Source organism: Canis lupus, chromosome 25, assembly GCF_048164855.1.
Source record: "Canis lupus baileyi chromosome 25, mCanLup2.hap1, whole genome shotgun sequence".
NCBI lineage: Eukaryota > Metazoa > Chordata > Mammalia > Carnivora > Canidae > Canis > Canis lupus.
Window position 1 is genome coordinate 26,080,725 of NC_132862.1, and position 72,089 is coordinate 26,152,813.

A 72,089-nucleotide genomic window follows, 5' to 3' on the forward strand; every position below is an offset into this window, starting at 1 on the left:
CCTGACACAGCCTGTGAGCCAAAGGCCATGCCTGCAGCTTCAGAACAGGGAGGGCAGGGGGTACACGACACATGGGAACTCTAGGGGGGGGCCGGAGAGCCCCCATGGAAAGGCAGAAATCTCAGGGAGCACACCTGAACCCCAGCAGAGAAGGGCCAGTCCAAGAAAGAACCTGTTCAAAAACACATTCAGAGCTGGGAGGAGCCTCTGGCAGAGACTGGGAAGCCCTGGGTGGGTATGGACAGAACAGAAGGGAGGTGACAGGGAAGAACAAGGCTGCAGAGTCTAGGGCGCAAGGAGGGAGCAATAGTGGGGACAGGAGAGGAAAGATAAAGTCCAGGGGAAAGGATGGAGCAGGAGGGAGGGAGGGAGCTTGTGGCACAGACCTGGAACTGAGGCACATGGAGGGCCCCAGGAGTAGAGGCAGTGCTCAGAGAAGGAGTAGGGTCAGCCCCAGAGAGGGGATGGATGTGGAAGGACTGGGGAAGGGGTGAAGGAGGCTGCACTCACACACACACACACACACACACACACACACACACACACACTCCAAGGTAAAACGACAATTGTCTGTTGATTGCTCAGAGTCCCAGTAAGCACACACAGCCCCATCATCCTAAACTATGGAAGGAATTTGGAAGTGATGGAAGGCAGGGCCACAGAGCTCAGAGGAAGGGTGGAGAGGGGGTCATGACCAGTGAGTGTGTGCCCTTCTGTGTGGGGCAGGCCTGTAGGTGCCTGAGAGAGTGTGTGTATGTGTGTGTTTGCATGTACCTGCTCTGGTGAACAGCCAGTGCCTGCAGGACTGGGTGTGGGTCTGGGGCCCTGAGGCCTACGTCCGGGTTCCTCCTCTGCAGGGAGAGTCTGCACAGGTTTACCTGGTGCTGGTCTCTGTGGGCAGAGCACTTTGCCACTGTGCTGTTTGCCCCCTTGTCAGGCCCTCAGCGTGGGCAGATCTACCCAGTGGAGGGAGAGCAGGAGGTGATGCGGGGGCAGCCAGGGCCCTGCATTCCCCACACCTCCTGCAGACACACGCAGACACACGCAGACATGTACGCCCGCGCGCGCGCACACACACACATCCTGCACATACGCTGACCTCTATCACATGCAGCCAAATAAAATACACAAAAGTCAACCAAGACATCATCACATATGAGCACATGAGATACACAGATAAACAAAGGTGCTCAGAGAGGCCAACATGCCATCACCCACACGGATGGAAATATAAGAGCCTGGGGCACAAGCCACTCGGAAAATTGTTACCTGGATCTACATCTTGCTCTCTCAACATACACACACACACACACACACACACACACACACATACAGAAGACATGCTGGCTGGGGCACACACTTCTGCAGACAACTGCACATGCACATCACTGCCCAGCACATCCCAGGGCTCCCTCCATGGGCCTCATTCCCAACTCTCGGGACACCCAGTCTGGCTGTGAACATCTGCTTCCCCCACCCCTTTCATGCCGAGTCCCCAATCCAGCTGTTTATCCCAGGCCAGCCCAGCTGTCTCCTGCCTGGTGAGGGTTTGCTCTTCCTGCTTCAGAAGCAAGAGAGAGAGGTGACTGGGGCTCCAGCAGCCACCAGGAATGTCCCCTCTGTCACATGCTGGGAGCTTCTCCCTCACAATGACCTCTCAGAGCCATGTGGGAGGAGGCACATCCTCCACTGTGTCTCCCACATCCACCTGGTTTTTCACTGGAAATCCTGCCCCCGGCTGGGTCCTCCCTTCTCCCCCAGCCTCAGAGAGCACTAGGCGATCCTCAACATTGAGATCCGCCCCGGAGGACACACGGGCCCCTGGTGAGGACGCTCAGGGCGGCCCTGCAGGCTGTGAGGGCCATCCCCACAGAGGAGGCCGCAGGAGCCAGGCTCCTGCAGGGACAGGTGACACCGCCACTGGGAAGCAGGTGGCAGGCAGGGGACAGGCTCACTGTACGGAAAACAGGGCAGAGGGACAGGGTCAGCCCAGAAGCAGCCCTGACGGCCTCCCCACCTCAGCACAGGGTTGTGTCCACCCAGCCCAGGTCTCTGGGGACACAGGAGCCCTGCTGGCCTCCCCCCTGCCCCTGACCTGCTTCCCCACAGCCCTGTTTTCCCCAGCGCCCCTGGGTCTCTTGAACCCCTGCCTCCCACAGGTGTCCTGCTCCAGCCCTGTCCCCCTCAGTCTTCTGTCCCTTCCCCACTCTCAGGTCCTCTCCCTCTGATCTCGGGGTGTGGGGGAGGTGGCACTGCCACTTCTTTCCCAGCTCAGGCTGTCCCTGACTTGCATCTGGTGTCTCTCCCTGCCTCCCTCCTGCTCAGAGCAGGGGTTGCAGAGAGAGAGGGTGCAGGGGCCCCTTCAGCACCAGAGGACTCTGGCATTGTGACTAGAGCTCTGGCCTGCTGAGGTCCTGCCACACACACACACACACACACACACACACACACTCGAGCCCCTCCTCCCACCACAGCCCCAGGTTCTGAGAGGCCAGCAGAGCCCTTGACTCAGAGCCTGCACCCCACCCTCTGCCACCTCTCCCTGCTCCTTCTCCTCACCTCCTCCCTGCCCCCACGTCCTCCTCTCCCTCCTCTGTCTCCCTCTCCCTTCCTCCCTGTGGGCCCTTCTCTGGTGTCTCCTCACCCGGGTCCCCGGTCCAGGGATCTGCCTTTGGCTCTGGGTCCCTGGCTTTCCCGCCTCCTGAGCCTGGGTCCTTCTCCTGTCTCTGAGTCCATGTCAGTCTCTGCTATCTCTGGCCTCTGGCCATGCTCTCTGTCTTGGATTTTCTGCTCTGGTCCCTGGAGGTTCCCTCTTTCCTCTCTCCTGTCTCTGACTCTGTCTCCCTGTGTCTCTATTGCACTGCCCGCTGTCTGTCTTGGTGACTCTGTGTCTCTGAATCTTGGACTCTCCAGGTGCCTGTGTCCCTGTGTCTTGAAGTGAATATACTGGGCCCCTTGGTGTCTGTCTGTGTATCCATCTCTCCATATCTTTGCCCTCCAGCCTTGCCCCGTGGTTCTGGGTACAGGCTGGTGCAGAGTGCTGGGAGCAGAGAAGTTGGGCACACCTGTGTGGAAGGTAGATGGCTGGTCAGTTAGGATGCAGCTCAGGCTCTCCAAGCAGTACTCTGTCCCTCATGAACATTCCCTGTGACTCCAGAGTCCCTTGTCTTCCTGCCTGCTATGCTGGCAGAGCCGGCCTGAGACTTATCCCTGAGGCTTACCCCCAGTTAGTCCACTAGGAGTGACTGGAAATTCTGGGAGGGCACTCAAGGATCCCCTAGGCCAGGTATGTAGGTGTCTGGAGAATTCTGTGACAGGAGGAGGAAGAGAAGGGAGGGCCACGGGAGGGGCTTTGCCAGAGGGGTGTCAGGGTATGTACAACAGAGAGCTGGGAGCTCTGCCTCTACATCTTCAGAGAACACTGTGGCTCCTTGCATCCCTCAGACTGGCAGACATGGGGCAACCAGTCCCAGAAGTAGATACGTGACATCTCAAATATGGGAAGGGGGACAAAAATATGTGTCCCTCTTTTATCCCCTCATTGCACTTGTAACCCTTCCTTGCCCACAGGAAAGTCTCCAAAAATTTATTGGCTCCTATTGCACCAGGTCTTGTGCAATTACCCCAAGCCAATGGAACTCAAAACCTTTCAATTGCCCTTCCCACCCCCACCCGCACACCCCCAGCACCCCAGTATCTGTCTGCAGCACAGTGTCCCTGCTGAGCCTGCCCAGCACCGCAGTGATCAGGGGACCCCAGCTCAAATCCCAGGTGTCCCAAGCCCACCTCCTCCCTCATTTCCCTGGGGCCCCTCCCTCATCCTCTCCACACTGCCAACCCAATACAACCTGCCCCCCTGGGTGTCTCCCCAAAGACAGGCAGTTCCTAATGAGCCCTGAGCACTAGATGGGGAGGGGCCAGGGCAGCCTGGTGGGGGAAGGGGTTCCAGAGCTAGAGATAAGGAGTCCTGTCAGCATCTGTCCATCTGCCACCTCCTCCAGCTTCCCTGTCTCCTGCCTCCTGGCTCCTGCCCATCCATCTCCCTGCTGAGGCTGATGGCTGAGCTCAGGGGCAAATGCACAGAAGCATAGACTCATAATAACTCAGCTCCAGACCCATGTTCTCCAGGAATGTCACAACTGCTGCCATCATTCCTTGAATGCTCTCAAGGAGCAGGTGAAGCTGAGGGTGTAGATTGAACCCAAAGAGTAAGATAAATTATTCCTTCAGCTCAATATTTTCACCTCAGCCCTTGTCTCCACCACACATCCCCGAAACAAAACTTAAAACCTCAGGAAATAGCAATGAAGGTAAAATCTCAGGAAGACTTTCCTAGCCTTAAGGAAGTGTAGAGTGCCACCAGAAACCAGAGACATGAGATGAAAGATGAGGTTGGAATCACAGAATGCTTCTTGTGATATAAGCAATTTGCACAAGGGGGACAAGAACATGGCCTGGGGACTTGATGGGAAGTTTCTCAGCAGTAGTCTGTGAAGCCCTAGGTGGCGACCAGAGGGCTGCAAGGAAGGGCACTACCTGCAGATCCAGCCTGGACCTTGGGCTCCAAGAGGGGGCTGGGCTGCCCAGGCTGGGGAGTCTGTAGCTCCAGCAAGAACCCTATCAGAATGCCATGGACTTTCATCACAGAGTTGGAACACATAATCTTAAGATTTGTGTGGAATCAGAAAACACCCTGAATAGCCAGAAGAATACAGAATAAGAAAACCAATGCCGGGGGCACCACAATGCCAGATTTCAAGTTGTACTACAAAGCTTGATCATCAAGACAGTGTAGTACTGGCACAAAAACAGACACATAGATCAATGGAACAGAATAGAGAATCCAGAAGTGGACCCTAAACTCTATGGTCAACTAATATTCAACAAAACAGGAAAGAATGTCCACTGGAAAAGGACAGTCACTTCAATGAATGGTGCTGGGAAAATCGGATAGCCATGTGCACAAAAATGAAAGTAGACAATTCTCTTACACCACACACAAAGATAAACTGAAAATGGATGAAAGATCTAAATGTGAGACAAGAATCCATCAAAAACCCAGAGGAGAACACAGGCAACATCCTTTTTGAACTTGGCCACAGCAACTTCTTGCAAGATACATCTATGAAGGCAAGGGAAACAAAAGCAAAAATGACCTATTGGGAGTTCATCAAGATAAAAAAAAAATCTGCACAGCAAAATAAACAGTCAACAAACTAAAAGACAACCTACAGAATGGAGAAGAGATTTGCAAATGACCTATTGGATAAAGGGCTAGTATCCAAGATTCATAAAGAACTTATTAAACTCAACACACAAAAAACAAACAATCCAATCATGAAATGGCCAAAAGACAAGAACAGAAATCTCACAGAGGAAGACATAGACGTGGCCGACACGCACATGAGAAAATGCTCCGCATCACTTGCCATCAGGGAAATACAAATCAAAACCACCATGAGAAATATCAGAAAGGGAGACAGAACGTAAAGACTGCTAACTCTGGGAAACGAACTAGGGGTGTTGGAAGGGGAGGAGGGCGGACGGTGGGAGTGAATGGGTGACGGGCACTGGGGGTTATTCTGTATGTTAGTAAATTGAACACCAATTAAAAAAAAAAAAAACCACCATGAGATACCACCTCACACCAGTGAGAATGGGGAAAATTAACAAGGCAGGAAACCACAAATGTTGAAGAGGATGTGGAGAAAGGGGAACCCTCCTGCACAGTTGGTGGGAATGTGAACTGGTGCAGCCACTCTGGAAAACTGTGTGGAGGTTCCTCAAAGAGTTAAAAATAGATCTGCCCTACGACCCAGCAACTGCACTGCTGGGGATTTACCCCAAAGATACAGATGCCTTGAAAGACCAAGACACCTGCACCCCAATGTTTCTAGCAGCAATGTCCACAATAGCCAAACTGTGGAAGGAGCCTTGGTGTCCATTGAAAGATGAATGGATAAAGAAGATGTGGTCTATGTATACAATGGAATATTACTCAGCCATCAGAAAGGACGAATCCCCACCATTTGCTTCGACGTGGATGGAACTGGAGGGTATTATGCTGAGTGAAGTGAGTCAATTGGAGGACAATCATTATATGGTTTCACTCATATAGGGAATATAAGAAATAATGAAAGGGATGATAGGGGAAAGGAGGGGAAATGAGTAGGAAAACATGAGAGACTCCTAACTCAGGGAAAGGAACAAAGGGTAGTGGAAGGGGAGGCAGGCACAGGGATGGGGTGACTGGGTGACAGGCACTGAAAGGGGCACTTGATGGGATGAGTACTGGGTGTTATACTATATGTTGATAAATGAAACTTCAATAAAAAATATATAACAAAAAATAATTTTTATTCTGTATGTTAGTAAATTGAACACCAATAAAAAGATAAAAAAAAGAACAGGAATTTCCAAAATCAGGAAACACCTGCCGTCCTTCCCACTGGCATCCCTTATTCCCTTCAGTCTCTGAAGTGCAATATGCTGCTGTACTACCTTCCCTTTCTGGACCCCAGCCCTGGGGCTGCTGGCACAGAAGGCCCACCTGGCTTTTTCTTTATGCTTGGACAGCAGGTGACATCCCAGGTCGATCCCAGGTTGCAAAGTTGATGCCTCCCAGGGACCCAGATGATAACTACAGCCAGAACTGGAGCCCATGTGTTCTTGATTCCCACTTACCATGGGTGCTGACAGCCGCAGACCCCAGTGGGAAGTCAGCTCATAGCCCTGAGTTTAGAAACCTGCTGTCAGAGCCACCTCCTTCTGCATGTGATACCTGCTCACACACAGAAGTGGGGCACAAGGACTGTGAACCCCAAAGTACAGACCTATGCGTCGCACACCATGCTGTACACACCCCTGTTCTCAGCACCCACACCCTCTGCTCCTCAGACTCCCCCAGCCCCTGCCCTCTGTTCCTCCTTTCTGAGCTGCCAGAGGAGCTTCTCTTCACCCCTCATTTGCTCTGTGCCCTGTGTGTCCAGAGGCTCCTGGAAGCTGCAGACAGGGAAGCACTCTCCCTGCTCTAATAGGATCCCTCCCACCACAGCCTCTGTTTTCAGTTTCCATGGCACTCCTTGGGGAGACAGGAAAACAAAGGGAAATCTGGTGGTCTCTGAGCTTTCTGCTCTGAATCGGCCTGCCCAGGAATGGCTTGACCCATCAACAACCCACCAGGATTTACCCTATATGTTCTCAGACTTCCTACACTCCGATCCACTTCCCTATCAGAAGAAACTACTCCCATGCTGCAGGGTGAGGTGCTGGGCCTGACTTCACAAACTGACCCTGGCCTTATAGGGCACAAAATGCAACAAGATGATTTAAGTTGGACTCAGTAAGAACTTCCCAACACAAGGGGTCTGAAATCTTCATCCAATGAGAAATTCAGTAAGGATGTATACATAGCCTCACTAGAAGCCTCCAGGAGACAAGGACTTGTTCTGGACCTGTCTGGGTAGTACTGACTTGAGACAGAGGTTTTCACTCTGATTCAAATTATCCCAGCTTCAGAAGGTGGCACACGAGGACTTCTGGGGACCCTAAGGCCCTCAGGCAGATTGGGGGGAGCCTAGAGTTAGGACCTACAGCATGGTCCCCTCATTCCCAGATCCTAGAGTGGAGAATGGGAGAGAGTAGGCCTGAACCCCCCAACGTCTGGCCTCCTTCCCACCCTGGCCACCCCTCTTTATGGTCTCCCTGGTCAGAGCAGGGCCTCTGAGCTCTTCCCATGCAGCCCTGAGTGCAGGCCCCAGCCTCAGACCCAGGACCCTGATACCCTCCCCCTGTTCCTGGCAGGGCAGAGGCACACATCCCCCACCGCCAGGACTGACAACCTCCCTCTTCTGGGCTCCCACCCCACCCCATAGCACAGCCTGAAATCTGCTGGAAATTTCTATAAATCAAATCAAAGACATCAGCTGTGAGTTTTCAGGCTCCCCTGGGATGGCACACACACATACACACATACACATGCACCTGCACCCATGCAGCTACTCACAGTTCTTACACTCATACAGACACATAGACTCATATCATCAAAATACACACATATACACATCCATGCATCACAAACACTCTCACATGTATACAACACAAAGACACATCCTCACAAACTCATATATTTACAGACCTGCACATGCAGACTTGTACACTCTCATACACTCATCAAACACCTGTGCACATATACACACCACTCTGTTTCTTCCAAGAGCCTAGAGCCCAGCTGCCTAGAGTCCAGAGGTCTATAATGTCCAAGAGAAAGCAGGAAAACCCGCATGACACCTATTTCCAGGTTCTAGGCCCACACTGGAGCTCCTCTGCTCTCTCCCCTTCCTTTCACCAGAGTCTCTAGGACTGTGGCCCACACTGTGGAAGTACAATCTGCAGAGATAATTAGTCTCTTCAGACAAGAAACACTTTTGATCACTAACAACACCCCCACCTCACCTCCCACCCCCAGGCCTGCAGCTGAGGCAGACACATAAAGAATAAGACCTTCTGCCCAGTGGTATGTGGGAAAGAGAAATAGCTCAGGAGTCAAGTATCTAAGTTCAAATCCTGCTTTGCCCCTTCATATTTTGGGCCGTTGACATAAAACCTCTCTGAGCCTCGGTTTCATCACTTATAAGGTGGGATTAATAACATTTACCTAATAAGTCTGTAAAGACTAAGACAAGTAAAGCTTCCATCAGCAATGTGTCCACCCATAGAAAGGGACCCCATTCCATTCCTCAACCCCTGTGGTGAGCATCTCCTCAATACCCTTCCAGTCCTGCTGTCCCTGACACAGAAACCCCATCTCTTTCAGCTTCAGACCCCCAGATGCCTACCTCAGGAAAACTGATCTCAGACTAGGCCAGCTCCTTAGGTTGCCCTTGCCCCCACCTCTGCCCCATCCCCCCTGGTCCCTAGTGCCTCTTACCTATTGGAGTTAGTCTTTTCCCTAATAACATTTAATGCAGCTGACCATGGTGCAAATCTCTGAGTTTCCATCTGACACTGACCCATCTTGGTACCAACATCTCCCCACCGTGCCCACCCCCCATCCCTCTGATCCCTCCCCTGCCCATCTCTCCTGCTCTCCTCTCCCACCTGGACAACCTCCCACCACACCAGCTTGCCTCCCTCCCCTCCTGGCTCACCTCCCCAGACATCCCCACCTCCCAGTGGGCTCCACCTTCCCATTACCTCCATCTCTCTACATCCTGCTGCATCTTACCATTTTCCCCATTTCTAATCACTTCTACATGTGCTTTCACACCTCGCCCACCCTTCAGAATCTAGGAATTAGGGCAGGGCTCAGAGCCCAGTGAAAGGAAAGACATTTGTCCCCTTCTCTCTCCTGCCCTCTTCCTGAGGACGACCCGGTCCGGTGATACCAAGAGCTGAAGAGAAATCTCTCCGTTAGCAAACTGATGGGCAAGGGTGCACAGAGGAAGAGAGGTGACCAGGGGATATTGGCCAGGCAATTCAGTCCCATCTGGGAAGCCACGCCCACCACACAAAGCCACACCCCTTCCTGGGTGGCCTCAGGAAGGCAAGGAGGGCCAGATCACAGCTCTGCCCCACCCCACATCAGAAGGGACCCTTGGCAGCCCGGGGACCTCAGGAAGGCCTGATGACCTGGTCACCCCAAAGCCATTCCGTGTCAGGAGAGGACAGAGGCAAACGGTGACTGCTCCCCCTCCAGTCGTCCCACCACCTCAGCCTCCACTCCATCTGGAGGGAGACTCCCCTTCTGCTCCCAGGGCAGGTTTACCAGAGAGAAAGGACCCTGCACAGCCTGAGTCTTTTCTCCCCACAGATCATGGAGGTCTGAGAGCTAGCAGAGGGCGCCTGGTTTATCAGTGACCCTGTGTGTGTGGGACAGGCCTGGCGCCTCCACCTGGAAGCCAGAGATCCCCCTAGAGCCTCAACTCCTTATTTGCCTGTTTGCACTAAGTGATCTCCCCTTCCCCCACTACAGCTTGCTGAACCCCAACACTCCTGGGGAGAGAGTCTCTCTCTGTGGGTCTCCTGTCCCTCCCTGTATCAGGCCCAGGATTTGTGCTTCAGAAAACAAGCAGCGCTGTCTGCTCAAGGGAGTTTCTTCCTTTCCTCTTGCTTTAATTGTTCTTGCTGTTGTAAATAATCATACTATTGGGAAAACATGCAGCTCTCTCCCAACCTTCCCTTTCTCCCCACTTCTTCAGTTTCTCCATAGTTTGTCCCAAATATCTAGCTTCAGATGCCAGGCTTCAGAGGAGGCTTCTGGGCTGGAAGATCACCCCTGACAATGAGATGTCTGTGTATCTGGGTGGGCTGCAAGGGGAAGGCAGTGGTTCCTGGGTGAGAAAGCCAGAGAACACTTTGGAGCTCTGTGCACACAATGGGTGTGTAATAAGTGTGAAATGGCCCATTGAGAAGCTGGGCTTAGGTAGGTGAGGGAGGGGAGAGAGGATAGGAGTGAGGCTGGGCTGGTCTGAACTGCCTGCTCACCATTCTCTTCCCTTCTGCTCTGGGTCACCTGGAGAGAATATGCTCTAAGATAGGACCTGAGTCTGGAATCCTCCCTAAGCTGTGGGGGTGTCCTCCCCTCCATCCACCTCCACCCAGCCCAGCTCAGGACACCAGTATACCCTCCCCCAGGAGCCGAGCCACTGTTCCCCCACCCCGCCAACCATATACACCCTCTCTTCATCCAGGGCTCCAGATCTCTGAGCACTCATCTTGCACCCCGGCCTGAATGCCCCCATCCTGGCAGACTTAGGTGACCTCCCTGAGCCCCTGCTGTCAACATAGTAGTGTCTAAGCTTTAGCCAGCTCGTTTAGCCCACATGATGATTGACTAATCATTCTTTGTATACCTATGCCCCCAGACCCCCATGCACAAACCCCTGGCACTAGGAACAAGACCCCCTTGCACAATGTTCTAATGCTACAACAGTAGCTGGTACCCTGGAGTCTCATGTAATCAGGAAATGTTAGGGTCCCCTTTACTCCCTTCACTAATTAACTACCTTAATCTCCTTTAAAAACCCTTGGGCCAGTTACAAACCTGGCAGTTGGCCTTGGACTAGCGTTTAACTTCTCCCTAGGTGGCCCAGCTCCTCAATAAAGCTCATGTTCCTTTTCAATCCAAGCTCCTCTCTACAGTATTGGCTCCTGGAGTGACAGGCAGTTGAACTTAGATTGTGGTAACAGATTTTGGCAAGCCAGCCAGGAGCCAAGACCCCTGTGGCATCTAGTTCCCTGGTAATCCCAAGGTGGAGTAATTAGCCTGGATCAGCCTAAGGCTTCCTCCTTAGTTTATTGGGCTAGTACCTTGGAAAACCACAGGAGGTTAGTTGTTCCAGGCTAATTGCCTTTGGGGAGGGAATCTGAGGGATCTGTCCTGACAGCTATCCAGACTATATTTGTTTCAGAGAATGTCCCTGCAGATTCCTGACCCATGCTAGTTGCCAATTTCACTTTTGGTTTGGAGAGCTAAGAAAAGGAGCATTTGAGGAAACTGAGGAACTCCTGGACCAGGTAAGTCCTTTGGAGTGCACACTGCCATGATCATTCATTAAAAACTGTGTCTTTTTGTTTTGTTGTCATGCTTCTCCCATTAGAAAAACAGGACTTTGCAGACAAACTAAAAGGATTTCAATAATTATCAATTTAAGTAGGATTTGGAACAGATCTATTGTGGTGTGTGTGCATGGGGGTGTGTGTTGTGCTGTGTTGCATTGTGTTAACACTGTGTATAACGGGGAGGTCATCTCTATCCTACCAACTAGCCCACTGGCCTGAATTTGGAATAATTGGAAGGAATATAGTCAAGAATCTATGACCAAGAAAAAGACAATTTCTATTGTGATACCACCTTGCCATGCGTGTTAAGCTCAGAGGAAAGATGGCCATGAAATGACCCTCTTGGGTTTCTTCCTGCCATTGGGTTGCCTCCAAGTAGGGGATTTAATGTGGCTCTCTCAGCTTGTCTAGGGAGGCCTGATGTTTAGTCAGTGGAGGAATCAGACATTAGGAAGCCATTTGGTTCAGTTGACAAGGCCCCAACCTTTAAGGAAAAGCAATATCAACCGAGGTACTCTGTGCTTCATTTAGTCTTAGTTTTGTTTCCTCTGTGTTATTTCTGAAATCTTGCTCAGGAAGATAGGAGCACTCCTTCTGTTCCCAAAGAAAATCCATTAGAATATTATTTATTTTCTTAAGATCTATTTATTTATTTCATTTTCTTTTGTTTGTTTTTTTTGTGTGTGTGTGTTCCAATTTTTATTTATTTATTTATTTTTATTTTTTTATTGGTGTTCAATTTACTAACATACAGAATAACACCCAGTGCCCGTCACCCATTCACTCCCACCCCCCGCCCTCCTCCCCTTCTACCACCCCTAGTTCGTTTCCCAGAGTTAGCAGTCTTTACGTTCTGTCTCCCTTTCTGATATTTCCCACACATTTCTTCCCCCTTCCCTTCTTTTCCCTTTCACTATTATTTATATTCCCCAAATGAATGAGAACATATAATGTTTGTCCTTCTCCGACTGACTTACTTCACTCAGCATAATACCCTCCAGTTCCATCCACGTTGAAGCAAATGGTGGGTATTTGTCATTTCTAATAGCTGAGTAATATTCCATTGTATACATAAACCACATCTTCTTTATCCATTCATCTTTCGTTGGACACCGAGGCTCCTTCCACAGTTTGGCTATCGTGGCAAATGACATATCAGATAAAGGGCTAGTTTCCAAGATCTATAAAGAACTTATTAAACTCAACACCAAAGAAACAAACAATCCAATCATGAAATGGGCAAAAGACATGAACAGAAATCTCACAGAGGAAGACATAGACATGGCCAACATGCATATGAGAAAATGCTCTGCATCACTTGCCATCAGGGAAATACAAATCAAAACTACAATGAGATACCACCTCACACCAGTGAGAATGGGGAAAATTAACAAGGCAGGAAACAACAAATGTTGGAGAGGATGCGGAGAAAAGGGAACCCTCTTACACTGTTGGTGGGAATGTGAACTGGTGCAGCCACTCTGGAAAACTGTGTGGAGGTTCCTCAAACAGTTAAAAATATTTATTTATTTCAGAGAAAGAGTGGGAGAGAGAGAGAGAGGGAGAGAGAGAGAGAGAGAGAGAGAGAGAGAGAGAGCGCTAGCATTAGCAGGGGAAGGGCAGAGGGAGAGGAACAAGAAGACTCCCCACTGAGCAGGCAGCCAGTGTGGAGTAGTCTTTAAGCATTAGCCAGCACCCTTAGCCCCTGAAAGAGATGGGTCACGGGTATGTCTACACCAGGGAGACATAACAAGATAAACTCACATGATATGGAATGGAGGATTAGAGATATTATTAGCAATCAACTATCCATTTTCAATCAATTATATTGTGATTGAAAAGGGATAAAGTAGAAAAGCAAAGCAGTTAATGGAGACCATGATTCTCTATGAAGCCTCCCCTTTTCTCTCATCCCTTAATCCAGTGAACCCAGAGAGGATAACTGGACCCTCTTCCTTCCTGTGTCTCCCATCCTCTCCTCCTCCATCTTTTGAACAAAGCTCCTTTGGAAAATCTGCCCATATTCACCCACATTCATATCCTCTCTGGCACCAGAATGTGCTCCGGCTGTCCTGATCCACATGCCCCATCCTGTCTGCCTCAGAAGGGAGCCAGTAATGCTGCTGCCCAATGAGGGAGAGACTCCAGAAAGGAAGGACCGTCAGCTAGGAACTAGAGTATTAGTACAGTTTACAGATTATGAACTCTGCCCTGGATATAAATCTGGGCTCCCTGGGTTCAGGAGTCAGCTTCACCGTTCCCCTGCCTCCATATGTGTTCTGGCCTCCCGCCTCCTTTTCCTCGGCCAAGCAGTGATCTTTCTTTCCTACCTCACTTCCCTGCACCCATAGTATGCAGCCCCTGGCTAGATCTAAATCCCACAGGAGCTCATCCCAGCTGCTGGCCCTAAAGCAGATGTTAGTACATAAACCTCCTGCTTCAGGGCAGCAAGCGGACCAGCTGGGACAAGAACCTGACTTTTTGACTTCAAGAGCTCCACAAGTCCAAAGTGGCTTTCCATGTCTCTGGATCAGAAGTGTGTCTTGTGTGTGCCCTGAGCAGCTAGAAGGAAGTATAGTTCTTTCTCTTGCAGCAAGTGTCTCTTCAAAACATCATCCCTAACTCCACCAAGGAGAGTAGGGCCTTTGTGAGGCTAGGAGAAACATTACTCTTGAGCTAGCAACCAAAACCTGTTATCCCAACAAGAAGCAGGGTTAGGAAAGGGTTAGTGGGTATAAAAGCTCCAGGTACCATGCTCAGATTCTTTTTAGTCACTTCCCAGCCTTTCCTACTACAACCACTGCAAAAGACAGAAATGAGTGCTCCCAACTTGTGTCAGGAGAAGGAGGGCAGGAAAGTAGTGGAAAGAAGACCCTGGTAATGACCGAGCTGGCTGAGGCTGCTGCAATATTGGCAAACTGCCTGCTCCTCACAGCCTGGGTTGTCTTCAGCCTTGGAGTAGGGGCAGGAATGACTGAGGAGGGGGAGACAGTCTCAAATTTACTCAGGTGACATCTTCTCCCTCTCCAAAAGCTCAAAAGCCCTGAACAACTCCCCGAGAGAGAACAGAGCCCAGAACCCACTGAAATTGAAATGGGAGCTGAGAGGGAGTCTCTGTGACAGCAGTTAGCCTCTCTCTGTGCGTACTTCTGTCTCCAAGTCTCTAGCAAGATCAAAGCTCTTAACCCCTGTTTAATCTGCAGACTCTGAAGCTGGAGAGGAGGGTCCATCCTGAGTCTAGGGGAGAGCCGAGATGTCCCCTCTACCCAAAGCAGAGAGGAGGTTGGGAAGTTGGACCAAAAAGAGAGTCGATCCTAGGATTGATTGACAAACAGGCCCTGTGGTAGGAAGTCTGTTATTGTCATTCTCTCATTGATTTTATTATTGTTGCTCTTCAGGTTAGAAATTAAAGTAACTCATAGTGATAGTAGGATAAATATATGATAGTGACTATGAAGGCCTTTCCTAACCTCCATTTCTAAATAAAACTCCCTGTTTTTATTAATCACAAGACTGTGTTTATTTCCTTTGGAAGTTTATCACACTCTGTAATTATTTGAACATTTGTTTTCATGTTTATTGTCTATTTCCCACTAGGAAAAGCACTAGATTTGAATGAGAGAAAGAATGAATGATGAATGAATATATTATATAGGAATAAACCTCCTGATGGGATAAACATTTCCTAACAATATGATCTATACCTCAAAGTATCATGTCTAGACATTTATTAACAATAATATCCGTTATCAATATTCATAATGCTCTGTTTCTACACCTATACCCATGGCCTCTTTCTCTACACCTGTATACCATGCATGCATGAAAGTTATTTAATAATTCTTTATCTCTGAGTTAAGCCCTGTGGAGAGAATATAACAATATACAGGGCACAGTCTCCCCATCCCAGAGCATACAGTTGAGTGAGGGAGAAAGGGAAGAAATAGGGTAACTATACCTGAAGACAGTGTTTGGAGAGACAACTATGATAATGCTGATCAAAGGAGTAGAGGAGGTTAAAGGAATTATATTGAGTCAGAGGCAGATAATCCAGGAAGGCATGGGCAGCAGGTAACATTTAAACTGGACCTTGAGCATTGCATAGAATTTTAGTAGTCAGAGACTGAGAGGATGGAATTTCAAGGAAAGACATAGGAAGCCTTTCTTGACTTTGGGTATCATTTAATATTTGAACTTCTGTTCATCATGAGAGATGGAGATGCAGGGACCAGTGAAATTCAAAGTAAAAGTGCAGAAGGTAGAGCTGGAGGTTTTCTATAGGGAAGACAGCATCCAGGACCTGGTCCTAGCCCAGGTTCCATTTATTCCCACTTCTCTTACATCTGATCTTATTGAAGGGGTATATGATTCCAATGGGACAAGGTATCCATTATGCCTCCACCCATATGTCTCTCATCTCCTCTCTGCCCTCACTGAGTTCTTTATTAACAGTGAAAGGATTTCTTAATCTCATTACTGAGAAGAGCACAAAACACAGAAAAGCATATACTCAACTAATTAAATTAGGTGGTTTGCATGCCTGGGGAAAGAGAGAAACCCTTCCACCTCCCCCTTCCATCTCCATAGGCAATTTTCCTCCACCTTCTGACACTATAATCTGTATACAATATCTATATTTCCTCCTTCCCTGGACCAAAGATATTGTGAAATGTTTAATGTAAAGTTTATCATAAAAATCTCTCAGAACAGTCTCCTCAGCACTGGAGTTGGAAGGTGGAGCCGGAGTTTCTGTGCTGTGTCTGCCTTCAAACCATATGCAGGTTGTCCTGCCTCCGGCTTCCGAAGTTTGCTTCATATTTTCTTAGGAAGGAAACAGAGATGTTCAACTCTTCTTGCCAATCTTGCTCCTGTCAAAGCTCAATGCTCTCTATGAAGTTAATGTCACAAATGACCAGTTTCTCATAATCTCAACTCTAAATTTTTTAATAAGTAAAATTTTTAATTTTCCTCTTTCTTGGGTAGCTCAAAAAAGAGTCCCACTTGGAAGCAAATAAGTAAATAAAATGGCTCCTCTTAGTACCTTCCATGAAGAGGTTCTAGGAGAGGGGAGGTGGTTATGTGGAGAGTGTACATACAATGGCGGCTATGTATTAGGTTAGAAAATAAAGGACTGGATGGGATTGCCTTGTGGCTGCTGTTCTCTCTTTGTCTACAAACCTCTTCTGATTGTAGCTGATGTATAGGGGCTCCACAGCATCCTAGCATCTTAGCCATAAACTTCCCAAAAAGAGAACTCACTGAGGTTCCTTTGGGAGGTGATGAAAAATAAATATCAGAGCTTGGTACAAGCACACCAACTAGTGCCGGGAAAGGAAGGCAGCCAGTTACTTAGAGGTGGTTGAACTCCTTCAGGATATGTGTACATACACACAGAAACAGACACAGACAAACACACACAGACACACAGACACACACACATAAACACTATATCCAAAATGTCTAAATAATATGCTGATGTGTATAGACCTATCAAGATAAACATATCCCACACCTTGGTGCATATTTCCACTCAAATTCAAACACATATGTCCATATATTAGACACACACAGAACTCTTAGTGAGGTGCTTTATGAATATATGCACCCAGCCTCACCCCCATTCTAAGCTCCTGACTGCGGGGTGAGGACCAGTGATGGTGAAGGAGAGAGTGTCTGATATGAGCTGCATGTGTCACTAAGTGTGCCTCTGACTTCATGCCACAAAACACATAAAAATTGTTTTTCATTATTCATTATGTGGAGTTATCCACTGTCTTTCAATTGTCTCTATGCCATCAAGTTAGTGATCATCTGCTCCTTACTGAGCCGTTATTCTCTGGGGAGTGTAGCTCAAGGGTTAGAAGCACAAGCCTTGCTCAAACTTAGTACAAATCCTAGCATCAGTTGGCTCAGTGGTTGAGCATCTGCCTTTGGCTCAAGTCGTAATCCCAGGGTCCAGGGATCAAGTCTTCATCGGGTTCCCCACGGGGAGCCTGCTTCTTCCTCTGCCTATGCCTTTGCCTCTCTCTCCATGTCTCTCATGAATAATAATAATAAAAAAATCTTAGCTTCACTACTCACTTTGTACAAATGACCTAACCTCCCTGAAACTTAGTTTCAACTTTTGTAAAATGAGCAATATACTCACCTCGTACAACCTTTGTATTAAATAGGTGATTATGAGACGAGATCGGGCGTGTTCAGGGTGGTATGGCCGTAGACAAAAACAAAAATGAACTATTGGGACTTCATCAAGATAAGAAGCTTTTGCACAGCAAAGCATACAGTCAACAAAACTAAAAGACAACCTACAGAATGGGAGAAGATATTTGCAAATGACATATCAGATAAAGGGGTAGTTTCCAAGATCTATAAAGAACTTATTAAACTCAACACCAAAGAAACAATCCAATCATGAAATGGGCAAAAGACATGAACAGAAATCTCACAGAGGAAGACATAGACATGGCCAACATGCATATGAGAAAATGCTCTGCATCACTTGCCATCAGGGAAATACAAATCAAAACCACAATGAGATACCACCTCACACCAGTGAGAATGGGGCAAATTAACAAGGCAGGAAACAACAAATGTTGGAGAGGATGCAGAGAAAAGGGAACCCTCTTACACTGTTGGCGGGAATGTGAACTGGTGCAGCCACTCTGGAAAACTGTGTGGAGGTTCCTCAAAGAGTTACAAATAGACCTGCCCTACGACCCAGCAATTGCACTGTTGGGGATTTACCCCAAAGATACAGATGCAATGAAACGCCGGGACACCTGCACCCCGATGTTTCTAGCAGCAATGTCCACAATAGCCAAGCTGTGGAAGGAGCCTCGGTGTCCATCGAAAGATGAGTGGATAAAGAAGATGTGGTCTGTGTATACAATGGAATATTACTCAGCCATTATAAATGACAAATACCCACCATTTGCTTCAACATGGATGGAACTGGAGGGTATTATGCTGAGTGAAGTAAGTCAATCGGAGAAGGACAAACAGTGTATGTTCTCATTCATTTGGGGAATATAAATAATAGTGAAAGGGAATATAAGGGAAGGGAGAAGAAATGTGTGGGAAATATCAGAAAGGGAGACAGAACGTAAAGACTGCTAACTCTGGGAAATGAACTAGGGGTGGTGGAAGGGGAGGAGAGCAGGGGGTGGGGGTAAATGGGTGACGGGCACTGAGGGAGGCACTTGATGGGATGAGCACTGGGTGTTATTCTGTATGTTGGTTAATTGAACACCAATAAAAAATAAATTTATTAAAAAATAAAAAAATAAAAATAAATAGTAAAAAGCATTAATTTGGTCTCTGTCAGGCAGTTATCCCTTATGCAGTCATCTGGTCTCTCCTTAAACTTTTCAAAAGATGAAAGTATCCTAATGGGTGCCTGAGTTGCTCAGTTAGTTAAGCATCTGCCTTTGGCTCAAGTCATGATCCTGGGCTCCTGGGGTTGAACCCCATGTTGGGATCCCTGCTGAGGGAGGTGTCTGCTTTTCTCTCTCCCTCTGCTGCCCTCCACTGCTTGTGCTGTCATAAATCAATCAATCAATCAATCAATCAATCAATCAATCCAATCGGTCTTTACAAAGAAAGATGAGGAGTGCCTGGGTGTCTCAGTTGGTTAAGCATCTGCCCTCACCTCAGATTATGATCTCAGGGTTCTGGGATGGAGTCCCACATCAGGCTCCCTGCTCCGCTGGGAGTCTTCTTCTCCTCCCTCTGCTCGCTGTTCCCCCTGCTTCGTGCTCTCTCTTCAAACAAATAAATAAAATGCTGTTCAAAAAAAAAGATTAAAGTCCTAATTTCTAGGACTGATCATTAAGAACTCCCATTTCACTCCTCCCCAAACCCGCACAGCTCCTTCAATTCGTATCATCAAGTTATAACACAGTTGATGAAGGGACAGTGCAAACCTGATGCACGGCATGACCAATATAACTCTTTAGTCCCCTTCAGTAAGGGAAGTAAGGGAAATAGAATTGGCCACAGGGGTAACCCATGTAATCCATGCTCCAGAGGACCCCTGAGAACCAGGCAGACTCCAGCGAGGGCAGAGGCATCCCGAAGTGAGCAGAGCGCTAACCCTGCCATAGTGACTGGTCTGGGAGGCCTGGGAACAGGAGGGCAGCCTAGCCCACACTTCTCCCCAAATTCAATTTCCCCAGCCTGGGCCCCTCCTCTTATGTTCCCAGTTCCAAAGTTGTCACACCTTTCCACAGTGGTCATCTGAAGTCTGACACTTGTCATCCATCGCCTAAGTCGAGTGCTTATCAAACTAGAAAGACCATTTGAAGCACTTGGAGTCTGTTAAAAATACAGGTTCTGATTCAGCAGCTATGGGTTTGAGCCTGAGATTCTGCATTTCTAACAAGCTTGCAGGTGACAAGCACACCGCTGGTCCATGGACCACACTCTGAAGAGCAGGATCTAGAAGACCATAGCAGGTACTGCAACTGTCTCCCAGGAACAGTCTCTCTGTCTACAACCTTCTGTCTGTCTATCCTCAAGTTGGCAATGAGAATCATATCCCATCCTTTCCTGATTCAGGAATCTTGTTCCATGGAATAATACATAACACAGACTTGGCTCATAAATCCCTTCAGTAGTGAAAATACACATTCCTCACTAGAGTCTCATCTCCATCACTCCAAAAGGTCCCTGTAGCCTAGTATTACTGTCCTATTTCTTGTCCAACTCACCTATCCCTCTTCTATTTCCTAAATTGCTTCATTGGCATCCTCCTCCAAGAAGGATCTCATTTCTGCTCATACCTTTCCTTCTCAAATAATGATGCCTCAATCCCTATTCAATTCCTAATTTCTCCTATTTTGGTCCACTTTTCTCCCCATTTGAGGTATAAATTCTCTCCCCCCAAGAAATCTTAGATGCTCTCACAAGGTTTTTACATCAGTTTCTCAAAAAAGCATCTAAAAGAGTTCTTAGTATTTGGGTAATCCGGCCACTAGCAGGCATCCCTGAAGTTACCTACTCCCTGTTGGGAAGATAAGAAATTCCACAAGTAAGAGAGTAGCTTCCTATCCCTCCCTCCTAGGCAGGCCCTATACATAAGTATCATAGAAAAACTCTGGCTCTACTATGCCAATCATAAACCCCTGACTGTGTCGACGAAGATGTCTGCCTACACTGGAGCCAGTCTCATCTTCTGGAATTCCCTGGAGTCAAATAAACTGGTTGGACCCTCTCTCGATTTCACTACTTCTTTCCCCACCCCCCACCATATCCCATTGGAATAGATGGAGCAGGACCAAGGTGATTGTGTCAGACATTCTCCTGCCCCAGGTCAGTACTTACCCTGTTGCTCTTTGAATACACAAAACTGTTCTTAATGTTGGATATAAAGGAATGGAGGAACCCACTCCTTGCACTAAGCAAGATTCCGCTCTGATAAAACACAGAAGATAGGTCCAGAATTCAGGCATAGCCACACAAAGGCAAAACTGGAAGTGCCTGGTACAGTTCTAGATGCTTGGTACAGATCTAGTTACAGTTCTAGAAATGCTGTTTGCCAAGAAAGTCTCCTAGAAGATAGTTTTAAAAGTAGTACAGTGCTAGTTTGAAAGAAAGGAGGGTTTTCTATACAAAAAAAAGTAAGGCTCAATTAAATTTAACATGAATTTATTAAATGCTCATTACGTGCGTGGCCCCAAGTGGATGCTCAGGGGAGTGAACAAGATACACTCCTGTTGGTCTACAATCAAGTAACAAAATTTGAAAAAAATAAAACACACAGATAACTGTGATTGTTTTAATTTCAGCTTTATGGAGTCATAATTGACATGTAAAATTATAATATATTTAAAGTGTACATTGTGGTGATTTGATATACATATATATTATGAAACGATTCAGTATGGTTTCCCCACTGTGGAAGGATTAAAGGTCGTATTTTAATATAAGTGTTTCCTTAGATGAGGGAAATGATCAAAGGGTGCGTATGTTTCCTTTGCTTCATCTTTACATGTGCAAGGGCTTCAGCTGGAGCCTTGATCTTCAACATGAGTTCCCTGGACCAGCAGTATCAGCATCACCAGCATACTTGTTAGAAGTGCCAGTTCTGGCCTCCACTCAGACCTACTGAATTCCAAATGCTGGGAATGGGGGCCCAGAAATCTGTGTTTTCACCAGCCCTGTGGGTGAGGTGACACTTGCTAAAGGTTGAGCACCACTTAGCAGAGAACTATTCCTGGCCTCTCTCCACCACCTCTCGCACTATGACTTTGATTAGTGGGTTGAAGAGACGGCACTCAGCCCCTTCGAGTTTTTGGTTGATTTCCTTTTTTTTATCCAAAATCAACCTGCCCATAGGACACATGCATTCTAACCTGCTCATACAAAGGAAAAGTTAATAAAAGCAGGCTCCCTCTTGTGTTGGGAGACAGGAGGTGCTCAGTACTACTTGTGATGAGTAAGTCTGTCAATTTAATGGAGTGAAGCAGGATTCACAAGCCAATTAGGATGCATATCTACAGCTGACTGTTTAATTGTCTGTCTCTATCTCTGGATTATCAATTGGTTCCAAACACAGGAGGGGGAAATGGCATGTTATTTATTGTACCTCTACAGTTCCAATAGTGAGTTGTAGTGAAATGTGGGCAGGATACAGGTACAGATCTCATACAGTACAGAGACCTAGTTGAAAGAATAACAGGACAGAAAACCAGGGGGAATCTTAGAATTTTTTAAGTAATCGGAACTTTAGAAATGATTATTTCTGACCTCATGTGTTACAGTTAAATAAGCAGAGCGTGGAAGGAACTGAGGGGCTCCCCCAAGCTCACATTGCTAGTTGGTGGTGGAAACCATGCAGGAAACCAGGACCCATGGCTTTCAGTTGTGCACTTTCTGAGCTGGTGGACCAAAGCAGACATCAGTGAAGAAACTCTGAAGTCCAAGAACGCCAATCTCACCAATTAGAAGTACCAGTCCCAGAGATTTTCAGCATGGGTAGTGGGTTCAAAGCCAAAGTGCCTTCTGTGCTCAGAAGAAAGCTCTGCTCCAATCCACTTGTGCATGCCCTGTTGCCCCCTCACACAGCCACGGCTCAGACTACAAATCCTGCTCAGTGTGCTCTGCACATTGCTTCTTTTCCTCTGATTTTACTATTGCTGTTCTCTCTGCCTACAGTCTCTCCTTCCTGACCATGTGTGGAAAATTGTTATCTTACTCTGGAGAGAGCCAACACAGGGGCCATTCCTCTACAGCATCTTCTCTGATTTCACCACTTAACCCTCACCTCTGTTCCACCCACAAATGATTATCCTCCATTCTGAATTCCCACTTAATTTGTATGTTACTTATGACAACATTTTCTTTTTTAAAAAATTTTAAAAAGAATTTATTTATTAATGAGAGGCACAGAGAGAGACAGAGACATAGACAGAGGCAGAGAGAAAAGCAGGCTCCATGCAGGAAGCCCGATGCAGGACTCAGTCCTGGGTCTCCAGGATCACGCCCTGGGCTGAAGGCAGACGCTCAACCACTGAGCCACCCAGGCGTCCTAACAACATTTTCTAATTTGTGTCACAGCTATACTTTATGCTTTATATTAGAATATAAGATCCTTAAGGGCAGGTGCTACATTTCCACTCTTTTTCGGTCTTTTTATAGTTTCCTTTATTGTTTTATTATACTGTAATTAACAAACAATGTTGTTATATTGCTCTCAGGTGTACAATGTAATGATTCCACAATTCTGTATATTTCTCAGTGCTCATAAGTGTACAATTAATTCCCTTTATCTATTTCATCTGTCAGTGCACCTAACTCCCCTTTGGTGAACACCGATTTGCTCCTTTAATATTTAAGTATTTGTTCCTTTAGTATTCCAGTATTTAAGAGTCTGGGTGGGGTTTTTGTTCATTTGTTTCTTTTTCTTTCCTTTTGTTTCTTCATTTGTTTTGTTTCTTAAATTCCACATATGTTTGAAATCATATGGTATTTGTCTTTCTCTGACCGACATATTTCACTTAGCACTATTCCCTCTCAATACATCCATGTTGTTACAAATGCCAAGGTTTTTCTTTTCAATGGGTGACTAGTATTCCATTCTCTATATATGCTTCATCTTCTTTATCCATTCATCTGTGGACACTTGTGCTGCTTCCATGTCCTGGCTATCATATAAAATGTGGCAATAACCATAACTATGCATCTATCTTTCCAAAATCATGTAAATAAGAACCTTTTGTACGGTGAAAAAAAATACTATCAACAAAACAAAAAATGCTACCCACTGAATGAGATAAGATATTTGAAAATGATATATCTAATAAATGCTTAATATCCAAAACATATAAAGAACTTATACAACTCAAAACCAAAAAAATCCACTTAAAAAACGAGCAGAGGCCAACGGGCACAAGAAAATATACTCAGCATCACTAATAATCAGGGAAATGTAAATTAAAAATACAAGGAGATGCCACTTCACACTTGTCAGAATGGCTAAAATAAAAAAGACAAGAACTAAAAAGTATCGGCAACGACTTTGAGAAAAAGGAAACCTCATGCACTGCCTGTGTGAATGTAAATTGGTGCAGCCACTATGGAAAATGTGTGCAGGTTCCAAGAAAATTAAAAACAGTATTACCATATGATCCAGTATTTCTACTACTGGGTATTTACTCAAAGAAAACAAAACACTTTTTCTAGTTTTCTTTAATAGTAAATTTTCAAAGCCAGTACAGCTACAGACACAACTGAAAAGCAGACAAGCAAAGGAAATAGGTGTCCAACGAAAGATGAATGGATAAAGAAGATGTGGTTTATGTATACAATGGAATATTACTCAGCTATTAGAAATGACAAATACCCACCATTTGCTTCAACGTGGATGGAACTGGAGGGTATTATGCTGAGTGAAGTAAGTCAGTCGGAGAAGGACAAACATTATATGTTCTCATTCATTTGGGGAATATAAATAATAGTGAAAGGGAATATAAGGGAAGGGAGAAGAAATGTGTGGGAAATATCAGAAAGGGAGACAGAACGTAAAGACTGCTAACTCTGGGAAACGAACTAGGGGTGGTAGAAGGGGAGGAGGGCGGGGGGTGGGAGTGAATGGGTGACGGGCACTGGGTGTTATTCTGTATGTTAGTAAATTGAACACCAATAAAAAATAAATTAAAAAAAAAAACAAAGGAAATAAAAAGAGAGGAAAAAGAGCAAAGACACATTCTTTCCTCCACAAAACACAGCCATATTACTCTTGCCCCCACCAAAATTCTGTGTGAGGCCTATGTTTCATGAGCTCAAGAGTACTCTTCATTATTGTGCAGGGGGACCTACATTCAAGTAAGACAATGTCAAAGCCAATATGTACTGGCACTGCTGAGTTCAAGATCTACAGTATAGGCCCTAAGTGAAGTGGGGTTAAGGGGCCAGGCTGTGCTGAATCCCATAGCTGAAGTAGATAGCAAGCCCAATCAGAATCCAGACACCAAATAGAGCCCAGGTACCAGCTATCATTTGCATCATGAGGTAAACATTCAAAAAGATGCTCAGGAGTGGGAAGAGAGGCAGACCAGGTACCTTGAAGTGAAGGGCAGTGGAGCTCTGTGGCTGTCTCCAGATGACTCCAGTGACTCCAGTGATGAGCACCAGGAGGAGCATAACCACTGTGATCCACACTGGGTCTCCAGAAAGTAGATGAGGCCACTGGGCCAGCACCAGGCAGAGAAGAGTCAGCAGCAGAGCAAGCAGTGAGGAGCAAACAGAGACAACCTGGCCAGAAAGTGGAGTGGGGGTGGGGCTGCCTGGAAAAAATAGTGTCTGTAGAGTCAGCTTCTCTGCTGCAGGTCTGTTCTCCTCCTGCACCTGTGCTTCATTTCCCTCATTCTTCCTCTCAGGCTGATACCTGAGGATGAGGACACAAGCAGCCACCAGGGAGTGAGTAAACAGGGTCCCAACTGACATGAAGTCCACAAGATCAATGAACTCAAAGAATAATGCCATGATTGCTGCCATAGTGCCCGAGACCACAGTGGCCACGATGGGGATGTCTTTGCTGGTGTGGGTGCTGGCAAGGACATGGAACAGGAGGCCATCTTTTGCCATCACCAAGATCATCTGACGGGAGGAGAACATATAATTCAAAATGGTGGTAAAAAGAGTACACAGAGCTCCAGTAGCCACAACATAACAAGCAGAGGTCCAGCCAATATGGAGAAATGCCTCAGGCAAGGGGCTCCCATGATGAATCAGGTAGTAGGGCACCATAAGTGTAAGCACTGAACAGACACCAAAATACACCAAGAAGCAGATGAACAGTGAAATTACAATGCCCATGGGGATGGAACGTTTGGGATTCTGGGCTTCCTCAGCTTTGGTAACGATATTGTTGAAACCTATAAATGCATAGAAACAGGTAGCTGATCCACGGAGAATCCCCTGGAAGCCAAAAGGCATGAATCCTCCAGAGCCCAGAGGGCCCAAGCTAGAGGTGTCATTGAATCCAGCCTTTATGTAGTCCTCTTCTGTGAGCTTCCAGTTGTGCAGGTCCCCTTTAATGAAGCCAGAGAGGATGACAAAACTGAGAACCAAAAGGCTCAATAATGTCATCACTTTGGTAACCAAGACTGACTCCTTAGCCCTCAGAGCCAGTATTCCAGTGAGCAACAACACCAGGCCCATAGCAAAGAAGTCTGTATATTCCACAAGCACATGTGGAACATGCAGTAAAACGCTTTCACGCATGGCCTGAGAAATCTGGTTCCCAATCAGATAGTAAAAAGCTAAGGTCCAAGCCAGGGCCACACCGGCTGCACCAGCAACATAGGAGATGATGAAGATCCAGCCAGTGATGAAAGCCCATATTTCACCCATAGTGACATAGGTGAAGCGATATGCAGAGCCAGAACAGGGAATCCAGGAACCAAACTCTGCATAGCACAGCCCAGCCAACACGGAGGATAGGCCAGCCACCAAAAAGCATAACACCGTGGCTGGTCCACGGTGACTGATTGCTGACCACCTCACCAGTCAGGAAATATATACCTGCACCCAATGTGTAGTCTACACCCAGGGTCACTAAGTCCAGAGTAGTCAGGATTCTGGCAGAGGAAGTCTCAGTTTCACTTAGCTCCACTGGACGTCTGTAAACAAGCCTTTGACCAAACCTGTGAAGTGCCTGACCCTGCATTTTAGCTAGAATTGAATAGGATTCTAGTATCAAAGAGCTGTAGCAAGCCCAGGGAGCAGAGAGTCTGGGATAAGGTTCAGTGAGGCCAAGTTACACAAAGTTGGGTTGGGGCTGATGAGTTCAGCTTCTTAGGTTTCCAAACTGCTACTTCATACTCTTCTGGTATGTGCTCTCCCTCCTTAGTGCCTAGGTGGACAATAGATAGTATGTAAAAAAATAAAAAATAAAAAATAACTACCACCTAAGTAAAGAAACAACACCTAAATAAAAAAATAAACATGGTGTACAACCCACCAACCAAAGCTCAGAAGTCCCATGTCACATGCTGCAGCCCAAATACCACAGACACTAACACCAAAGGGCATCATAGGAAACTCAACCCTGTTTTTCCCCTCAGAAAAAGTGCCAAACATCTCCCATATTGTGCTTTTTTACATAACACATGACATAATCCCATTTGGGTCCATCTAACTTATTTAGCTTCATGTACTAATTAAGCTATAAGACAAAACAGGGCATGAATATATCGTTCACTAATTCACAGGTGGATTATGTGCAAAGTGCTTGAGCATGAGTTATGACATATTAATTCAAGGACTAGCAGGCCTCATTGCAATTACAGAACCATATTTAAAATATCATCTGAGTTTCAAATACAAATATTGGTTCCTGGGTCTTAAAACTCTCATCCCCAACATCAGCTAGCCAAGGTGAGATGGCACTTTGGCCCCCTTCCTCACTCTGCCTCATCCATTCAGCTGTACTGATGGCCAGGAATGTACAGACCACCCCTCCCTTTACCTACCTAGGCCCACAGTGGTGCAGTGAACAGAGAGGAGGAGGGAGAAAGGGGCAGAGTGTTCATAACCACCTGCAAGAAGGAGAGGACCAGGCTGCCTGGGAAGGAAACTCTCGAGAAATGGAGGCAGCAGCCACCGCAGGTCCAGGACTGAGAAGGGAGAGGAGCCAGGAAGGTGGTTTTTGGAATTCTGACATTCAATATACCTCACCCAAAGTAGCCAGGCAAAATTCACTACAGTTTTTGTATCCACAGTTATGAGAATATGATGGGTAAGGAGAAAAGAAATAAGTCACCTAGCTCAGTAGCTACAACCTAAACAATCCCTTCTATCTCCTCCCTCTCTAGGCTCCAGGAGAGTAGGTGAGCTCACTTCTGCAGACAGTCTCCTTACTGGCCACACTGTACTCTATATACACCCTATGCCATCAGTGAAGTCAGCTGCCAGGGGCCTCTAGAATCTGCCCTGTTCTGTGAGCTTGCATTAAAAAAGGACTCACTTCTAACTGTCCATTAATTTTTCACAAAGAGTTATTTTTAACTTGCTCAAACCATGCCAAAATGTTTTGTAAATGAAGGCATTAGCATGTGTTTCCTCCTTTCTCCTCCTCCCCTGCTGCTATTCAAATGGTACCCTCCTTAAGAGGAGCAAGGCTTTGGACAAACAATATAGCAATGCCCCAGAAATGAGTAGTGGATGACAGAGAACACAAAATCATGCAGGCTCCAATCTACACCCTACTCAGGTTTTGGTTTTGAGAGAATTTTTGGAAAGATTTTCAGAGATTTTGAAAGACAAGAAAGATCAACTCAGAGCTGAAGAGTTTTCTCTATAGATAATCAAAAGTAATGCTTGGGTTATTGGGTAAGACCTTCCACCTACAAATCCATCTAGACTCTTTATTTGCTACTCACCAGTTCCAATGTTATGCCTAACCAACACACACATGATAAAGATAAGGAGGCTCAGTTCTTAGCTCATGGAAGCCTTCTACACTATAAATATGACTGAAGGGTGCCCCACCGATCCCCAGGCTGCAGACCCTTCCGTGGTTTCCACAGCCCTTCCTTCATAGTCCTTCCTTCCTTTACAATCTCACCTCTGCTGATTCCTCCAGCCTCATTCCCTGCCCAGTTTTTGCTCTAGCTTCAAAATTCAACACTCACCCTGTTCCCTTGCCTCTAACACTTTCCTAACCCCTTCACTCACCTACCCCTCCAAATATCTTTCAGTTCCCACCTCAAGAGTACTTCCCTAGGAAGCCTCCCCTGACCCTTATGATGCCCTTTCTATGTGCTCTCAGAGCACCTGGGCTTCCCCATGTGCCATTGACCCTAACGTATCAGAATTCCCGGTCAGCTGCCTATATTTTTCATCAGACTGTGAATTGGGTGCTCAATAAATATTTCTTGAACAAATACCAAACTAAGAAGAGAAACCTGAAAGAGCACATAATCCAGACTTCCTATCTACTGGACATTGAGACACATACTTTGTAGCCAGGCAACCTTTATAAACCTGTGTCAGGTAAAGATATAAATGGTATCATCTTCCTTGGAGAAGGCGAGGAAAATGAAAAGTGTGAAAGGAAATACAATTGTGGTAAAAGCTTGACCACACATCATTCATGGCGGGTATAGGTAAAAGAGGGTGATAAAGAATAGTTTGCCTTTGAGGACACTTGTTGTAAAGCCATTAGTCTGCCTGTGGTTATAGGCAAACAACTACCCATGCCCTACCCACTTACTCTTTTGAAGGCATCATGCTCAAGTGCTATAATCCAGGTAGGATGTCCTAACACAGAGGTTCTCACTTCAGGGGACAGAGGCAGGTATAATGAAGACAGCGGGGGACATGTTCAAACTTCAGATCCTTTCCCTCTGGAGATTCTAGTCCACTGGTCCTGTACTTCCCTTGACTGCTCTAAGCCACCCCCAACTTGCCCTCAAGTTCAAGAGGAAGAGATTGTAAAAGCTTCCTTCACAGGAAGGCAGCACAGTTTAGTAGTTTGGAGTGAGGCTCTGGACGTAGACTGTTCAGGGTCATTCACAACTCAACCTCATAGCCAAGTAACTCTGGAAAAATTGCTTCACCTCCCAGGCCTTTAGTTTCCACACTAGCCAAATAGGATTAAAAGTAAATCCCTCACAGGGTAGTTGTGAGGCACAAGATAAATTATGCCTGTAAATTACGTAGCTCGGTGTCTAGCAAACAGTATGGACATAATATCATCTAGCTAACACATAATATTAAATCTGATCCAGAGTCCTCTAACATTGCTAATAAGTCTTTATAAATGTCTAACCTCAAAATTATCTGCTAAATCTCAAGCCAGTTAGCTAGCCCTCAAGAGACAATGAAAACAGGTTTTTTTTTTTAAACATATAATTTGCCTTGAAACCCTAAGGACTCTAACTAGACATTCTCATCCATGCTGGTGCTAAACATGAGACAGCTCTAAGCTAATGGAGTTAGAGCAGGCATCAAGAAATGTAAGGCTCAGATATAATAAGTAATAATAATAGTAAATAACATCTTTGCTTTCAGATAATAATAACAATATCTGTGCCTACAGATGCCTCATCTTATTTCTGAAAGAGCCAGTGCTGGGCACTATAGAAGGAAGAGTAATGACCATTATCTCAGAAATGCTGCATGTGTGTCTTGGCCCTTCCACGTGACCACATGAACTCAGGGAATTTGCTCACTCTCTCTAAGCGTCAGTCTCCTTGTCCACAAGGGCCCTCACCTGACCTTCCTCACTGCATCAGCATGAGAATTCAGTGAGAAGATACAAACCATCAGGTACCACTGGTGGGAGTGTCACTGAAGCACAATCCCAGTGGAATTAAGAATGCACACACCCTCCCACCTCCCAGTCCCTCTCCCAGGTACGCACCCAGGTACTGTCTCTTGAGTCCATAAGGAGCCCATGTGAGCACGTTCATCACAGGACTGGTTGTGGTGGCAGGAAGTAGGGGCTGTGCCAGTGTCTGCTCCTAGAATAACACATAAGTACAATGTGCCATGTGTGCACAATAAAATATGACACAGTCAGAGATAATAAAGTAGATTTACAGACAGCAACTTGGGTAGATCTCAGAAACAAGGATGAGTAGAAAACTTAAAAGCCATATGAGATGTGTAGCACAATACCATTATGTACATTTACAAAAAAGTCCCAAAATACTGTATGTTTGTTGAGGATACACATATACCTGTTACAAATGTTATGTCATTCCTCTGCTCAAAATCTTCCACTAGTTTCCCTTTTCATTCAGAGTAAAGCCAACCTCTGCATTTAAAATAATTACAAAGTCCTACAGTATTTGTCACTGACCCAGCTACCTCTCAGCCTTCATTTTCTCTCTTCCCAAGTATTCCACTCTAGCTACTGGCCTCCTAATATACAAGGCAAGACCCTACCTCAGGGCCTTTGCACTAGCTATCTCCTATAACTGTACCACTTCTAGTTCAGATATCCACATGGTTGTTCCCTTAACTGCATTTGGTAACACAGCACCTTTGTTTTTTTTTGTTTTTTTGTTTTGTTTTGTTTTTAATTTTTTTATTGGAGTTCAATTTGGCAACATACAGCATAACACCCTGTGCTCATCCCACCAAGTGCCCCCCTCAGTGCCCAAATCCAGTCACCCGACCCCCCCCAACCACTTCCCTTTCCACTACCCCTTGTTTGTTTCCCAGAGTTCGGTGTCTCTCATGTTTTGTCACCCTCACTGATATTTTCACTCATTTTCTCTCCTTTCCCTTTATTCCCTTTCATTAATTTTTATATTCCCCAAATTAATGAAACCATATAATGTCTTGTCCTTCTCGAATTGACTTATTTCACCTTTGGAGCACAACCTTCATGAGTCACTCCATTTAATAGCCCAACCCCTTCCTGACCACACAAAACAGACTTGATTCTCTTGCTATTCTTTTTCCCATAGCAATTGTCACTATTTAACATACTATACGTTTTAGTTTATTTGGTCATGACTTTTTTAACTTCAAAAGACTGTAAGCTCCATGAAAGCAGGACTCTTTAAAAATTGTTTTGACCCTGGCTATACTTCCAGCACCTACTATGGTGCCTGACAGAGTTAGCAGTGTACTTTTTGAGTGGGCAAATGTATCTAAATACACATGTAGAGCATGGGTTGAAAGAGTTTCTTAAATACACTAAAGCACATACCTCCAATGGGAAGGGAAAATGAAAATAGAGATAAGGTTGAAAGGGGAGGGGCACCTGGGTGGTTCAGTGGTTGAGCACCTGCCTTTGGTTCAGGGCATGATCCTGGTCCCAGGATCCAGCCCCACATCAGGATCATTGCAGGGAGCCCTATGTCTCTGCCTGTGTCTCTCTCTCTCATGAATAAATACATAAGTATGTTTAAATTTAAAAAAAGGATGAAAGGGGAAAATACAATGCATCAAAAGGAGCCTGGCAGAAAATGATCATGCAAACACACCATGACTGAGGGATGGACTGACCCCACTCTGTGCACTGCAAGTTCCACACAGGAATTGCAGGAAATAATGTTGCGAGAGGAGCTGGTACAGAGCCTTATAAATGGTAGGCACTCAGTAGATTTAAATTGAAGGGGAAAAGGAATTTTCTAATCGTCAGGCTATGGAGAATAGGACGAAGAAATACCTGCTAGAAAGAGGGTGAAGAACAGGGAAGATGGGGCACCCCTCCGACTTCTTCCCTCTGAACCCATTTCCCTTCTTCCAATTTCTCTTTCTCCTTCAACTCCTTCAACTGTCTGTGGAGGCACCTGTAGTTCACACTAACAATGCTTGTAGTATGTTTCTCTCTCTGGGGAACTGTCCCCAGCCACCTACCTCCCAACAAAGACACAGCAGTGGTTCTTCACATTGTTGAATCACACACCATTCTGAGGTTGATCACCTCACAAAAATATCAGACACTCTTCTGAAACCCATCGCTGGACCCTGAGCGGAAAACCCAAAAGAAGATGATCTGAATGACAGGGGCAGAAAAGGGTCATGCTTTTGATAATTTGTTTCCCTCAACTGTGTTGCGCAGTGTGATCCTTGCACTCTTCTCACTTTTATTGAACATGAAAAACAGTGGGCCTACAGACAAAGTATGAGGATACAAGTGAATGAACCAAAAGAACAAATACCTCAGAATAAAATAATCATATTTTAAGACTCCAACAGAAGCAAGTAGAACAAACAAATGAACAAACAACCTTGCAGAAGAGAAAGGAAACTCATCATTCAGAATCCAGAGAGTCTACCACAAATCCAGCTTATAACCAACAGGGAAAGGTCAATGTCAAACACAATGTTAAGAAATGCCTTTTCTCTGTGCAATAATCTGTGATTATTCCATTGGTATATTTAGTCCAGACTATCTGACCCACCTATCAGAGTCCCACCCTAATTCTGCCCATATCTCAGATACATCACTTCCTTCTAACTCAGCTCCTCACATCCTGACTTACCATTCCTGGATACATTACCTGCCCTGCCAGCGATGCCCTCCTCACTCCTTTCTGTCCAGTCTTGATCTTCTAGCTCCTCTCAATCCTATTCTACAATTCCTCCACACATCTAGGAAGACTTTACTAGCCTTCCTGACTGATTCCCACCAACCCTTACAGCCAATCCTGATGCTCAGCTGAAACTAATTTCCCCTGTTTGCTGGTATACTGGATATGTCACTTAAATCTCTTTATATCTAAAGGCTTCCAGAGGGCTATGTCAGGATCTATGTATCTCATCATTCTGGATTCCACACTCCCATTTCCAATTCTCACTACACAAGACAAAGATCTGCTCATAATTGTAGCAAGCAACAAAAAAGGCATTTAGAAAAGAGAAAATGAATATATAGATGTATTCATTGACTACCAAGTCTTAAGATTCCTAGAAGAAGGGTTGTTTTGTTGTTTGGAAAGAGAGAAAGGCCCAAACAGAGGTATAAATAGGAGACTAGAACATGCACCATCATGTAGTTCAAAAGCATTTCCTAAGGACATTTCCTAATGAGGGCACTAGCACTCTGAGTCTCAGTTTAATTAGGAAACAATCTCTCCCCAAAGGAGATCTTGTTCAGGGGGATTGTTTGAAGAAATTCAGAGAGGGGCCAGGGAACATGAAGTCAGCTTGTAAGAATTCCATAATGGCTCCAGCTCTCTCTCCCCTCCTTCCTTCTCCCTGTGTTTCTCTTGGTCTCTGAGCTCCTTCCAAAGTCTAAAAGAAAAGTTCCATCCCATGTTGCTCAGAAGAATACCTGTCGATAATGCAGGCTGCCTTCTTTTCCCAGCAGCCCTACTAACTCTCCTTTGTCCTAGAGGTCATTATGTTCTCTCCTCTGTCTCTATGAAGGGCATAGCACTCACTCTGTACCTTTCACTTTCAAAATATTTTTTCCAAGGTAGTAAGTTCCACTGGTTCCTGTGCTTGGGTGTTAACACTCCTGCCAACCAGGAAGTTGGTCTTGTGGCTCCTCCTAAATAGCTTCAAAGATAATTTGTATACCAGTTGCTTTGCTAGAAGTCTGATAAAGAATTGGAGGATGGCTAATGAGGGTGTTAAGTAAGGAATTTTCAAGTTCTCCAAGTTTCAGAGAAGTGGACTTTAAATGCGGTATCTCCAGAGATTATAACAATCCCTCTATATCCAAGCATAGCTCCTTCCTGATCCCAAAGTATGCAAATACTCTCATCCTCCTTAAAATTTCCAGACAAGGAAAACGCCAGAGCCTATCAAAGAAGTAGCTCCCAAACAAACAAGTATAAAGCTTTTTGAATAGATGAACTTCCCCAGAGCTCCTGAAGTCCCAACTCAAGCAGCCATGGACTCAGGTAGGGGGCAGTCAGGAATACAAGAGTAGAGGCTTTGAGTTCACGGCCAGAGTTTGAAATATTAGTACATATGGTGCATATGGTGCAGGTGTAACCTACCCTTTCATTGTGCAAACAATTCAGAATATATATGAAAAGTGAAACAGAACAAAAGCCACTATGAATACTGGGGCTGAGTCTCATATCCAAGGGTAAAAAATATAGATTACAAAATCAAATGAAAAATGGATTCTTCCCATTTTCTCTTTATGTTCCTACTTTCTGCAGGAGTCTATGTCAAATAATGGTCCTTCATTTATTCATTCAACAATATACTGCTCCCCGTTTATTTAGTGCTATGGATAAAGCAAAAGAAAACACACACATCCCTCCACTCAAGTTACTTACAATCCTCTAGGAGGGAGAAAAAAACACATTAGTAATAAGAATATGTATCGAGTTGTATTTGCAATCAGTGCTGCAAAGAAAAGGGAAACAAGAAAAGGTTAGGATGTGCTCAGAGGGTTGCTGTCATTTTAAAATGGGGGGTTCAAGGCAGTCTCACCTTCACACTGTTGTCTAACTGTCACCACCATCCTTTTCCAGAACTTGCTCATCTTCCTCAGCTGAAACTCTGTACCTATTACACAGTACCTCCCCATTCTTCCCTCCTGCAGCCTCTGGCAACCACCCTTCTACATCCTGTCTCTATGAATTTGACTACTCTAGGTACCTTATATAACTAGAATCACAATATTGTTCTTTTGTGATCTGCTTACTTCACTTGGCATAATGTCTTCAAGGTTTATCCAGGTTGTGGCCTATGTCAAAATATCTTTCTTGTCTAAGGCAAAATAATATTCTATTGTGTGTATATCCCACATCTTGGTGATCTATTTATTCACTGATGGACACACTGGTTGTTTACCTATTGGCTGCTATGAATTATGTTGTTATGAATTAATTCTTATGAATTAATCCCTGCTTTCAATCCTTGAGGTACAAACCCAGAAGTGGGATTGCTGGATCATAGGGTAATTGTATAGGTTTACCTTTTTGTTGTTGTTTGAGAAATCACCATACTGTTTCCCACAGTGGCTGCCCCATTTACTTTCTCACCCACAATGCACAAGCATCCCAATTTTTCCACATCCTCACTAATACTCATTATCCTCTGTTTTTTATTAGTAGCCATCCTAATGGGTGTGAGGTTGGACTTGGCTATTTTTTAGGAATTACAGGGAAGCCCATAGCGCCAGGACACAGTGAATGAGGGGGAAGCAGTGGGTGATGAGATCAGAGAGAAAGCAGGAAACCAGATCCTTCATGTATGGTCTAAAAGTCACTGTGAGGACTTTGGATATTACTCTGGGGTGTGATGGAAACCCTAGAAAAACTGAGAGTTTCATACATTGCCGACTGATTTCATGTTCTGTGAACTAGGTATTGGGTTCTCTATCTAAAGAAAGGCCTCCTCCAGAGTTTGAAAGCAAGGAGTGGAATGGAGACAACGCTTGCAGAGCTCTCAGTAGATGTCCAGTGCTTCTGATAACACAGTGAGGGCTGAACAAGCTGTACGCTTCCATCTGCCTCCCTTTCTAGATGCTAAATAAGAGAAGCCATACAGCCTCCCATGGGACTGTGACATGACAGATTGCTTTCAATGAAGCTGTTCACTTTCTGGATTATTTCCAGGCAGGGCTCCATCACTTAAAATTCAAACAAAAGTCATTTTAGTGTTATTCACTATTTTAGGTTGTTCCCACCAGTATTTTGAATAACCAAGAGCTGACATGGAGATAAATGGCCTTTTTGTGGAACCTGGTGTAATTAAGGACTGCAAAGACTGGGATAGGCAGATAGAAAGGGGACAGGAAACATGTGAATCAGGCACTGAATCATGTGCAGAACTGAATTGACGAATCCAGTCCTAAGGCCCAGATGCTTTAGAAAGGACTGTCAGAAATGTCTGAGATGCTCAGAGCTGGAGATAGAAAGGGCCCCAAGGGGAAGCCTGAATACACATTTCTATGAGGCGAACAGAAGCTCTCATAACCTCATTTCCCTTGGGAAATGGTAATGAAAGCTTCTACATCCAAATGAAAAGTCCAAGGAGTTATACAGTTTCTCAACAACAAATAATCTGGTGGGAAGATGGCTGCCCAACCAATGACTATAAATGCTGGAAAACATACACTTGTAGGGTGAGGGGTAGGGGGACATGGAAGAGTAGAGAAGGAAAGAATTATTGGACTTTCCCTGTCGGAAAGAAGGAGATAGAGAAATTAATTTTCACTATTGCATTCTTAGGATACAAAAAGGGGCTAGGGGAGAGAAGGAAGTAAAATATCCCAGCAAAGCAAAAGGCCCTGTACTCCTAGGTTCCATGTGCTGTGTTTCTTTCCAGCTGAGGACCACTGTATCATTCCTCTACTCTCAACATAGTACGATCACCACCCACCTCCAGGGTAGAGATTCCACAGTTTGCCTCACAACATAATTCCCATCACATTTCCCCTCTCTGTGGGCTCCTATAGACATCTGGGTTACCCTTAACTTTCAAACATGTATTATAAAAATGGGACTAGAATATAGGAGAAAGCTGCTCTTTCTCCTGTCCTCAAGTAGAAAAATAATAGACGTAACTAGCACTAAAAGCCTTATGTCATTCATCATTAATTCAATCAATAAATAATAAGCACCTTCTAAATGCCAGTCCTAGTGTTTGGCCCTATGTACAAAATTAGAGGAAAAGGATGTGTTATCTACCTAATGGCACTAATTATCTTTAACAATGTTCTTATACTCCTGCCCAAAATGTGTAACCTGAATCCAATGACAAACAAAATGAATAAGTCTGGGTTTGTTCCTAGGCATCTTATGACTTTTGAACATCAGTATTCTGAAAGCTATAGAATATTTATTTTAAAAAATTGAAGAGGACACTAAGAAATGCAAAAAAACATTCCATGCTGATGGATTGGAAGAACAAACATTGTGAAAATATTTGTAGCATCCAAAGAAATCCAGACATTTAATGAAATCCCTATCAAAATGCTACCAACATTTTTCGCAGTGCCAGAACAAACTATAGTAATTTGTATGGAACCACAAAAGGTCCCAAACAGCCCAAGCAATCTTGAAATAGAAAAGCAATGCTGGAGGTATCACAATTCTGGGCTTCAAGCTGTATCACAAAGCCATAGTCATCAAGACAGTATTGTACTAGCACAAAACAAACACATATATCAATGGAACAGAAGAGAAAACCAGAAATGGACCCACAATTATAGGGTCAAATATTCTTTAACAAAATGGGAAAGAATATCCAAAGGAAAAAAAGGCAGTCTCTTCAACAAATGGTGCTGGGCAGACTGGATAGCAACATGTAGAAGAATGAAACTGGACCACTTCTTACTGCATACACAAAAGTCAAAATGGGGCACCTGGGTGGCTGAGTCAGTTAAGTGTTTGCCTTTAGCTCAGGTCATGAACTCAGGGCCCTGCGATAGTCCTCGGCATTGAGTGCCCTGTTCAACATGGAGTCTGCTTCTCCCCCTGCCACTCCCCCTGCTTGTGCTTGCTTGCTCTTTCTCTGTCAAATAAATAAAATTTTCAAAATAAAAATAAAGTAAAAATGGATGAAGAATCTTCTCAACGTGAGGCAGAAAACCCTCAGAATCCCAGAGAAGAACACAGCTGGGAACATCTTTGATCTCAGACATAGCAACTTCTTACAGCCACATCTCCAGAGGCAAGGGCAACAAAAGGAAAAAAGAACTACTGAGACTTCATCAAGATAAAAATCTTCTGCACAGCAAAGGTAACAATCAAAACTAAAAGACAGCCTATGTAATGGCAGAAAATATTTGCAAATGGCATATCTGATAAAGGGCAAATATCCAAAATCTATAAAGAATTTATCAACCTTAACACTCCAAAAATAAATAACCCCAATAATATTTTTTTATTTTTAAATATTTTTATTTATTTATGATAGTCAGAGAGAGAGAGAGAGAGAGAGAGAGAGAGAGAGAGGCAGAGACACAGGCAGAGGGAGAAGCAGGCTCCATGCCAGGAGCCTGATGTGGGATTCGATCCCGGGTCTCCAGGATCGCGCCCCGGGCCAAAGACAGGCGCCAAACCGCTGCACCACCCAGGGATCCCAATAACCCCAATAATAAATAGGCGTAAGACTTGAACAGACATTTTTCCAAAGAAGACACCCAGATCGCTAACAGACACGTGAAAAGATGCTCAACATCACTCATCATCAGGGAAATACAAATCAAAACCATAATGAGGTATCACCACACACCTGTCAGAATGACTAAAATTAACAATACAGAAAACAACAGGTGTTGGTAAGGATGTGGAGAAAGGGGAACTCTCCCACACTGTTGGTGCAAATGCAAACTGGTGCAGTCACTCTGGAGAACAGTGTGGAGGTTTCTCAAAAAAGTTAAAATAGAACTACCCTATAATCCAGCAATTGTACTGCTAGGTATTTACCAAAGGATAAAAAATAATGATTTAAAGGGCCACATGCACCTTACTATTTATAGCAGCATTATCAACAATAGTGAAATTATGGAAAGAGCCTAGATGTCCATCAACTATGAACAGATAAAGAAGATGTGAGATGCACACGCACACACACACACACATACACACACACAATGAAATATTACTCAGCCATTGAAAAGAAGAATCTTGTCATTCGCAATAATGTGGATATAACTTGACTGTATGTATTATGTTAAGTGAAGTAAGTCAGTCACAGTATGACAAATACCACATCATTTCACTCATATGTGGAACTTAAGAAACAAAACAGATGAACACAGGGGAAGAGAAGGAAAAATGAAATAAAAACAGAGAGAGAAGCAAGTCATAAGAGACTCTTAATGGTAGAGAACAAACTGAGGGTTGATGGAAGAAAGTGGGTAGAGGATGGATGGTGGGTTTTTAAGAGGGCACTTGTTATGATGAGCACTGGGTGTTAGCTGTAAGTGATGAATCACTAAATTCTGCACCTGAAATCAATTTTATCAAATATGTTAACTACCTAGAATAAAAACTTGAAATAAAAAAAACTGTTCAGTCTACAAAGCAATTTTCCACAGAAAGCTGACTTGCTATAAAATAGCTGACCTACACTGTTCAAAACTGTCATGTTGGGAATGGCAGGCTGAGGACCTATTGCAGATTAAAGGAGAATAATGAGACATGACCATGAGATGTAATACAGAACCCTGGATTGCACCTGGATCAGGGAGAAACATTTTACTAATAAAAAAATTGAATAATTAATAAACTTTGAATACGGACCACACTTCATACACACACACACACTCACACACACACACACACACAGGAGAGAGGAAATGCATGTGGCAAAATATTAAAGGGCAAATATCCAAAATCTATTACATTGCTCAATCTCATTGAAAGATAAAAGGGTGTTAAGACTACTATTCTTGAAACTTTCTTTAGGTTTGATATTTGTCAAACAAAAACTGTAGGAGGAAAGCAACAATGTCTCAGTAGTATAGGCTATGGTTTCTCCTTCCTTAAACTTCCCTTATAAACAAGCTTGCCATCACTTTTGGCTAAAACAAAATCCCATCCAGGATGATCTAGCCCCAGATAAGGATCATTAGATCAGAGGAGTGGGTGGAAAGCCAGAACTCCTTTGGCTTTGATTTACAACCCAAATTGTCAGCAAGCAAAAATTCCTAGAAGTAAATACTCCCTCGACTCGTGTTAGTATGGTTATAAAAACTCTATCCCTTTATTGTTATTTTGTTGGACTAACACAAACGAATACATCTGAGCCCAGGACTTGAACTCTAGAGGCATTGGGGAACCTGTGCATAGGCGAGAGGCAGAGAAAAATGGTATCTGGCAAATAGGGAAACCAGGTATATGTGTAAGATTTAGGGATACATGGACATACGGATGAAAGAGAACCAGAACTTGTTGAGCTTCAAGGAATGCACAGACTTTATTTCATTTAAGCCCCATAACAACCCAATGACATAAATATTGTTATTCCACATTACAGACTGAGAGGAGAGACAACTGTCCCAAGCTCATACAGCAAGTACAAAGAAGAGCTGGAATTGAACTTGGTCTTTGTTACTTCAAAGACCACGTTCATTCAATGGCAGCACCTAACCTCCACAAAGAGTCAAGACTCTAGGGCATGGCTAGTAAAGTAGTATTTGAGTATTTTCTTAGTGATAAGTCAAAGAAGAAGAAGTCTTTACCTATCTTCTCCCATCTCCCAAGTGAATACTGATGGGCCAAGATTTAGAAGTACTGGGATCATTAAATCTGAGAGCTCTATCTAAAATATGTTCTGCTAAAATCCAAACCTAATATAGGGCCAGAATGTCTCCAGACTATTCTTTGAGATGCCAAGAATATTCCAAAGTATTTCTGTACCTATTCCAGTGGACCCAGATATGATTTTATTTCCTGCCCAAAACTTTAGCCCATTTCCTTTTGCTTGGCTGTGAGTAGAAATATAGGATAATAGATCTATAGATGCCAAATATGACACCCTCCTGAGACGAAAAAAAAATGGGCATCAGTGTTCTCCACTGTGACCTATGACTGTGACCAGCTCTGAGCACACAGCACCTCTAGGTACATTGTAAATATTTATTGATCACTCATGGAAAGAATAGCAAAGACCAATGCACATCAGGCATCATTATAGACATCTTTGTCTATTTTGGATTCACCTCTCTATATTTCTATATATTTTTTTTAATTTTTTTAATTTTTTTTTATTTATTTTTATTTATGATAGTCACAGAGAGAGAGAGAGAGAGAGAGGGGCAGAGACACAGGCAGAGGGAGAAGCAGGCTCCATGCACTGGGAGCCCGTTGTGGGATTCGATCCCGGGTCTCCAGGATCGCGCCCTGGGCCAAAGGCAGGCGCCAAACCGCTGCGCCACCCAAGGATCCCTATATTTCTATATTTTTATGTTATTAACAAATATGGATTTGATAAGGAATAATGGGCATTGTGAACATGCTATTAGTATAGGAAGATCAACAGAGAAGATAAAAGATAACCTTTCTGTTTTAGTTTCAAAACATGAAAACCATAAATATGTCCAGAAAAAAGAGGATTGACAAAGCAGCCTCTAAGGACTTTATTGGAGGAAATTGCAAAAAGAAATCTAAGGAATCCTAACTGAAATAATTGGTTTCAGATATTTCAGAATCACCAATCTAGCCCTCAACTCAATTCAGCTGACATGAAGTCACATAGACATTCAGCACCTTGTCCATACAACCTCTACCTACAAGGTTCTATGGATTGCAAATACTGCATATCCAGGGCCAGCCTCCTGCTATACTCCTGGTCCATAAAATTGGTAAATCTAACAATGAGACACTATCACATCTCATTCAGTTTCAAGCAGCATCCATCAAAGAGAGCTGCCCTTCTTTAAAGCAGCATAAAAAAAAAATAAAGCAGCATAAAGTCCTAGATCACATTCTTTCTGACAACCACATTGCACCAGATAATTGAAATGTGAATGCTCTCTACCCTCCTTATGGAAAACGACACTTTCCTTAAGTCTTAAGAAGACACACACACACACACACACACACACACACACACACACACTATCCCAAACAGACCTGAGTTTCCTGCTCTCTATCAAATCCAAATTTCTAAGATTGTATCTCTAAGTCATTCTCCTCACTGTCCTACTACTTGCTTCTACTATTAACCTTTTATGTAGCTCCTACTTGAACAGGACAAATATTTCCCCACACATACATATCTTGCTGACATTAACATCAGCCCTCACCCGGACTGTCCCTCTCTGCCTAAAAACATTCTTTCCAAATCCTGTCCATCATGACTCTACTTCCAGAAATGGCTTGGTCACACCTACAGATAGATATCAGATCTTTCCAGTATGCTCCACTTGCCCCATGCTCTCCCTTCATTAATGTCCAGTGGTATACCTCAGGGCCTAGAATGCTGCACTGGGAGAAATCCCAGTTAGGGAAGAGAGAAGGAGTAGTAGGTGGTGAGGTGGAGCCCAGGAGCAGAGCTTCTGCCTGATGTTGGTTGCAACTTGCCTTTCATTCCCCAGCTGAAGCCTGAGGTACAAAGAGTTAACTGGCCACAGCCAAGGAAGTACTTTAGGCCCTCCAGCCCATTTTGCTTGTCAGAGATCTGACACAAGAACTGAGGTCCAATTCTCTTTCACCACAACAAAGTGAAAGTACAAGGGAAGTAACCCAAGTCAACTGGAACAAAGTGTATTACCTGTGACAATAGTGATTTGCTCCAGTGTCCTCTCCTTGATGTATGACTACTGAACAGGCAACAATGGAGAGTTTTATTGCTTTACTTTAGTTGTAAAACAAGTCACCTAATGATTTGACATTAGGGAACATGACATGATTCGCTAACAGCCATAACTACATGTAAGGCTAGCCTGCAGAGGGAGGAGTGTACAACAAAGGATTCAATGGTGTGTAGAATAGGATCTCACTTGTTTCAGGAGGATAGGGAAGTGATGAAATGAACTTATATTGTAAGCTCCTATGATGAGGGTTTTCTGTATTTGCTCTTGTTTCTCATGTTCTGTCTGTGAATAACTATGTAGATGTGTTCAGGGGACTTTGGGTTGGGCCTAAACAGAGAAATTGCATGGTCTTTCAAATAGAAACCACATGAAGCTTCTAAGTGAGAAAGACTGAATTCAATCTATTAAAGATCAGATTTGAACTAAGTATAAATGAATTCAAAAGCAAATTCCAAATTAGAAAATGGAGGGACCACAGGGATTCTTTGTGCAAAAGAACTCAATCAAAAGCAACAAATTCCTTCCCAGTAATTTATCAACACCAACACCATTACCCTCAATCACCACACACTCAGTTACACATAGTGAAATACAATGGTGGCATATACAGATCCTCCTCTCTGGGAACTTAAAATTTAGTACAATTTGTGAAAAACCCCCCACATGCTGAAATAGGTAGAAGAATACATAATCTACAAACTAGGAAGAGTATTCCTAAGTAAAAAATAAACAGTCAAGGCAAGGGCATGTCAAGCTCCCACATGGCTTCCTAGTTGATGGAAGGTAAAGAATATTGAGGACTGCACTTTCTGGTGTTGGGAAGATGACTGAGAATCTTCTGTGCACTGTGGGTCACCAGCATGAAAGAGGAGGGAATTACCCCATCTTGGCATTGTGTATAACTATTTCCTAGGAAACCATTAGCTCAGGCATATCCTCAGCCTAGGTCATGATCCAATATGTCAAGCCCCTTCAGGCCTTCTTCCCATGCCCCCCACCAAAACCACAAAACAAAATCCACTGCACCTTGACTCAATAAATCCAGTTTGTCCAACTAGACAGATCCAGTTAAATATTTGCTATAGATACTAATACAGATCATGAATGAAGATAAAACGATGATGATGATGATGAAGATGAAGATGATGATGATGATGATGATGATGATGATGATAATTCTCAGTCCTGGTCTGCACAGAAATGAAAGAGAGAAACCATTACAGTCCTAATAAATGTGTGACTTCTCTCCTGGGGAAAGAGAAGGAAAGGTCAGATAACTTCCTTGAAAGGTTGGAAAGAAAGCTGTAGTAACAGAACTCAGCTCATACCAAAGAAAATAAATACACAAACCTATCTCCCAGGAGTCATCTGCAAACAACCTCACTGAACAAATCATTTACAAATAATAGGCATGCTCTCTATTTTGTACTGATCTTATTTTGTACCATATCCTGTTTGCATGTTACTTGGAAGAATCCTTTTTCTCTCTTTTGAAAATAAAACTCCTGGGATGCCTAGATCACTCAGGTTGGGTGCTTGCCTTTGGCTCAGGTCATGATCACGGGATCCGGGATCAAGTCCTGCATTAGGCTCCCTGTGAGGAGCCTGCTTCACCCTCTGCCTGTGTCTCTGCCTCTTTCTGTGTCTTTCATGAATAAATAAATAAATATTTTAAGAAAAGAAAAGAAAAACTCCTTAGGATAGAACCTGCTTCATGTTCCTCTCCTTGAGGCTAGAAACCCTAATTCTGCAAGTAAATATTACTACGGGTAACCGAGACTTGAATTTGAAGGCATGGAAGCCCCCAAACTGTCTGCTCATTAGATGAAGAGGAAACACAGCCATCTTCTCCAACTCACCTACCTACCCTCCTGCCCCCAGCACTACACCTCTCAAATCCCATCCAGGCAGGCAGAGGCAGAATTCAAAGTCACTGAAACCTCATCCTGATGCAGACTAACACCCTCCACACCCACTGTATGTAGACCAAATCCATCCACGCAGATGTAGATCAAAATCTATGTAGATGTGGACTAAAACATTTTGCTTCCTTCCTACAAAATATGTGGTGTCCCCACTAGCAGCAAGACTGTGCTAGATCATGGCATCATTATTTGGGTAAATAATCAGATTACCAGAGCTTCTCTCCAGGTTTTATAGACTCCATATTATCTAGTGTCATTCTGGGATGGTTGTGAACAGGAAACTTTTCTTAGTCCCTCCAGGATAACTTGAGAGAAGACGGGGTGAAATGCAACATTCCTTGATTTGACATATTGACAGGTTGAGATTCAGTCAGAATCCAGTGTTGGAAATTCTTCACATCTGTGTTTACACCAAAACAAGATGATTAATATAACAAATCAGAAAAGCCTGAGCTTTGTCTTCTCTAAAGCTCTTAGCTTTAGAGTTATTCAGGAATTAATGGACTCCTAACTCTGGGAAACAAACAAGGGATAGTGGAAGGGGAGGTAGGCAGGCGGGTGGGGTGACTGGGTGACAGGCACTGAGGGGGGCACATGACGGGATGAGCACTGGGTGTTATACTATATGTTGGCAAATAGAACTCCAATTTAAAAATATAATAATAATAGAAATAAAAATCAGCATGCAGATGTAAAAAAAAAAAAACAATAAAGTAATGGGCTATCCAGAAGAATCAGAATGAGATTGTCCAAACAAGAATGAGAAAGAGATCTGAGAAAAGCCAGGAAGGGTGTGCAATTAAGTGACACACTAATTCCAAGGAATTAGAAAGTGATGGGACACACCTATGTCAACAGTAAAAATAACTTTCTTCTCAACTTCTACCTATGATTCTTCATTTTCTTAATCCTGAATGCTGTCAACACAGAACATCTAATAAAAGCCCTCACAAGAAAGCAGGTAGAAGGAAATCCATCTGCCTGTCCACCTTATGCTCCAAATTACAACTATAGTGTAAGGGAGCCCAGAGCCACATCACTTTTGCCAAGAAGGCTTACTAAGCACCTCTGTTTTATTCCCTCAAAACCCCCTCTTTTCTTCTAAGCACAGAATCTAGAAATTCATCCAGTGGTCGCATCCATCACTATACTCTGTCTCCACATATAGACAAGCAGGTCAGATTAGTCAGAGCATATGGCTCCTTCTACCATGCACTTCCTCCCAATAAACAACGTCAGTAATACACTCCACACCCAGTGGCTTAGGAAAGGCCAACTATCTCTCTGGTTATTTTCCTTCAAATCTTTAAGTGTGTCCTTCTGTCCTTCCACAGAAGGACTCAGCTGTTTCTGTCTCTTTGTCTCTCTCACCAGACTGTGCTTGGTCCTCTCATAGGCCTAGGTAGCTTCTCCACACTGCCACCATCTCCTTGGAAAGTTAATTGTTTTGTTTTGTTTTACTGAAGGAAAGACATCTGATCATGTGAAACATATGAAAGTTCTTTCGTGCCTCAAAATCCTGAGAACTTATCCAAATATAGACCCATAAGACTTCTACATCAAGATCTATCTGCCTTACCCCAGCTTAGGCAACATAATCTACAACCAAGAGCCTCCACCACTAGGGACATTCTTTATCCCTCTTCCCTAGTTTTTTCTAATCCCTACTCTGCTTTGTGGTATCTGTGATGATCAGAGAAAAAATGGACAAGGATAAACCAAGGAAATTAATACGGAAATCATATTTATCAATTTGGAAAATACTTGGTAAAGAAATTGCCCTTTCACCATGATTTTGCTTAAACTAAGGATAAAATGTATCTGCCTTCTAGACGCATGTAGCATGTTTCAGTTGATAATGGAGAGAAGTTGCCCAAAAACTACTACAGGGCGAGAGAAAGACAATCTAGAAATTACCATGTGCCACATATAATCAATAAAACAGGTGTCTCACATGGATAAGTGTAGTCTGGGCTTTGATGCTGGCCTACTGCCCACAGTGTGCATGGGGGTAGGTAGGGTGGAGTCCAGTTTAAGACTCCAAGGGCCTTCAAGTTTAAAGAGTTGCAAATATGTTTTGTGATAACAGCAAACTGCTTTTTGGCGACCCAGTGTTTTAAAGACCACTAGGCAGGCATACTCCTGGAGAATTTGGTAATCTTTCCTCCTATAGACTGACCCAGCCTATAACCCATCCCCACCCACAATTTTTTAAATTATATAAGAAAGGCAGGGAGATACCATCAGCAGCTGTAAAAATATTTAGCTCTTTGAGCCCGGAGGATGAAGACCTTCAAATCCCCTTTGGTGATGGGGGACCACCTTATCAAACTGGACCAGCTATTCTGCAGAATAAGGAAGTATCCACGAAATGCCATATATTATAAGCTCCCAGAGAAAAGAATTCTCTGTATTTGCTACCATTTTTTCCTGTATTGTCTGTTAGTAACGACACAGGTGGGTTTTGTTGACCTTGGATTGGGTCTAAAGTGAGAAATTGGATGGTTGCTCAAGTAGAAACCACAAAAAGTATCTAAGCGTGAAAGACTGGACACCTATTCAAGATCAGATTTCAACTAAGTGTAAATGAATACAGGGGCAAATTCCAACTTAGAAAATTCAGGCACCACACTGATTCACTGTGCAAAAGAACTCAAGGAAAAACAATATTTCTCTTCCCCTCTAAGTTATCAATACCACTACCGTTACCTCCAAATCATCACATACTCAGTGCAAGACAATAGTGGCAAATAGACAATTAACTGCTCTGGGAACTTACAATTAAGGGCATTTTGTGAACATCCCACACATACACACCTGCCGAAATAAGTAAAAGTTACATAAACTATGAACCAGGTAGAGAATTCCTAAATCAGACATGAACAGTCATAGCAAGGGCACGTAAAGATCCCACATGGCTTCCTAGCTGATGGAAGACAAGTGTAGTAAGGACCTCATTTTCCAGAATTGGCAAGACTAGTGAGTCTTCCATGCATTGTGGGTCATCCTGGGAAGGCTGCCTGGAAGAAGCGATACTGCTCCACCTTGGCATTGCGTATAACTGTTTCCAATGAAAACATCAGTTCAAGCTACATTTCAGTTTGGGACATGATCCGATAAATACAGCCTTTCGGGCTTTCCTCCCATGCCTCCCACCAAAACAAAATAAATTCCATCACACCTTGAACCTATAAACCCAATTTGCCCAACCAGACAGTTCCAGTTAAATATTTCCTACAGATACTAATACGGATCTAGATAATAAGATGCAATATATATATATATATGCAATATATATGTATATATATACATATATAAATATATATGTATAAATTATATATGTATATATGTATGTGTATGTATATATACATATATATTATATATGTATAAATATATGTATATATATTTCTGTGCTGAAAAGGCCAGTAGAGAGAAACCACTGCAGTAGCAATAAGTATGTAATTTAATTTCTCCCCTGAGAAAAGAGAAGGACCCTGAAGGACCCTTTCACTGAAAGTTTAGAAAGAAAATTAAAGTAACCAAATTCAACTCATACTAAAGAAAATAAATATGCCAACTTATCTCCTGGGAGTCTTCTGAGAAAAACCTCACAAAAGGGATCACTTTCCAGGCATCCTCCCACCCATGATCTTACTTTGTACTATATACTCTTTGCATACTACTGGGAAGAAACCTATATCTCCCTTTCTAAAATAAAACCTCCTTAGAGTAGAACCTGTTTCATGTCCTCTCCATGAGGCTAAAACCGTAATTCTGCAAGTAAATATTACAAAGTGCAATCTAGACTTGAACTTGAAGCATGGCAACCTCCAAACTGTATGCTCATTAGACCAAGAGGAAACACAGCCACCTCCTCCCACTCACTTACCACCCCTAGCACTGTATCTCCCAAATCCCATCCCAGTTTGGAAGAGGCTGAATTCCAAGTCAGTGAAAACCCATCCTGATGCAGACTAACATGCTCCAGACCAACTACATATAGACCAGATCCATCCACATAAATGTAGACCAAAATCTGTGTAGATAAAGACCAAAACATTGTTGCTTCCCTCCCACAATATCTATGGAGTTTCTGCTACAAGCACACACCAAACTAGTATCATTGCACGATTAATTGGGTGAATAATCAGAGAGCTAGAGCTTCTCTAGAGGCTGCATAGACTCTACATTATCTAGCATCATTCTGGAATGACTGAAGATGGTGACTTTTCTTAGACCCTCTGGGATAACTTCACAGAAAACAGTGAAATGCAACATTCCTCAGGTTCAGTTTCAGGCAGAATCCAGTTCTGGAAATTTTTAACATTTCTATCACACCAAAATAATGTGGCAAATCAGAAAAGCCTGAGCATCTGCTTCTAGAGGTCTTCAGAAACTACATGGGCTACCAGGAAGAATCAGAATTAGAATTTCTAAACAAGAATCAGAAAGAGAGCTGGGAAAATGCAGGAATGGTGTATAATTAAGGGATTAGAAAGCGATATGATACATTGATGTCAACATTGAAAATCAGTTTCTCCTTTTTTCCCTCATGATCGTCTGCTCCGTTTTCTCAACCACTGAATCCTGTCAACATAGGATACCTAATAAAAGTCCTCAGGAGAAAACAGTACAAGGATATCCATCTGCCTGTCCAAACTACAACTATTTATTTTCCAAATTACAACTCTAATGTAGGATGCCCTTGATCTACAATGAGCACTGATCTACACTCATTTTTTCCAAGAAATCTTCCCGACAGTTTTGTTTTCCCCACCCACCGACCCTTCCTTTACCTGTAAAAAGAGAATCTAGAATTCTATCCAGTGATCCCATACTCTGCCTCCACTTTTCGACTAGCAGTCATGAATGATCAGAACCCATGACTCCTTTTTCCACGTACCTTCTCCCAGTACACACCCTTAGTAATACACTGCACACTCCGTGGCTTAGGAAGGGCCAACTATCTCTCTGGCTATCTTCCTTCATATCGTTAAATGTGTTCCTTTGTCCTCCCATGTAAGGACTCTGCTATCTCCTTCTCTCTGTCTTCTATCACCCGACTGTGCCCTACTTACTGCCGTATTCCACACCACGACCATCCACCTTGAAAAGTTCATTTGTTTTGTTTCGTTGTAAGAAATATACCAGATCATCTGAGTCATATGAATGTTATATCATGCCCCGAAGTCCTGAGATCTGATCCAAATGTAGATCCATATGACTTCTCTACCAAGACCCACCTGCCTCACCCAGCTCAGGCAACATAATCTACAATAAAGAGCCTCCACCACCACTTTTTCTGGGACACTCTTTATCTCTCTCCCCTAGTTCTTTCTACTCTCCACTCTGCTTTGTGATTTCTAGGAGATAAAAGAAAAAATGAAAGAGGATAAACCAAAAGGATATAATCCAAAACTCATATTTATCAATTTGGAATATACTCGGTGAAGCAACTTCACCTTTCCACTTGACTTTACTTTGAGGTTAAATTGAATCTGTCACCTGGAAGCATGTAACATGCATCAAATGATGATGGAGAGAAGTTACCCAAAAACTGCTAGATGGCAAGAGAAAGAAAACCTAGAAATCAACATTTGCCATATACATTCAAGAAAACAGGTGTCATGCATGGATAAGTGTTGTGTGGGTTTCTGGTGTTCAGTGCTAGCCAAAGTGTACCTAGCTGTGAGGAAGAGGGAAAAGGAGCACAGTTTAAGATTCCAAAGACCTTAAATTTACAAGTTGAAAATATGTATTGTGATAACAGTAAACTGTCTGCTGAAGACATCAGAAGTCAGTCCTACTTCAGGCTTCTCCTCCAATATACCTGTCATGATTGATAGATTCTAAAGGACACAAGAGAGCCCTTCAGTTTTAAGGTTTATTTAGTACAGGCTCATGTATAATATACTTGGGGACTCAAACAAGCCTTCATAAAGTGTTTCAAAGACCACTAGGCAGCCACACCCCAAGAGAACTTGGTTATCTTTCCTCCTACAGCCTGACCTGGTCCATAATCAATCCCCACCACAACCTTTTAAAATGAGATAAAGGGCATTTGGGTGGCTCAGTGGTTGAGCATCTGCCTTTGGCTCAGGTCGTGATCCTGGGGTCCTAGGATCAAGTCCCACATCAGGCTCCCCACAGGGAGCCTGCTTCTCCCTCTGCCTATGTCTCTGCCTCTCTTTGTGTGTCTCTCATGAATAAATAAAAAAACAAAATCTTTAACATTAGATAAGAAAGGCAGGGAGATACTTTGAGACACTGTAAAAACACATATCTAACTCTGTGAGCCTGGAGGAAGAACACCTTCAAATCCTCCCTGGTGATGGGGGCCCACCTATCAAACTGGACCTGTTATTCTGCAAAGTTCATACAGATGTCCTCTCTAAGAAGATGAGAGACAGAGACTTTCAGAATCTCCAGGGAGAAAGTGAAGCAAAACATGAAGAAGGCAGCAGAGCCAGGTGGGAGAATCTTCATTCATTACATAACATGTCTAAGCACACTGTGTGCTGAGCCCTCTGGGAGAGACAGAGATGAAGAAAGCAAGCTGTGCACCAGGTCAGAAAGGAAAAGGCCGGAAGGAGAGCAGGGCAAACAGGTGGGAGGACGCTGGAGGAGAAGTTCCAAGGAATAACTGAATAATCTCCTATTCTGATTGTCCTCATCAGAGCTGAGACCCTTTCTGATAAGGAGGAGAATAGAGTGTACGCCTCCAAATCCCTCTGACCCCAGCAACCCTACCTGCCTTCCCTGAACTCTCATGTCCTCTGGTTTAAACACACACACACACACACACACACACACACACACACACACAACACACACCAATCAAAGGTCTACCATGAATTACCCTCCATTCAAACCCAGCAGGGCGAGACAGCCAGCTGCACTTCAAGGCCAGTCTCTTTTTCTGTCTCTGTCTCAGTTTTCTTGCCAACTCTATAAACACAGGAAAACACTTACCCATGGGGTTCTCTTGCCTCAGAGCAGAAAGAACAGATATGAAAGTGCAAGCCGTGGGACACCTGGGTGGCTCAGGGGTTGAGCATATGCCTTTCGCTCAGGGTAGGATCCTGGAGTCCTGGGATCCAGTGCCCCATTGGGCTTCCTGCATGGAGCCTGCCTCTCCCTCTGCCTATATCTCTGCTTCTCTCTTTGTGTCTCTCATGAATAAATAAATAAATAAATAAATAAATAAATAAATAAATAAAATATTTAAAAAATAAAAGAAAAAGAAAGTGCAAGCCAAGCCCAAGGACAGGGAAAGGCTTGGCCAAGCAGTCAGGACTTAGAGTGAAGTTTGGCAGAGGCCCATCAGAGGGGGCCCTTGGGGGGTGGGGCCATGGGGAGGTGGGGCCATGGGAAGTGGTATGAAACCAGAAAAGGGTTGGCTTAGACAGAAACCAGGAAGAAAGCTTGAGGTGGACAAAGGAAGACTAGTGGGGCCCTTTTTGGGTAAGGAGGTGGACCGAGGGCTGAAATGAGACTTTGTTGGAGATGTTTTTGGCAGCCAGATGTGAATTTAGACCAAGGTCCTGGGTATGGAGGAGGCCCTGGCTGGCAGGAGGAGAGTATGGCAAACCAAGTGGAGCCCAGCCTGTGGTGATTTAGAGGCAAGTCCCAGATCCAGCTAAAGAGCCCACTCAGCAGACCTTTAAATAAAAAGAAAAGCACCACCCCCTAGCTGTCTCTCCCACAATCTCCTACTAGATTCTCTACCACCATCACTCACTCCCCACTCTTAACACCATTCCAGGAATAAAACTAAAAGGGAACTGGCCTAAGCTTTAACAGGGATTCCCTGAGACACTCTTTCACTATTCTTGGCATATACTAACTGAATGTGCATTGAGCATTGTGCTGGAGGAAGCAATGGAAAGATAGAGTCCTTGTCTAGCAGAGCTTCCTGCTCTAAACATTCAAATGATAGGGCTTCCAAGATATACAAATAGGTGACCAAAGGAAGGGGCCTCATTCTTCCCAGAGCATTAATCCTGAAATAGAAACAAGTCTTGTCAGAGATGGAGAAAATGGGGCCTAATTAGACACCCAGGGATGAATGTACAAGTGATGGACTCAAAATCACTTGAGCCTAAAGAAAAATGGGCACTACTACCTCTACTTGAGGGTGCTGAGTCCTCTACACCCTAAAGGAGATTCCTTAAGGACTCAGGTGAAGGTGGAGGGAGGAGAGAAAAGGGTCGCAGCAGGTCTCTAAAGGGACAGAGTCTGTACTAAATACACTAAGATAGAACATTGAAATTAGAACAGAAAGAAGTGCTCCCCATCTCAGGAAGAACCTTCACCTGAGGAAACCTACAGATCCCACTGCCCCTGCCCTAACACATCTCCAGGAAGCAGGGACCAGGGCCCTGACTGAGCACCTCCTGTGTTCCAGGCACTGTGCTGGGGAGGGGGTGAGTGGCCCAGCCCAGACCACAGAGCTAGGATTCCCAGAGGCAAAGGAGCCTGGCAGGATTGGCAGGAGGGCTGTGATGACAGGACAGTAGGGGAGGGGCAGCTGGGTGTGTGATCTGTGTCTATTCCCAGGGTCCTAGGCAGTCTTCCCTGCCTCAAGATGGGATTGTTCCAGATGTGCCTCTGCTTGAGGGAAAGAAGGGCAGGTGCAGGGGAGGGTCTGTGTATCCTGCATCTGGTCCCCAGAGCAATCCCTTCCCCTTCTTCCTGTGCTATTTACTCTCTGATGGGGAGAGGGTGGGAGGCTGGGGGACAGGCCAGGGCCCCAAACATCACCAGTTATGAGAAGAACTTACTGAGACACGTTTCCTGACTCCATCTCACAGAGCAGCTTAGGTGCTCTGATGTTTCCCCCCAGCTCCCTGGGACCCAGCTGCTTCAGGTGGACTTGCTCCCCCTTCTCCCTGCTGCCCTTGCTATTGAGCCCTGGGCACTATTGCCTCCTCCACATTGGCCATGGAGGCTCTGAAGCCCCCACCTCCTCTCTCTCAGGTTTCCACTCCTTCAGTTAAGTCCACGCCAATGTCTCTTCAACCACCATCACCACAGCCGTGGCCACCCCATGTTGTAACCCTAATCTCAGTGTTCACTGTCACTCAGGCCCATTTGTCTTGAAGAAGAAGACAATGAGCAAAGGAACCTACACATGTGCCTTTGCACCAACAAGTTCCAGAATGGCTACAAGCTCTGGAGGCAGAGGCCATATTCATGGGAGCCAAGGCTGTCAGGGCCCCCTGGGTGCTGTGGAGATGCACCATGGTGCCTCTGAGCCTTCTGAGTATCCCCAGCTGATCAGAGCTGGTAGGGAGGAAATGCAGGTGCAGGCCATGGAGGGGTCACAGGGAGGACCCAGTGGCCACAGGTGGCTGGTGACCATTACCGCCTCCAGAAAGCATATCCAGGAGAAGCACACCTGTGACATGCCTGGCAAGGCCTTATGCACGGTCTCCTGCCAGAGCCAACAGGAGCTGCAGCACTGCAGACACAAGGACCCAATGAGCTACCTCACTACTCAAGTCCTACAGCTGCTCCCACTGCAGGATAGCTTCTCCTGCCATTCACCTCTACAGTCGCACCCAACAAATGCACTCCACAGACGAGGCTGCTGCCAGGGCTGCCCCAGGCTCCTTCCTGTACCTACCTGGGGGTCCCAGAGGCCCTACGTGGATGTGGAAACTGTCTCCCCTGCCCTCCCTCCCATGATGCTGCCATCAAAGGAGGCCTGAGCTCAGCCCTAATGTCTCAGAGTTCATGCAGTCTGGCACTCCCAGTGCTGGGGACTGGGAACCAATGAAAAGGAGAAACTGAGGCAGGCAGGCAAGGGCGGCTGGCCAGCTCCGAGGGATGTGCTGGAACAGCCTGGTTAGGGTTCCCATAGAGGAGAGGGAGGAGAAGTTTAGGCCTGGGACTCTGTCTGCACCATGCACAGAGTGAGCAAAATAATCTATTAGTGGCTGCCCATTAATTTGGGGACACACATCTGTTATGAAACACACTGAACCAGACTTGGGACTTCAGAAACTTCCTCCCCTGGAGAGATGGGCTTAATTTTACAGAAATAAATTTAGAAGGCACTTTGGAAAGGATTTCCCTAGAGCTAAGGTAAGTAAACGCTAGAGCCAGAGAAACACACACACAGAACCCAAACGGAAAAAGGGTTGTGCTACTTCCTTGCCTGTGACATGGACCTCTGAGTGACATGTCCCACATCAGGGAATACAAAACAGTCTCTCTAAACATTAAGAAAGTAATTCCCCAGCATCCCTGAGCTACAAGAGGGCGATGACTTTTCCCCTCCCCAGTCATGGCAGACATTCTAAGGAAGGAGGACATAGTCTGGAGTTAAGAGCCCACATACAAAAGCCTAGTTTGCTGTCCTGTCCCCCAAGGCCTCCCTCTCCTGGTGGATCTCCACCTGTCTGCACCTCTCTGTGTCCATTCTTTGGACTCCCTCTGTGAACCCAGCCCAGGGGGAAGGAAAGCATCCCAAGGGAAGAGAAGACACCACCCTATTCTCTGAGATGTGAGTCGAGAGACACACAACACAATAAACCCTGGCAAATGAAAAGGTTGGAAGAGGAAAAGGAGGAAGAAGGAGAAGGAGAAGAACAAGAATGAGAAGAAGGAAGAGGAGGAGGGTGATGGTGGAAGAGTAAAGCACTGCTGTTTCATCTGGTTTCCTTGAATCCACCTAGATATCTATCAAATCTTTCTGAACACCTGCAAACTCAACCAGAGATATAAGAAAAGAATAACTGCAACTCCTCCTAGGCAGATCTGCAGGTCGTCCCTCCCACCCTGCTGAAGTGAGCAGCTGGACCACAGAATTACTTAGAAGCTGCGGCTGTAGGCAGATTGGGCAGAGTGCGAGCCCACGGTGAAGAGGCAGTGGCTTCTGTGTGTGCAGTTTGCTTGGGTAGTGAGGTAAGACACTGCAGTGGCTCAGCGCTACCTGGCCTAGAACAACTGGGAGATGGAAAGAGCGATGAACTCCTACTTCAATCTGCCAGTGCAGGAGGGCACCAAGGAGAGCTGCCAAGAGACCTTGATGGGGCCAGAGTCCTGTCCAGAGTCCTAATGGATGAAGAGACAACTGATTTAGATAGTTCTAAAACTAGCACATCTGAAAGGAGTCAGCAAGAAGATGACAGCATATTCTCCTTCATCACATGGTATGTTGATGGATTGAATCTAAACAATCTACAAGAGAGGTCTCAAGAGGTGTGTTCCTATTTAACTTTGTATAGCCCAGATGTGGTATTTCTACAGGATGTTATTCCCCCAAATTGTAGCAACCTAAAGAAGCGAGTAAGTAGTTGTGAGATTATTACAGGTCATGAAGAAGGGTATTTCACAGCTTATATATGTGTTGAAGAAATTGAGAATGAAATTTAAAAGCCAGGAAATCATCCCTTTTCCAAATTCAAAAATGATGAGAAAGCTTTTGTGTGTATATGCAAGTGTGTCGGGAAATGAAGTTCGCCTTAAGACTCATTTGGAGAGCACAAGAAAGCATTCTAAGAAACAAATGAATCAGTTAAAAATAGTTTTAAAGAGGGACACCTGGGTGGCTCAGTGGTTGAACTTCTGCCTTCGGCTCAGGGCATGATCCTGGAGTTCGGGTATTGAGTGCCACATGGCACTCCACTTGATGAGCCTGCCTCTTCCTCTGCCTATATCTATAATTCTCTATGTCTCTCATGAATAAGTAAATAAAATCTTGAAAAAATAGTTTTAAAGAAAATGCAAGAGGCTCCAAAGTCAGCTACAGTTATATTTACAGGAGATACAAATTTAAGGAATCACAATATGAATGACAAAATCAATTCTGTGCTTGTGGGCAGAAATTAAATGAGAGATGAAAGGCTGTCAGGACTTCACTTCTGAAGTGAAGGCAGTATCTTAGAGTGGTGCTCTCCTTCTCTTTGTGATTTTATGTCCTTGTACATAGATTATTTTTTAAAAAGTCAAACTGACTATTGGACTATGTGCAAATCAGTGATCATGGTAGCTGTTTTGTGGTACCTGATTGACTAACTGACCTGCTCAAGAGAAAAATTCTGTTTTTCAACAAATGGTGATGTGAAAACTTGATACTTACATGCAAAAGAAAAAACAAAGTTGCATCCTTACTTTATACCCTGTACAAAAGTTTATTCAAAATGGATCAACAACCTACACATAAGAGCTAAAACTATAAAACTCTTGGAAGAAAACAAAGGGGAAAATCTTCAGGACGTTGGATTTGGCAACAACTTCTTGGATATGACAGGAAAAGCACAGATAACAAAAAAAAAAGAGATAAGATTAACTTTATCACAATGAAAAACTTTTGTGCATCAAAGGAAATGATCACAGAATGAAAATGCAGCCCATGGGATGGAAAAAATATTTGGAAATTCTATCAATGACAAGTGAGTAATAATAATATAATTAATATAATATTGATGGGGGGAGGGGCAAGATTGCAGAAGAGTAGGGTCCCCAAGTCACCTGTCCCAACCAAATTACCTAGATAACCTTCAAATCATCCTGAAAATCTATGAATTCGGCCTGAGATTTAAAGAGAGAACAGGTGGAATGCTACAGTGAGAAGAGTTCATGCTTCTATCAAGGTAGGAAGACGGGGTAAAAGAAATACAGAAACAAAAGGCCTCCAAGGGGGAGGGGCCCCGCAAGGAGCCGGGCTGAGGCCGGGGCGAGTGTCCCCAGGACAGGAGAGCCACGTCCCGGAGAAGCAGGAGCTGCACCAACCTTCCCGGGCGGAAAGGGGCTCGCAGGGAGTTGGAGCAGGATCCAGGAGGGCGGGGATGCCCTCGGGCTCTGGGGACACTAACAGACACCTGCGCCCCGGGAGAGTGCGCCGAGCTCCCTAAGGGCTGCAGCGCGCACGGCGGGACCCGGAGCAGCTCGGGCGGGGGGCTCGGGGGCGGCTCCGCGGAGGGGGCTGCGGGGCGGGAGCAGCTCGGGGGGCTCAGGGGCAGCTCCGCGGAGGGGGCTGCACCACCGGGAGAGGGAATCCAACAGCGCAGGCCCTGGAGCACTGGGCACAGGGACACAGCCCAGGATCCCGCCTCCCCCGGGACAGGCAGAGGCCGGGAGGGCCCAGGACAGCAAGGACACTCCTGCCTCAAGCTGAGCAGATCAGCGGCCCCACCCCGGAGCCTCCAGGCCCTGCAGACAGAGAGCTCTGTGATTACTGTGGGAGCTGACTCCAGGGCTCCAGAGCTGGCCCCGCCACTGTGGTTGTTCCTCCTGGGGCCTCACGGGGTAAACAACCCCCAATGACCCCTGCACCAGGCAGGGGCACAGCAGCTCCCCTAAGTGCTAACACCTGAAAATCAGCACAACAGGCCCCTCCCCCAGAAAACCAGCTAGACGGACAAGTTCCTGGGGAAGTCAAGGGACTTAAAGTACACAGAAACAGAAGATACTACCGCGTGTTTTTTTTTTTCTTTTTGATTTCTGATTGCTTCCCCACCCTTTTGTTCCTTTCTTTCTTTTTCTTTCTCTTTTTCTTCTTTTTTCTTTTTTCTTCCTTTTTTCTTTTTTCTTTTTCTCTTTTCTTTCCTTCTTTCTCTCCTCTCTTTTTCTCCTTTTCCCAATACAATTTGTTTTTGGCCACTCTGCACTGAGCAAAATGACTAGAAGGAAAACCTCACCTCAAAAGAAAGAATCAGAAACAGTCCTCTCTCCCACAGAGTTACAAAATCTGGATTACAATTCAATGTCAGGAAGCAAATTCAGAAGCACTATTATACAGCTACTGGTGGCTCTAGAAAAAATGCATAAAGGACTCAAGAGACTTCATGACTGCAGAATTTAGAGCTAATCAGGCAGAAATTAAAAATCAATTGAATGAGATGCAATCTAAACTAGAAGTCCTAAAGACAAGGGTTAATGAGGTGGAAGAAAGAGTGAGTGACATAGAAGACAAGTTGATGGCAAAGAGGGAAACTGAGGAAAAAAGAGACAAACAATTAAAAGACCATGAAGATAGATTAAGGGAAATAAACGACAGCCTGAGGAAGAAAAACCTACGTTTAATTGGGGTTCCCAAGGACGCCGAAAGGGCCAGAGGGCCAGAATATGTATTTGAACAAATTCTAGCTGAAAACTTTCCTAATCTGGGAAGGAAAACAGGTATTCAGATCCAGGAAATAGAGAGATTCCCCCCCTAAAGTCAATAAAAACCGTTCAACACCTCGACATTTAATAGCGAAGCTTGCAAATTCCAAAGATAAACAGAAGATCTTTAAAGCAGCAAGAGACAAGAAATCCCTGACTTTTAAGGGGAGGAGTATTAGGGTAACAGCAGACCTCTCCACAGAGACCTGGCAGGCCAGAAAGGGCTGGCAGGATATATTCAGGGTCCTAAATGAGAAGAACATGCAACCAAGAATACTTTATCCAGCAAGGCTCTCATTCAGAATGGAAGGAGAGATAAAGAGCTTCCAAAACAGGCAGGAACTGAAAGAATATGTGACCTCCAAACCAGCTCTGCAAAAAATTTTAAGGAGGACTCTTAAAATTCCCCTTTAAGAAGAAGTCTAGGGATCCCTGGGTGGTCCAGCCGTTTGGCGCCTGCCTTCGGCCCAGGGCGCAATCCTGGAGACCCGGGATCGAATCCCACGTCTGGCTCCCAGTGCATGGAGCCTGCTTCTCTCTCTGCCTGTGTCTCTGCCTCTCTCTCTCTCTCTCTATCATAAATAAATAAAAAAAATTAAAAAAAATAATTTAAGAAGAAGTCCAGTGGAACAATCCACAAAAACAAGGACTGAATAGATATCATGATGACACTAAACTCATATCTTTCAATAGTAACTCTGAACATGAACGGGATTAATGACCCCATCAAAAGGCGCAGGGTTTCAGACTGGATAAAAAGCAGGACCCATCTATTTGCTATCTACAAGAGACTCATTTTAGACAGAAGGACAGCTACAGCCTGAAAATAAAAGGTTGGAGAACCATTTACCATTCAAATGGTCCTCAGAAGAAAGCAGGGGTCGCCATCCTTATATCAGATAAACTAAAATTTACCCCGAATACTGTAGTGAGAGATGAAGAGGGACACTATATCATCCTTAAAGGATCTATCCAACAAGAGGACTTAACAATCCTCAATATGTATGCCCCGAATGTGGGAGCTGCCAAATATATCAATCAATTAATAACCAAAGTTAAGATATACTTAGATAATAATACACTTATACTTGGTGACTACAATCTAGCTCTTTCTACCCTTGAAAGGTCTTCTAAGCACAACATCTCCAAAGAAATGAGAGCTTTAAATGATACACTGGACCAGATGAATTTCACAGATATCTACAGAAATTTCCATCCAAACTGAACTGAATACACATTCTTCTCAAGTGCACATGGAACTTTCTCCAGAAGAGACCACATACTGGGTCACAAATCAGGTCTGAACCGATACCAAAAGATTGGGATCATCCCCTGCGAATTCTCAGACCATAATGCCTTGAAATTAGAACTAAATCACAACAAGAAGTTTGGGAGGACCTCAAACACGTGGAGGTTAAGGACCATCCTGCTAAAAGATGAAAGGGTCAACCAGGAAATTAAGGAAGAATTAAAAAGATTCATGGAAACTAATGAGAATGCAGGAACTACAGAGCTCTCAGCCTGCAGGGCCTGGAGGCTCCGGGGCGGGGCCGCTGATCTGCTCAGCTCGGGGCAGGAGCATCCTTGCTGTCCTGGGCCCTCCCGGCCTCTGCCTGTCCCGGGGGGAGGCCAGATCCTGGGCTATGTCCCGGCGCCCCGTGCTCCGGAGCCTGAGCTGTTGGATTCGCGCTCCCGCCCCTCAGCCCCCTCCGCGGAGCTGCCCCCGAGCTCCCCGAGCTGCTCCCGCCCCGCAGCCCCCTCCATGGATCCACCTCCCGAGCCCCTCCAAGTTGCTCCGGGTCCCGCTCTGCGCGCTGCAGCCCTTCAGGGAGCTCGGCGCACTCTCCTGGGCACTAACAGGTGTCTGTTAGTGTCCCAGGGAGCCTGAGGGCATCCCCGCCCTCCTGGGGTCCTGCTCCAACTCCCTGCAGCGCCTTTCCACCAGGGAAGATTGGTGCAGCTCCGGCTTCTCCAGGACGGTGCTCTCCTGTGCTGGGGACACTCTCCCCGGCCTCAGCCCGGCTCCTTGCGGCCCCTCCCCCTTGGAGGCCTTTTGTTTCTTTATTTCTTTTTCCCGTCTTCCTACCTTGATAGAAGCAGGAACTCTTCTCACTGTAGCGTTCCAGCTGTTCTCTCTTTAAATCTCAGGCCAAATTCATAGATTTTCAGGATGATTTGACGGTTACCTAGGTAATTTGGTGGGGACAGGTGATTTGGGGACCCTACACTTCCGCCATCATCCCCCTCCCTCGGGTCAACCAGGAAATTAAGGAAGAATTAAAAAGAGTCATGGAAACTAATGAGAATGAAGATACAACCATTCAAAATCTTTGGGATGCAGCAAAAGCAGTCCTAAGGGGGGAAGACATCGCAATACAAGCATCCATTCAAAAACTGGAAAGAACTCAAATACAAAAGTTAACCTTACACATAAAGGAGCTAGAGAAAAAACAGCAAATAGATCCTACACCCAGCAGAAGAAGAGAGTTAATAAAGATTTGAGCAGAACTCAACGAAATCGAGACCAGAAGAACTGTGGAACAGATCAACAGAACCAGGAGTTGGTTGTTTGAAAGAATTAAGAAGATAATAAACCATTAGCCAGCCTTATTAAAAAGAAGAGAGAGAAGACTCAAATTAATAAAATCATTAATGAGAAAGGAGAGATCACTACCAACACCAAGGAAATACAAAGGATTTTAAAAACATATTATGAACAGCTATGCGCCAACAAATTCGGCAATCTAGAAGAAATGGACACATTCCTGGAAAGCCACAAACTACCAAAACTGGAACAGGAAGAAATAGAAAACCTGAACAGGCCAATAACCAGGGAGGAAATTGAAGCAGTCATCAACAACCTCCCAAGACACAAAAGTCCAGGGCCAGATGGCTTCCCAGGGGAATTCTATCAAACGTTTAAAGAAGAAACCATACCTATTCTCCTAAAGCTGTTTGGAAAGATAGAAAGAGATGGAGTACTTCCAAATTCATTCTATGAGGCCAGCATCACCTTAATTCCAAAACCAGACAAAGACCCCACCAAAAAGGAGAATTATAGACCAATATCCCTGAGGAACATGGATGCAAAAATTCTAAACAAGATACTAGCCAATAGGATCCAACAGTACATTAAGAAGATTATTCACCGTGACCAAGTAGGGTTTAATCCCAGGACACAAGGCTGGTTCAACACTCGTAAAACAATCAATGTGATTCATCATATCAGTAAGAGAAAAACCAAGAACCATATGATCCTCTCATTAGATGCAGAGAAAGCATTTGACAAAATACAGCACCCATTCCTGATCAAAAATTTCAGAGTGTAGGGATAGAGGGACCATTCCTCAACATCTTAAAAGCCATCTACGAAAAGCCCACAGCAAATATCATTCTCAATGGGGAAGCACTGGGAGCCTTTCCCCTAAGATCAGGAACAAGACAGGGATGTCTACTCTCATCACTGCTATTCAACATAGTATTGGAAGTCCTAGCCTCAGCAATCAGACAACAAAAAGACATTAAAGGCATTCAAATTGGCAAAGAAGAAGTCAAACTCTCCCTCTTCGCCGATGACATGATACTCTACATAGAAAACCCAAAAGACTCCACCCCAAGATTGCTAGAACTCATACAGCAATTTTGTAGCGTGGCAGGATACAAAATCAATGACCAGAAATCAATGGCATTTCTATACACTAACAATGAGACTGAAGAAAAAGAAATTAAGGAGTCAATCCCATTTACAATTGCACCCAAAAGCATAAGATACCTAGGAATAAACCTCACCAAAGAGGTAAAGGATCTATACCCTAAAAACTATAGAACACTTCTGAAAGAAATTGAGGAAGACACAAAGAGATGGAAAAATATTCCATGCTCATGGATTGGCAGAATTAATATTGTGAAAATGTCAATGTTACCCAGGGCAATGTACACGTTTAATGCAATCCCTATCAAACTACCATGGACTTTCTTCAGAGAGTTAGAACAAATTATTTTAAGATTTGTGTGGAATCAGAAAAGACCCCAAATAGCCAGGGGAATTTTAAAATAGAAAACCATTGCTGGGGGCATCACAATGCCAGATTTCAGGTTGTACTACAAAGCTGTGGTCATCAAGACAGTGTGGTACTGGCACAGAAACAGACACATAGGTCAATGGAACAGAATAGAGAACCCAGAATTGAACCCTGAACTTTATGGTCAACTAATATTCGATAAAGGAGGAAAGACTATCCATTGGAAGAAAGACAGTCTCTTCAATAAATGGTGCTGGGAAAATTGGACATCCACATGCAGAAGAATGAAACTAGACCACTCTCTTTCACCATACACAAAGATAAACTCAAAATGGATGAAAGATCTAAATGTGAGACAAGATTCCATCAAAATCCTAGAGGAGAACACAGGCAATACACTTTTTGAACTCAGCCACAGTAACTTCTTACAAGCTATATCCATGAAGGCAAAAGAAATAAAAGCAAAAATGAACTATTGGGACTTCATCAAGATGAGAAGCTTTGGCACAGCAAAAGGATACAGTCAACAAAACTAAAGACAACCTACAGAATGGGGGAAGAGATTTGCAAATGACCTATCAGATAAAGGGCTAGTTTCCAAGATCTATAAAGAACTTCTTAAACTCAACACCAAAGAAACAAACCATCCAATCATGAAATGGGCAAAATACATGAACAGAAATCTCACAGAGGAAGACATAGACATGGCCAGCAAGCACATGAGAAAATGTTCTGCATCACTTGCCATCAGGGAAATACAAATCAAAACCACAATGAGATACCACATCACACCAGTGACAATGGGGAAAATTAACAAGGCAGGAAACCACAAATGTTGGAGAGGATGCGGAGAAAAGGGAACCCTCTTACACTGTTGGTGGGAATGTGAACTGGTGCAGCCACTCTGGAAAACTGTGTGGAGGTTCCTCAAAGAGTTACAAATAGATATGCCCTACGACCCAGCAATTGCACTGTTGGGGATTTACCACAAAGATACAGATGCAATGAAACGCCGGGACACCTGCACCCCGATGTTTATAGCAGCAATGTTCACAACAGGCAACTGTGGAAGGAGCCTCAGTGTCCATCGAAAGATGAATGGATAAAGAAGATGTGGTCTGTGTATACAATGGAATATTCCTCAGCCATTAGAAATGACAAATACCCACCATTTGCTTCAACGTGGATGGAACTGGAGGGTATTATGCTGAGTGAAATGAGTCAATCAGAGAAGGACAAATATTATATGTTCTCATTCATTTGGGGAATATAAATAATAGTGAAAGGGAATACAAGGGAAGGGAGAAGAAATGGGTAGGAAATATCAGAAAGGGAGACAGAACATAAAGACTCCTAATTCTGGGAAACGAAGTAGGGGTGGTGGAAGGGGAGGAGGGCGGGGGGTGGGGGTGAATGGGTGACGGGCACTGAAGGGGGCACTTGACGGGATGAGCACTGGGTGTTATTCTGTATGTTGGTAAATTGAACACCAATAAAAAATAAATTTATTATTAAAAAAATAAAATAAGTTTTAGCTAAAAAATAAAAATAAAAACTATAATCATCTCCCTCCATTCATTCAGCCCCAGTGTAACTAATTCTTATTTCTCTTTGAATGCAGGTTTCCCATTACGTCCAGAAATTTTTACCCAGTTTAGTTTTGTTTCTGTTTTTGTTTTTGTTTTTTTGTTTTTTTGTTTGTTTTTGCTTTTAAAGAAAAGGACCCTGCATTTATCAAAAATCCTTTCAGTGACTCTCTCTGAAAAGGAAACTCATTTTGCAAGGGCATTAATATAATAAATGTTAATAATAGAAGACTCAAAAGTGGACATGGTTCAAGATCTGGTGAAAGTTCACGATAATGCAGTTGTCAAAGAAATCTGGTTATGTCTGTGACACACAACTTTTCATAATTAGAATGTCAAGTGGTGACCTTATACCAGGACATATTAACACTTCAGGAATTTCCTCTTTTTCTAGAACAGTTATAGTCTGTACTCATACAGTAAGCCTCCCATGTAATTTAGCATACCAAATACACAAGTCTAATTTGCCAAAAAGATTTCATTTACAATTCAAATTTTGGGGAGTTTGTTCAAAACCTCAGAAAACTCTGAAGCACACACTTAAATAGGATTACAAATCAGTACAAAGCTTAATATTATCTATTTAGCCAAGCTGAGAGTAAGAGATTCTACATAAGTATATGATTGTTAACAAAAATAAGCTCCTTTAATATTGAGAAGTTTTAATTCTCTGAAGTAACCAAAAACCTGCTAAAACATAGAAAACATAGTTTGTTTTGTTTTGCTTTCTGATTCTTTTCAGACCTTTTCAGTCTTTATTTAACATATGTCCTGATGAATTTTCTTTGGGAAAATAAGGAGTGTTTCCATCTTCCTAGGCAAAAGTTCAGACAACATACAAAAACAAAACCATGACTAAATGAGGCCCAGAGGACCTCTGTTGGCATTCCCTTTTCCCGAAAAGTTGAGGCCTTTACCAACTGAACCAAATGCCTTTCTAATTTCTGGCTCCTCCCCCAAAGTCAGAGTTCCACTGACGAAACCAGAGGGCTCCCTGACAAGCTGAAAGAGCCAAACCCCAAACCCCTATCTGGAGGCAACTCAATGGGAAGAAGAGACCAGGAGGGCCATTTCATGGTCATCTTTCCTCTGAGCTTGACATACATGGCAATGTTGTGTCACAGTAAAAATAATATCTTTCTTAGTCATAGATTCTTGCCTTCCACTTACTCAAATTTGGCCAACTGAAATAGAGAGGGAACACTCATTATACACAAATTTAATACAACACAACACAACCTTCACTTTCTGCACACACACCAAAACAGATCTGTTCCAAATTCCAAATAAGTGAACATTATTCGAGTCCCTTATAGTTTCTCCCAAAACTGTGCCTTTCTAATGGAAATGCATGGACAAGGAAACAGAAGATGATGCATCAGGAATGAGCAACTTGCATTGGTATGAACTCCTCGGGATGTATCTTGTCGAGAAGCTGCTCAGCTTCCCCAAATACCCCTTTCCTTACCACTACAACCAAAAAGTGAAATCGGCAGCTGGCATGAAGAGGGTATTAGCAGGGACTTTCTCTCAGACAAGAATAGTCTGGGCAGCTGCCATGTAGATCCCTCAGATTCCCTCCCAGAGACCAACTAACCTGGAGCAGCTAACCTCCAGGGGCATTGGCTCCTGGCTGGCTTGCCAAAATTTGCTGCTGAAGCCAAGTTGAGCTGCCTATTGCCCCAAAAGCTAATGCTCAAGAGATGGGCTTTGATTGGAATGTAATATGAGCTCTACTCAGGGGCTCAGCCACCTGGGGAGAGGCTGGACTCTTGTCCAAAGTCCAACTCCCAGATTTCTGCCTAGCCCTGGGGTTCTTAGTTTAGAGTGGTTAAGCAGTAAAGAAGTCCAGTGGTTCCTAACATTTCTTGATTACATGAAGACTGATGATACCAGCTAGATATATTATCTCAGTGCTGGGCAGTTGTGCAAGGAGATCTGGTTCCTTGATGCACAGGATTGGGGGATATTGTACAACAGCCTTTGGATTCTTTTTCATGATGTGTAGAAGAGCTCTGTTCTGTTCTTTTCTAGGAAAGGATGCATGATCTACAGGGATACAAAAAAAGGTTAATCACGGGGGCTCAGAGTGCAGGCTAAAGCTTAAAGATTAGGAGGTCAATGTTCCTTGGAATGGATCCTTTTGGGGTGATTAAGCCCTTCAGGCTCTTCTGATGTGTGGGCTCAGCACTCCCTTGGGAAGATTTGGGAAGATTTGGGCCATCTGCTTTAAAGGTTATTAGGGGAAACTGACAGTTCAAAGGGTCAAGAGGCATGGTGGACATAGGTGGGGAGAGCCACGTTTCGGGAAAGGGAGTTGTATGTTGGGACCACATCAGAGATTTCCTTAGGTGGGCACCTGAGGGTGTTAAGCTGAAGGAGATGGAGTTCCCATTCAAGAGACAGGAGGACTGGAAGTGTGTTGGAGAGACACTCAGCACAGGGGCTAAAGGATGAAATGGGGTCACTTTCCATGAGTGGACACATTACTGATGGAAGTTTTACCTGTCCTTTAATCATCACAGAATTATTAGGAAAATTTTAGTAATCCCATTTTACAGGTGATGAAACGGAGGCTCAGAGAGGTTCTAGCCAGTGCCAAAGGTAACACAGCATATGAAGAGGCAAATTCAGGAATGTGAACTCTGGTCCTTGGCTCCTGAGCTCTTGCTCTTTCCACCACACCATTGGGCAGAAAAGCCTTATTCTTTTATGTGCCTGCCTCAGCTGCAGGCCTGGGGGTGGGGTGCAGTTGTGGGGGCTGGCAGATAGGTGCTTAAAAGTGTCTATTATATGAAGGATGCATTCACTCTATAGATCGCACTTCCACAGTGTGGACCACAGTCCTCGAGACTCTGGTGGCAGGAAGGGGGATACAGCAGAGGAGCTCCAGTGTGGGCCTGGAAACTGGAAATAGGTGTCCTGTGGGTTTCCCTGCTTTCCCCTGGACATTCTAGACCTCTAGACTCTAGAGGACTGGGTTCCGGGGCCTTCGAAGGAAGGAAGAGAGTGGTGTGTATATGTGCACAGGCGTGTTTCATGGGTGTATGAGAATGTGTAAGTCTGGGTGTACAGGCCTGTCTGTAACTGTATGAGCTTTGACATGTGTATTTCTGTTACATATAAGTGAGAATGTTTTGACATATATTTTTGTATACATATCTATTTTGAGGGCATGCATTTGTATGTATGTATGAGTGTGAGAATCTGTGTGTATGGAAATGCATGGGTGTAGGGGTGTGAGTCCTGGGGGTGGAGGATGGGAGCCTGAGCAGGGGGTGCCTCTGCCCTGCCAGGCACAGGGGGAGGGCATTAGGGTCCCGGGTCTGAGGCTGGGTGCAGACTGGGGCCTGAGGCCTGCATTCAGGGCTGCATGGGAAGAGCTCAGAGGCCCTGCTCTGACCAGGGAGGGCCATAAAGCGGGCGTAAGGGCAGAAGGGAGGCCAGACAGTGGGGGTCCAGGCCGGATCTCTCCCTGCCCCCACCCCCAGGATCTGGAAATGAGGGCACCAGGATGCAGATCCGCTCTAGCTACCCCCATTCTGCCTGAGGACCTTAGGGTCCCCAGAAGTCTTTGTATGCCACCTTCCGAGGCTGAGATGACCTGAATCAGAGTGGAAACATCTGTCTCAAGTCAGTCCTACCCAGACAGGTCCAGAATAAGTCTTTGTCCCCTCGAGGCATCTGGTATGAATTCTTGCTGAATATCATACAAGGTGGGCCATCAGACCCCTTGTTCTGGGAAGTTCTTACTGAGTCTAACTCAAATCCCCTTGTGGCACTTCCAGTCCTATCCACTGAAACTGAGTTTGTGAGGTTGGACCCACACCCCATCCTCCAGCATGGAATGGTTTCTTCTGGATAGGGACGTGGGTCAGAGTGTAGGGACCCTGAGAGGAGAGGATGTGGGGTAAAGCCTGGTGGGTCGCAGGGGGTCAGACCTTTCCTGGGCCGGAGGCCCTGATGAGCAGGGCAGATCCAGAGCAGGGAGCTCAGAGACCACCAGGAGCAGCACTCCCACCTGCAGACAGGAGCCGAGGCCCCCGGGGTGGGAACACTCAGTGTCCCCTGCTCGGTGATGGCTGCCTCAGGCAAACAGGCCCCGACCCTGGTCCAGGAGTCCTTCATGTGCCCCAGCTGGAGGCCCCTAGACTCTGTCCTCTTCTATTGGCTTTATGGGATGGGGAGAGGGGAGGAGTACTCCAGCTAGACTGGGGTGCTCTCCCCCCTTCCTCCACCTCCAGTGACTCCTGCCCAGCCTTCGCAGCTGGGCTTCAGGGCCTCCTGCCCACTGACACCTGTCCCTGGTCCTTCCCGCCCTCCCTCCACAGGCTCCCTGCATCTGGTCTCTTAGCTCCCCCTGGCAGCCTCCTGCCCCCTCCTAGCCTTATAGCCTGTCCCCACTCTGAGCCATCCTCTCTCCTCCTCTCCTGCAGACCAGCCTCTCAGCTCCTTGCAAACTCGCCCCATCCTCTCCTCTGGGAAGTCTAGTGGGATTAATTCCTCTGGTTCTGGACCCCACACTGTTTCTATCTGAACCACTGCCAGGGTACCTGCAGGCCGGTCCTGTTCCTCTGTCTTCTCCTTCCTGGCTGTGTGCCTGGTCCCTGCTCCCCCTCTGTCCTCACCCCCTCTACATACAGCTGTGCCCCCATAGGCAGGGCTGGGTTTCCCCTCGACCCCCTCCAGGCACCAGGAGGACCAGGACTGCCCTGGACAATTGCCTGGGCCCCTCTCCAAGTTCTGTGCTCAGGGAATAGCAGAGAAGATGGTGTCCAGCCTGGGCTCATCCCGAGGGGGGAGGGGGCAGTGTGGACCCTCCCCTGTCTCTTTCCTCTTTTATTGAGGTGTAGGCCTTCCCTGGCCCCATCCTCCTGTCCTTGTCTGCCTCTGACCCAGTGCACAGGCCTGTGGAGATGGAGGCCCCTGACCCCCTGGAATGCTGGCCTGGGGTGGGAAGCAGCAGGCAGGCCCACTGACATTTCTCAACCTGAGCCTCAGCTGCCCCTGGGCACCTGTTTCCTGGTTGGGGCTCTGCACACCTGTGCTCTCCCAGGCTCCTCTTCCAGGCTCCCTTCCTTCCTTCCCTCCCTCCTCATGCAGCCCACCTGTCCCCACTGCCTGGGCTCCTTCAGCCCACTCTGTCTCTCCTGAGAACCTTGGGGTTGGCCTGCTGCCTGGAGAGGAGGGTGAGTGGTGGTGATGCAGGTGGAGGGGAGGGGCCTGGCTCTGGGGAGGTATCACCCTAGTTTGAGGACTGTCTCTGTGTGGGTTGCTCCCTTGTGGCCTTCCCAAGAGCTGCAGGATGGGGGTCCCTGTGCTGAGATGGAGGGGGAGGATGTCCTCTGGGCCTGTTGGGGGAGGGGAGCAGGCCTCAGGGACCCTGGAGGCTTCCTCAGGGATCTTTCAATTCCTGGTTGACAGGGGAGTAGAGACCTGGGTGGGGGAGGAGGGGGGAGGCGGGAGAGCAAATCAGCATGGACACATCTACAGGGGGACATTGAAACTCTGTAAGTGACCAAGGTCCTAGTCAAATTCTCCCTCCCCAAAAGAGCCCTAAAGGGAAACAATGTGAAACTACAGCAAGAGGAGCTGACATCTGACCTGAGAGGAACTTCCCAGGCAATCCCGAAGTGCATTTGGGCGCCACTGCTTCTGAAATGTGCACAGCTTTTGCAAAGCTCCCCAGTTTCCCAGTAGGTTGCCCCGCCTCCCCCAGATTTGGCCCAATGCTCAGCTCAGGGGGCCTATGCAGAGAAGCCCAGGGTCCTCCCCGTCCCTACTGCAGCCTGTGTGTGGCGATGGCCAAGATGCTACTGTGGGAAGTCCCTTCTCTGGTCTCCCTGCAGTCCTTCCTGTGCGCTGGGAATGGGGGGATCCGCCAACCAGCTAGAAGAACTGCAGGTGGGAAGGTGGCTAGAGGACAACAATCTGTGTGAGGAAGGTCCTGGGGGAGGGCTGTTGTGCCTCACTTTCTCCACCACCCCCCCTCCTCTTCCTTGCCCCATGGGCCCGGGGAGATGAAGGCGATGGCACAGAGTGGCTCAAAAACTGGGGAACAGTCTCTGCTTGGGCTTCAGGCCTCACAGGTACTGGGGAAATACAGCTGAGTCCCAGTCATGGCCCTTGTTCTCTGCTGTGGATGGGTCTCTAGGGGAGGGCAGATGGGGCGGGGTCAGAGTCCATCATCCTGAGGCCCTTTGAAGCCCCTTCTGTTCCTGGCACCCACATTCCAGTTCCTCAGGAGCCCTCAGTATGGAAGCTCCTCCTCCACCCTCACCCCCAGTCCAGAGTGGACAAGGAGGCACATGGGGGGTGGGAGGAGGGTTTGGTCTGTTCAGGTTCCCCTGTGGGTTGAAAGTAGGAATAAGGTGTTTGAAAGGTTTGAAAGGCTGGTGTTTTCTCTGGTCTTCTTCTAGAAGGAAGGGGTCCTGGACTGGGGAAAGGCAGGGAGATCATGTGGAGGGTGCTGTGGGGAAGGGGTGGGGGGCCCTCCTATCTGCGCCCATTCAGCCCATCAGCTCAGGAGTTTGCACCTGTGCTCCCCGGTCCAAGTGTCTCCATTCCACTGAAGCAGAGCAGTCAGTGCAGCTGCCATCCCCTAGGGCAGCTCTTCAGCTCCAAGGAGAGGTGAGGGGAGGGAAGGACGAGCCAGGACCCGGGGTCACACTACACCAGAACCTTCCAGTGGAGGGTCAAGGGATCAGGACAGAGCTGCTCCTGCTCTGCTTTAGGATTTCTTCCCTGTCCCCCCCGCCACCTTCTCTCTCTTCAGTGCTCATTTCCAAGGTGACCCAGCTACTGAGGTTAGAAGGGGACCTGTGACAGCAGGAAGGATCTGGAGCAGGGGCAGGTGGGTCAGAGATGGAGGGGAGACGGAGGGGCAGGGAGGGCTTGAGAGAGAGGATCCCTGGGAAGAGGGGGCTCAGCACCCTGGGTGTCCCCTCAGCTCCATGTGTCCAGGGCTGTGGTGGGAGGGACCCGATTAGAGCAGGGGAAGTGCTTCCCTGTGTGCAGCTTCCAGGAGCCCCTGGACACACAGGGCACAGAGCAAATGAGGGATGGAGAGAAGCTCCTCTGGCAGCTCAGGAGGGAGGAGCAGAGGGCAGGGCTGGGGGAGTCTGAGGAGCAGAGGGTGTGGGTGCCGAGGCCGGGTGTGCACAGCAGGCGTGTGCGGCCCGCGGGTCTGTGCTGCGGGGTTCACAGTCCTTGTGCCCAGTTCTGTGTGTGAGCAGGTATCACCCGGGGCAGGGGTGGCTGTGACATCAGGTTATGGAAGCCCAGGGCTGCGAGCTGCCTTCCCACCGGGCCTACAGGGTGTGCTTTGTTTTTAGGAGCAGCTGTGGGCGCCCAGGGAAGACCCCTGGGTTGGGAATGGAGCCCGCGTGGGCTCCAGGGCTGGCTCTAGTGACCAGCGGGGCCCCTGGAGGCATCACCTCTGGGAGCTGCGCTGCCACCTGCTGTCCAAGCATAAAGGAAAAGCCAGGTGGCCCTTGTGTGCCAGCAGCCCCAGGGCTGGGGCCAGGAAGGGAAGGGGCTGCCGCGGGGGTCAGGGACGCCGGTGGGGAGGGCGGCAGGAGGGCTTCCCTGAACTCGGAACTGCCTGGGTTCTCGCTGGAGCCCCGACTCCCCAGGCTGGGCGGCCCCCCCTCTCTCAGCGCCCAGGGCCCAGGGCGGGCTGTGCGGGGAGCGCCCTTCTCTGCCGCCCTCTGGTGGCCGCGGAGCGCGTCGCAGG

The 72,089-nt window shown here is 45.5% G+C and overlaps 2 pseudogenes; one reads left to right on the forward strand and one right to left on the reverse strand.

Annotated features, from left to right (window-relative positions):
* Nucleotides 1–24,733: 24,733 nt before the first annotated feature.
* On the reverse strand, nucleotides 24,734–51,913 carry LOC140617382 (cationic amino acid transporter 3 pseudogene; annotated as a pseudogene).
* A 1,879-nt stretch (nucleotides 51,914–53,792) lies between these two features.
* LOC140617176 (tyrosyl-DNA phosphodiesterase 2-like) lies at nucleotides 53,793–56,469 on the forward strand (annotated as a pseudogene).
* The last annotated feature ends 15,620 nt before the right edge of the window (nucleotides 56,470–72,089 follow it).